At 37.2% G+C, this 72,089-nt stretch overlaps 1 pseudogene; it reads right to left on the minus strand.

The window, feature by feature from the left end:
* Positions 1–21,819: 21,819 nt before the first annotated feature.
* LOC149235960 (E3 ubiquitin-protein ligase RING1-like) lies at positions 21,820–23,190 on the minus strand (annotated as a pseudogene).
* Between the last annotated feature and the right edge of the window lie 48,899 nt (positions 23,191–72,089).

Consider the following 72,089-nt stretch of genomic DNA (forward strand, 5'->3'; position numbering starts at 1 on the left):
TCCTGTGCAAGCCAAGGAGGGATTACTCCTAGAGGAGGTGGGGGTTGATTCTCACTTGGAGGAGGAGGTGGAGGCTGATTCCAACCTGGAGGAGGAACGTTGGCCATATTATGGATAGGGAAGTTTTGGTTGGAGGCTTCTCCATTAGGATTCTCAAAACCAAGCGAGGAGTTACCTTTAGAAGGGGAATCCTCAGGAATTTCTTCCCAAGGGGTGTCGATACATTGCAAGCATTCTAGCACAATATCTTTGATAGAAGTGGTTGCAGATGTATCTTCACTCAGTGTAAAGATCCTTCACTTTCTCTTAGTTGTCAGAGGTAGAGAGTGAAAGATGGGAAGCTAAGAGAGGGAATGAGCACAAGCCTGAGTAAGTGTTCTGACTGGTTGTTCCTAAGTGACAGGATACTCCCACAGTCTTTCTTCCTTGGGTGACCCAGAAACAGGACTTAAAGGGGTCTCTGTTTCTTCAAAATGAGTCTCTTTTGAATGTGTGGTAGGATCTCACCGACCTTTACGATCCATACATTAATCCTTTTGAATCCATGCATGGCACTTATAGATGAAATATTGAAAAGCTGGGGATGGTGGTTCAGCCCTCCTTTTAGCGCCAATTTTTTGACATGGCAAATGTGCACAATTCCAACAAGGGGAACTAACCCGATCACAAGCCCCAATTAGACCTGCTTTCGTTTGGAATGGCTAGCTCCGACAGGTTTTAAGGGACCCTGTAAACTATTTGAACATGTAAAAAGATTGCTTCCAAGAGGAAGACTTCAATTAAATCAACAAAGATAAAACATCTAACCTCTATGTATTAAATCCTATCTATACTAATTCTAACTACTCTAATCTAGTCCTAGCTATCCTAATCTATCCTGTATAAGCATAATACAGAGGTTTAAACATCATATATATGTTCGCCACGAGCATGATAAAGAAGATTAAACATCATGTATAGATAAAAGTCCAAATGAATCAATCACCGAATTCACAGCTGGACAAGACTGTATTAAAGCTAAATTGCAATCCAATCACTCATATAGGAATCCACTTTCATTTATGAAATTAAAACTTGCAACTGATGTTTAACTTAGTTTCAAACTAGAGACCATTCACAAATTAACCATGAAACTGAATCACATTCAATTTAACAAGATTAATAGTAAATTGTAAGTCATCAATATGCATAAATACAAATGACATTTACATTCATGCCAGTAATAACACTTTGATCCAAAACAATATAATGAATCTGAAATTATGGCTCCTCCTTGAACCAAACAGTCCTCTTTATTCACAATAAATCAAAACTGTTCTTCTCCAAGCCAAAAATCTCTTTCTCCTCTTCAGAGGTGATACTTATGAAAATTCCCCTAACTCTAGGTCTACCCTACCTCTTCATCTTCCCACTGTATCCGATATGCAAATCAAATACACAGAGGTATGATAGTCAGCGTGACCGCTGGCACGTAGAAAGCATAACGGCTGGATCGATTCCTTTCCTAAGGAAGTGAATAGATGCTGGTAAAAGGGTGATTCTATGTTTCCTTCCCATAATGAAGACCGGGATAGCTCTACTTACGGAATGCATAGGCAACTCGTGGGGTTTCGACCTAGAATGCTTGCGGCCAGACCCTTAAACGCAACACTTCTGCATACATGGCACTTCGAATCCCCTCCTACGTCCTTTGCTTCTTGCCTGCAAGGATAGCTATCATCAGCTTCATGATTTCTAACAATATAACAGAAATACTCAATCAAATGTAAACGTTGCCTTCATTCATTTTATAAACTATGGAACATGTGTGAAAAGGATTTATGCCTGATACACAGTCAACATACTATTTCCCACTCAAACCATAGGCTTGGCACAGTTTCTTGAGAGCTTCTTTTAAATCACAATCGGGTATAGGCCCCTCCGTGGGTTGCAGTACCCATGCCTTCCACTTCCTTGATGCACAATTGCACTATCGGGGCTCCACAGGCCTGCCTTCTACACTGAAAACCCAATCCTTTTTAATTTCAGAAAATTTGGAAAACCTACGAAAACACGGGAAATCCCGCCTCGATCGCTCAATATGGACCTCAAATATTATATGTTGGAGTCTATAAATATTGTCGGGTCTAGCCTATTGCATATCACAATATGCACAAGCCTGGGGTTCTGTCGATCACGATATGCAATAAGGCTTCGGTCCTGAAAATAAATAAATCATATTTGATAGCTGGGTGGGTCCGCCATATCGTTGCACGTGTTATGTATAAGGCCTGGGCTTTGCCGATACATGATATGTGATTGCGGTCGGACTCGACAATCTATACAACGTGGTTGATAGTGTTGACGGGTCTAGAGGCTAGGGGCGCACCATATAAATATAAACCGTGGAGTTAGGCCGATTACGATATGCGACAGGATTTTGAACCTGACAATATATATATTGTGGTTCATAACATCGTCGGGTCCGAGACCTTATGGCATACATTATGCGCCCAGGATGAATGCGATAAGCGAAAGAGGGAGGATATATGTATTTAGTGAAGGAATTCGTTTGTAAAGGGATTATAACTGGACAATGATGCGATGAAGGGTTTTGCAAGCTAGGCAAACCCCGATGAGCATATGAATAAAGGGCTTAACAAGGTTATATGTGAGGGGTTTGTTGAGGGGCTTTCACCATTTGTGAATGGAATATTCGGCTCTTCATAGAGTTAAAATTACTGGGAAGAAAAGGATCATTGAGAGAGATGATAGATCAGACTTATAGGGGACCCATTCAAAATTTTCTATTAGAGCATGTTTTAATAGGGTGGTAGTTGTGGCCACAATAGGAATGTGAGGAAAGCTTACTACTTTCCCTGCCCTTGGAGATTCCTTAATGACTTTTCGGTTTCAGAGGATAATTCACACAAAATTAAATCCTCTTCCAGCTCTCGGGGTAATCTTGTAGAAACTAGATACAATCCTATAACACATGTTTTATCCTCTATAGAACTAATATCTTCTAGCATCCAATATTCATCCCTAATACACCTTTGTGGTAGCCTATGGGACCCCTGGTGGTAGCTAGCTCTTCTCTTGACAATGCGGTGGGCCTCTCTTACCATTTTTGGAATGAATCTCATGGTACAAGTGAGGCTCGAGCCCACTTTTTATCCCTTTTGTGGTTTGGTGGTGGGCTCAACATGTTTTGTTAGTTGGCCCCCACCTACCACCTTCGTAACCTCCTCATAGATACATTGGCCCACTCCTTGAAATCATAACCTTATCCTATTTTTAATTTTCTCCATGTTGGATGAGGGAGGGAGTTAACTTTACCCAATCGCTTGAGGGTGGTCAGGGCTATTCGCCACCTTTAGAATACAAAAACCTTGTTCCTCATGCATTCTAAACATTTTTCAAACTATTATGCACTTAAAGGAAGAGGTGAGGAGTTTCATACCTATGCCTACCTAATGGTCAATGCCTTTGTATTGAATGCTTGATGTTTGCATGTTGCTTCATAAATAATGGTTGATCTGTTGGTTTCTTGCGGTGTCATCTTCCTATTGTTTCCCCAAAGATAGTTCTTGACTATGAGAGAACAAGTGCCCAAGACATCTAAAGATTAATAGAAAGATATTAAAATTTGTGGCCGAAGGGACATGCCATGAGGGCTTGCAACAAATATTCTAATTCTAAAACCATAGACTCCAAAATTGAATGGCCAAATAACCCTCAGGATTGCAGGGTTTTTGTATCAAATGAGTGTTTTGAAGAAAAATAGAGGACAAAGTTTAAATTAGGCACTTAAGAATATGCATTTAAACTTTTGGAGAAAGAACAATGGAAGACTAAGAATAAATGTGTATGAGTTTCTATATGTGGACCACTTCGTTAAGGATTTCAAGATTAACTAAAATGAGTACAATTAAGTAAATTCATGAAAAATTAACATGAAACAACCAACAACATCTTACACTGTCGAAGAGAGGAAAAACATAGTTGAAAAGATAAACACTCGAGAAAACCAATGAATGCAATCATACTTGAAGTTGGAATCAAATTGCCTTAAGTTCTTTGATTTCAAAGAGATTTTATTATTACAAGCTAGCCATGAATACTAGACTTTGAACTCCCCCAAATATAATTCTCCGACTTTTATTTCTCGCTCGAGCTTAACTGTCTAGTTAATTATCAAAATTGATTTCCAAATAATTATGATTTTTTTTTTATTTTTTAATAAATTTTGAATTACAAAGTAATATATATATATATATATATATATATATATATATATATATATAATATCAAAATGAAATGACTCATTTTACAAAATTCACTAAATACCTTTGTCCTTTTTTATATTGGAACATAAATGATAATGAGTGATCAATAAATGGTGACATGGTCAATATAAAATTAACAAGGAAGTCGTGTGAGTCCCACAACAAAACATATGCATGTTCCAAATCAAGCGTTGATGTTTTTTGGGCCACTCGTTGTCATCAGTTGGCATGTTGGAGGTGAGGAGGATGTTGTACAGGCTCCCACAGTAGTTGAATTGTGAATTAATTCCATGGTGTTTGAATTATGTGCGAGCCCCAATTGTACTCAGCCATATATACACTAGCAAAACCAAAAGTGGCTTTTGGAAATAATTAGAGCGCTCCCAGGGTCATTCATAATGGTTTATGAAAGTCGAAGAGGGTTCCCCCAGGATAAATGTCACTTGTATATCTATAGGTGAGCGTTTTTGTCTAAACCGCTTATGAGGGCTCTCCTTTGCATAAGTTCCATGAAATTTATTGTGTCAAGACCCCATTAATCTTAGATTAGTATTATCATGAGCCATTGATTTCATATTTTACCTTTAGGTCCTCTCACAGTTGCACCATGCCTTCACAGTGCTCTTACTTTCTCCTACATGCCCATATTAAACCCATGGGCATAAATGTTACCACTATAAATATTGGTTAGTTGTTCTTATTATAGGACATCCATGATAATTAAAACCATAGTGATTATATTCATTTTATAGTATAATACCATATGGCTACTCTTCCTCATGAGTAGTTGGTGCTATTATTGGTCCTGATTCTGCTGCACTTCAAAGGAAGGAATAAAGATTGAACACGATAAATAGAAGAAGAACAAATCATCATGGCCATATTCATCTCCATGCAATTTTCTAACTCAATAATCTCCATCCAGTGATTTTTTGTGTGGCTTTGATCTCTCCAATATAAATTGATTCAACTACCCTTCTTACATTTCATCAATACATCCCTGGCATAGTTACATTCTGTAACTCAAAATTGGACAGATGCTCCCATTTTTTGTCTAAGAACCCAAGCCAATAGTCTAGGAGAAAAAATGAAAAGCACCCATTTGATGATGAAAACATAAGAAACAGGTCTAGAAATTTGATGGGTATGACCTCCATAGCTCCTCCTCGTAATTTTGGCGCCTTTTGTTGACACTTTCTCTAGTGGAATTTAGCACTGCTGTTGATGGAGTATAGTTTTTGAATGATAGAGCTTGGTTCCCAGCTTGTGTAAACAAGAAGCATTTTCTTGTTGTAAGGCATTCATATCTTTAATAAATAATTCATTAACTGGCCACAACATAGATAATTCCTTCTCATTACCAACGCTCGGGCCCACTTGAGAGAGATTTTATTATCTTTTTCTTCCATTGAGTTTGATGTTACTTTCATATTTCATTTGGTAGGGAACCTATTTTGTGATCATGGGATTATTTTACATCTGTCACCCATCTTGTTAGAGAAATGGAAATAAAGTTTTTATGTGCTAGAAAATCTAGTGGAATATAGATGTATTATGTTGTAACAACCTTGGTTAAAAATCCATGTAATATAATTAATAAAGGAAAAATGATAACCATGGTTATGGTACAAGTATTCCAAGCTGAATGTTGTGCAAAAACATAATGATGGGGATCACATGTGATAAATTAATGGATATGGAAATTGGGAAAGGCAATGGAAAAGGCTTTGGAAAGGAAAAGTGGCATTGATTGGCATTTTATTTATCAAAATAATGGAAATTAGGAGAAAATGGAGGCGAAAGGTCACATGTTTCCTGTGAGGAGGAAAATGAAGGAAATAATGGAAAATGAATAAAAATAGAGGCCTCATTAATAAAAAGGATTATGAGGTATAGTTTGTAGCTTTTGTCAATTTTAGCTTGGAGCTCTTTATTATAATCTCTCTCTCTCTCTCTCATACTCTTGGACACAGAGTTTTCTTGGAGCAGTCTTGGAGGGGTGTGACATACTTGAGATTTGAAGAAAGAAGGCAACGGAAGAGAAGTAAAGTGCAAGAGGACATTAGGATCAACAACTATATCGGGTTTTTCTTGTAGGTACCGAGTTGCACGTATGATTTCCTTGTTATTTTTGGCATGGATGGCACATGCCTATGCTTTCTTGGTTATGATTTGTCATTGGCATGGAGGATTGCCTAGATTGATAGTGGATATACTTAGCCTTTCCATTTCCTGGAGAGCCATGGTGTTGTGGGTTTTATCTTTCTTTTTTGGTTGGTTCTCACGTTCCTTTAGTTGTGGGTTGGGTTATTACGCTAGTACAAATGGCTAATTAGTTACTAAAACAACAACTAAAATTTTCATATAAACGACCATTTTTTAGTCGGTGACTAGTAGTAGCTAATTTACAATATTTTATAACACGACCAAATTTTAGTCATTTTTAGCTTCGTCATTAATTGGTTGTCTCAGTTTTATCTTCTAGTAGTATATTTAGTCATAAATTTGGTCATTAATTTAGTCATTGATTTAGTCATTAATTTCCACAATTAATGACCAAATATACAACAAAATATATTACTATATGATCATTCGAGAAAACCATTTAATGACCAAAGAAATATGACCAAAATGTTGGTTGTGTTATAAGATACTGTAAATTAGCTATTAATAGTCATATATATGCAAATTTTAGTCATCATTTGAAACCCATTAATGACCAAAGAAATATGACTAAATTTTGTTTGTCTTATAAGATACTGTAAATTATCTACTAATAGTCGTATATATGCCAAATTCAGTTATCATTTGTAATCACAAATTTACCATTTGTAGTAGTCATTTTCTTTTTATGGTAGTTTCATATTCATGTTATAAACGACTAATTTAGTAGTTTATATTCATTTCATTTACTTTCATTAATGATCATTATAAATGACTAATTTAGACGTATATTCATTTTATTTGTGTTCATCAATAATCATTATAAACTACTAAATTAGTAGTTTTAGATTGATTTTATGTATTCATTATTAATCAACATAAATTAACTAGTATAATTTTGCAGCTAAATTAAAAAAAATGTCATATAATGTGCACTGGTTCATCTAATATGAAAACACAAAGTTACATATGTTAATTACAACATTAAACAATATCAAGTGCAACTATACATAATTTCAACCACATAAATTATATTATATGAAATGTCAAACATTACATTATGACTTTTCAACTTAATATTGGTTAGACTACAATTTACACATGAAATGTTGTTTCATCACTTCAAAACATTATGATTGTGTTGCCAAGGCATTGCATGTGAATTCACCAACTCTAAAGACTTGACTATCAGTATTTATGTGTGTGTCTTATGAAGGATATTGGATTTAAGGGTATCACTAGATTGATTCTCTTCTCTCTCTCTCTCTTTTCATTTGTCGCTCCAGTGTTTTTGTTCTCCTCTTTCTTGAGATCTTGTTTCTTACCATCAATAATGTGTTTCTTACAAAAGAAGATACAGTGCAGAGTATAAGACATGAAAGGAAATGAACACTAAAAGATAAACTAAAGTATACTATAAAGGATTTATATGACATATACCTCAAGATCAGCAATGGTAAAGCCATTTTTCCCCATAAAAGCAAGAAACACAAACAAGTTTTCTCCAGTTGACTGATAGTGGCCACTATGTGGCCAGATGACATGTATAAATAAAGAAAATAAAGCATCACCATAGAAAAGAAAAACTTAATAAGTTAATATTCAACCTTGAAGGAAATCTTATGCACAATCATGCCAACTAAGCTACATGCTAAAAATCTCAAGTTGTAGATAACTTGTGAAAACAAATAATTTAAGGTGTGATGTCTAATCCTTGTTGTTTTATTCACAACAACATTTCATTCTCTAACACATGAACTTGGGAAAGTATATAAACAACATGTGCTCAAATAACAACATAAAAATAAACTTTTCTAACCATCATGAAAATCTTTCAACACAAAAAAGCTAAAAGGATTTCAATCAATATCGTGTAATACTAATTTCATCTTCAAGCTTTGGTTGTTGTTTAAATGGAAATGATACCAAGTATTTTCAATTTCATAGTTAAAATACAAAACAAAATAAAAATAAACGTTCAAAATACAATAAAACAATAAAGAGAGGATATCATGGAATGTACATTGCAATTATAAAAAAATTGTTTACCTATCCATCGATGTGCTGTTAGGCATTCCTAAAACATTTTCTTGCCCATTATAACCATGAGGTGAAAGAATCACAACATTAAAAACCATAGGAATACCTACTAGAAACATTTCCAAAGTAGATGACTCAGGTGCCTAAGGGATCTCCAACAACAAATGAATCATATCCAATACATGCTCGGCATTGTCTCCCCATCCTTTTTCCAATCACATTTCCTATAACCTGCCCACACCATTGTCAAGTAACAATCAAACGAAGGAATTGACATTTGTTTTTATATTTTATATTTATAAAATTTGAATCTAATTTGTTTCAGGAACATATTAATTCATATTTAAAGCCTTCCTGTCATAAAAAAGTATCAATCAAGTAGGACATCAGAAAAATCAATGTCAAGGAGGTCCTCAAACAATTTCTACAATATCAATATCTTTCTTTCTATGATATCTTGGATAGAAAAAAGAACATATCTGCAAAAGAAAAAACCATATATTACTTATGTTCAAACTTTGTATATGGTGTATTCTTAGGTAGCTTTTTAAGATGTTCCTTTTCCTTTACCAAAGGATATTGTAGCTTGGTTAAAATTTGTATCCTTTCATTCAACATCAATTTTTTCAAGATAAATGTCCAACATTATTCTTTTCCATTTATCAACATGCTACATATGATAAATTGAAAGTCGCATAAAACCAATAGAAAACCATTTTCTAACCAAAACAAACAAACAAACAATGCCTTTAATAAAACTTCACATCTCATAAACTACTCTGCCATGTGCTTAGGCTAAAGGTGAGATTCTTTGAATAATCTTTAGGTCATATTTAATGAGATATTTGTATGTTTACTGTGATGTCAATTTGGTGCCAAAAGTGATATATAAATCTAAGTTATTATCAGTGAAATTCAGGTATAATTCAGAAAAATAACATCATTGTAAGGTAGTGGAGAGAGAAACATCTTCATAATTAGGCTTCTCCATTTTATTTTTATTTGAGTTGATATTGTACTTGAATATATAATTTTCTCTAAAGAAGTGAAATAGAAAGATGAGAATCAAAATAGATCTATGAATTTTTTAACAATTCATATTATATATCTCTAAAAAAATCAGGTTATCATTCTCTGCTATTTGATAGAGATTTATTTTTCATAGAGGAATAATGAATTAACTATTAATCACAATGATGAAATATATTAACCAAGGAAATAAAAATGACATGGCTATGGTATTCGTGTGCTCAAATGAAATCCAACAATGAATGCATTCTTTCTTTAGCATGAAATATTCTTGAAGACAAATGTCAATTCAAAAATTGAACTCCATTACCAACAGAAGATGGTTCTGTTGGGTAAGTGAAGGATGCATTGAAGGGCTCAAGGTCGAGCTCCAATACATAGCTATCATTGTCACTAAAAAATACAAAGTTGTCATCATTTTCTTATCTAAGTAAAAAGAAAAGTGAGTCCTTATTTTTACACCTGTGATAGTATATGGAAAAGAGAGCACTAGTGTACCCTAGAGCACTACATCTCTCTCCTCCACAAATACTAGTGTACCCTCAACACTATTGTCAGGCCAGGAGGTAACTCCTCAAATGAGATTATATTATTCGTTTAGGTTGTTCATTATTATATACATGAGGGAGTGATTGTTGAGTTTCATCTCTCGATGACTCTCCATTTTCTCTATTATTTATTTACACTATTTAGAGTTGTTCAACCAATCCATACGATTAGGTGTCAACATTCCCCCTCTTAATCTGAAGGGATGTTGGTGAATCCAAGCATTGTTTTGAATCTTTCAAGCTTTTCTCTTCCAAGCGCTTTGGTGAATATGTTTGCAATCTACTCATTAGTGGAACAATGGTGAAGATGGATTGTTTTGTACTCAACATGATGTTGAATCAGATGATATTTTGTATTGATGTACTTCGTTTGATCATGGAACTTTTTGTTCTTGGCCAACTTTATTGCTGAGGTATTGTCAATCATGAGTGGAGTCGAATGTACTTGTTTTACCTACAAATATTCTAGAATTTTCTTGAGCCACACAATTTCTTTTGTTGCCTCAACTGCTGCCACATGTTCTGCCTCTGTTGTGGAATCTACTAGAACTGATTGTTTGCGTGATCTCCAGGAGACAGCTCTTGATCCATGACTCATAGCATAAACAGAAGTAGATACCGTAGTTTCTTTGTCTCCAAGTTTGAATCATAGTATCCAACCAAGCTGAAGTCGCCCACCTGTGTATACTTGAGTCCAAAGTCTTGAGTTCCCTTCAAGTACTTTAGAACTCTTTTTGTAGCAGACCAATGTCCCACTCAAGGCTTTTGCATAAACCTGGAGAGGATTTCAACAACAAACAAAAGGTCTGGTTTGGTAGTAGTCAGGTAGTTGAGACTTCTTACAAGCTGTCTATACTTTTTTGCATCCTCAAATTCTTTTCCTACAATGGATGTGAGCTTTAAGTTTTGTTCCATTGGAGTAGTTAGAGCATTTCATTCAGACATGCCAAACCTATTGAATAGATCTCCAATGAACTTCTTTTGAGAAAGGAATATGGGCTTCGGATGTTGAGTTACTTCAATACCAAGATAGTAATGAACATAGCCCAAATCGGTCATTTCAAAACCTTTCCTCAATTCCTTCTTTATGGATGTAATGTAGCTCTCATTATTCCCTATCATAAAAACACCATCTACATATACCACAGGATATACAATTGTTTTGCCAACTTTCTTGACAAACAAAGTTGCATCATCAAGATCATAACATTTGAAATTGAGTTTCAGAAGATGCTTAGTTAGGTTTTCATACCAGGCTCACGGTGCTTGTTTGAGGCCATACAAGTATTTCATACTTTATGTTCATGTCCATTCACAACAAATCCTTCAGGCTGGGACATAAAAACATTCTCATTTAGATCTCCATTCAAGAAAGTAGTTTTTACATCCATTTGATGGACTTTCTAACCATTCTGAGCTACTAGGGCAAAGAGTGTCTAGATGGTAGCCCATTTTTCTATGGGGGCAAAAGTATCCTCATAATCGACCCCTTCCTTCTGTGCAAAACCTTTTGCCAGAAGCCTGGCTTTGTGCTTGTCAAGTGAGCCATCAGCTTTATACTTGTTCTTGTAGACCCACTTGCAACCAATTGGTTTGGTTCCCAATGGAGGATCAACCAACTTCCAAGTGCCATTCTTTATCAAGTAATCATACTCCTTTTCCATTGCTTCTTTCCATTCATCATTAGAAGCAACGTCTTTTAAGGAAGTTGGTTCAAAATCTGTAGACAAATTCAATTCACAATCATAAGAAACATCCATATGAACAGGTGAATCAGAGTCATCTACATCACCTCCATTTTTCTGGGTTGAATTTCTAGTTCCCGTGTTTCCAACCTCATCGGGATGAACACTTTCAAGTGTATTTGTCATCCACTTTGGGGGAACTTTCTGAGATGGTCCAAGCTGCTCAGTTCATTGAGTTGGGATTGAATCAAGATTGAGTCTCCCAATTCTATCAGTCACATCACTCAAAGTATCATCCGTTGTTGGAGTTTCATGTGGGGGAGAGAGTGTTTCAGAAGAAGATTTCACAGGTTGATCTAGTATAGGAATCCCCCCTTCAAGATGTGGAATCTAATTATCAAATTCTTGAAATGATTTTTCATTTGCGAATCTATCCAAGTGATCAAGTTACCGCTCAACAACATTGTCATTTTTGGATGATTCAAGAAATATTACATCTCTAGATACAACAAAAATTTTATTGACTTCATCATAGAGACGGTATGCTTTGGAGGTGTTTGAATACCCCAAGAAGAAACACTTACGACTTCATGCGCCAACTTTGTTTCTATGTACCTTTGGTATCAAGGCATAACATGTGGAACCAAAGACCATGAGATGCTTTACCGAAGGAATGTGCCCATACCACATTTAATAAGGAATCTTGTTTCTAATAGGATTAGATGGACATCTATTATTTACATATACAACACATAGAACTGCATCAGCCAAAACATCAATTTTACATTTTTTTTAAACATCATGGAGCTCACCATATTTAATATTGTCCTATTCATTCTTTCAGCTACTCTGTTCTGTTGGGGATTATAAGGCACAGTTGTTTGATGTTTGATCCCATGTTGGCGAAGATAGTTTTCAAATTCATTTGAAGTGTATTCTTTTCCATTATCAGTGTGAATAGAGCCAATATGCGATTGTGCATCATTTTCAATCCATGTATGAAAGTTCTTGAATGTTTGAAAAGCATCAGATTTGTTCTTCATTAAATAAACACAACACATTTTGGTGTAGTCATCAATAAATGCCATCATATATTTATTTCCATTTGCAAAAGGAACAGGCATTGGACTACATAAAACTGAATGAATGAGTTCAAGTTTTCTATGTGCTCTGGAATGTGAATCATGAAAAGACTGTTTGCTATGCTTTCCTAGAATGCAAGCATCCCATTTCTTAAGTTTCCTAGGAATTGTAGGCAAACCAGTAACTCCATTTTTCTTCAACAAGTAGACGTTGTCATAGTTCAAGTGTCAAAATCTAGCATGCCATAATAAACTTGATGGAAATGTACCTTCATCATAATGAGAATTATATGAGAAATTTTGTTCTCGAGCATAGGTACCCTACAACTTGAGAATCCTTTCTTCTTCTATCCCTGTCATGACAAGTGAGTGGTCTGATGCTTTTCTCACCTCAACCTTGCCATCAAACATGTGAATGGAGTGTCCTTGCTAATGGATTTGGACCAAGGACAACAAGTTTCTCCTCAGTTGTGGGCAGGGAAAATTTTAAGAACCCCCCCTAAATTTATAAATATAATAAATGGGCGAATCTCCATGGTATATAGGAAAAATGGAAGGCGATTTTATCAATAATATAATATGCATATATAATTTTTTGGCGAATCTCTCACCAGGCATGGCGAATATTTTACTCAATTATAAAATCTTGTAAGATCTTGGGGAGTCTTTCACTAAATAATAAAAATTTGTAAAGTCCTAGTGAATCTTAGCATAGGCTACATGCTGGTTTAGTTCCCCCATTTAAATAGGCTACATTCCAGGTGAATACCATGGGTCAATATCATGTGCCATTTTGGTGAATACCATGGGTCAATACCATTTGCCATTTTTATTTTTATTAATTCTAATATTAGGGTTAATAATGGTTTTTTGCATGGTATTAATAACAATCTAGTCCATGGTATTTGTCCCATAGTATTTTGGCCATAGGTTTCACCTAAATATAACCCATTTTTTGAGTGTTCGTAAATATAAGGTGACTTATGGAGTAAATATAAAAAAATGTTTTATTTGTTTACCATACCTCTCGTTTATTTATATTTTATTAATTTACCATACCTCTTTTACAAATATGGTATTTGGCCCATAGGATTCACTTAAATAAAACCTCTTTCTTGAGCCTTCATAAATAGAACGAGGGTTATGGACTAAATATAAAAAGAGGTTTTATTTATTTACGATACGTCTAGTTTATTTATATTTTTATTTATTTACCATACCATTTGAGTAAGTATAAAAAGACATTTTATTTATTTACCATACCTCCACTTTACTTATATTTTCATTTGTCTACACCGTTACATGTATATAAGGTGACTTATGGAGTAAATATAAAAAATGTTTTATTTATTTACCATACCTCTTTTATAAATATGGTATTTGGCCCACAGGATTCACTTAAATAAAACCCATTCTTGAAAATGGGCAAATGGATTCACTTAAATAAAACCTATTCTTGAAAATGGGTGAATGGAAGGTTGTAAGTCCTAATTTCAAGGGCTAAATTTACCTTTTTTACCCTCTCCCTTAAAATAAGGTGGGCTATTTGAGGTGATTTGTAAAAATGTACTATGATGCAAAATATTTGCCCACTAAAAATTTAAAACCCCTTAATTTCGCCAAAGGGTGAACATTCGCCCCTAAAATTATCCTTGGTTGTGGTAGATATAAAACATGAGGTAGAAGAAAGTCTAGAAGCCTAGGCAATTTAAGCCTGATTAGGCCAAGCCATGATGGCTTGAGTTTTGATTTGTCTGCAAATTATACTGCTCCATCAACATTGTCAGTAAATTATTCAAAAGAATCTCTTCTAAAAGTCATGTGGCAAGTTTCTCTTGAATCAAGCAACCAATGATTTTTCCAAGAAGCAAGTGAAGCATTAAATAAGTCTTCATTTGCTCCAATATTATAGTGTGCCACAACATAATGACCGGATTCAAGTGTTTTACCTTTCTCTTTGTCATTAGTTTTACCTTTAGGTTGGTTTATTTCCTGCTCAATTCTGTCCCAAGGTAACTTGCATGTGGATGCATCATGTGATCCATTTCTTTTGCAACGTATGCAATGTAAATCTAACTTTTCTCCATGATAGTGTTTGCTCCCCCCCCCCCCCTGCCTCTGAAATTTCCTCTTCCTCTTCCTCTTCAACCATCTCTTCCTCTTGAATAATATTGAGCAAGATTCTTCTCTCTATGTGCAAGACACAGAGCCTCTTCAGAAGACTGGGGAGTTTTCTTCTTCCCAAAATATTTCTCTCTTTCAACAAATTTTTTCATAAGGGAGTCAAAGGTAATATCTTTTAGGTTTCCATTTGCTTGCAATGACTCAAGATAATTTGAGTAAGTGAGATAAAGTGCCTTGAGAAAAGCTATCAGAGGAATGTTGAGTTCAACATTAGTGACTTTGATATCACAGATAATAAATTTTACTTTTGATGCAAGAGCAAGAGGATCATCATTTTGTAATTCAAGGCTGAACAATTTAATCATGAGTTGAACAACTTCAAGTGAAGAGTGTGATTGTTACACTAAAATTTGTCACCATGACTATTTGCAGTCAGTATGGCTCCATCAATAACCATACTGTCCTCCTTGGCAAGTCTTATACCTCTGCTCCTCATGTCAAACTCCAAAAAAGAGAGAAAGCCTTTAAAAGTCAATATAACTCTGGTTACGCAGTTTCTCTTACTCTTACCTATGTGTACGCACCTCAAATTCATAATACCTGCATACTTGTACGCTCTGTCTGTAAAGGGGTGGGTGCGTACTCCTGTAAAGGTCAAAAGGCGCAAGTTTTACTTCAAAAAACTTACTTGTGGTCGATTCTAGAGCATTCTAGAAGATGGTTTGACGTGGATTGAGCGCCTCCAGATGGTTCATGCATCCCAATGAAAGAGGAACTTATCCCATGAAGAGGGGAGCTATCCCTTTGAAAGAGGAGCTTATCCCATTGATGGTGGACCTGATTAACTTCCTCCAAAGCATTATAAATACAGGCATTGGGCCAGAGGGAGGACAGGTCGAAAGCTGAACATTCCTAAGGGTAGATGCTGCTGAAATTAGGACTCCCTTATAGAGCTTGAGAGGAGAGATTCCAATCCTTTCTTAGCTTCATTTGGAAGTGGGTAAGCTGATCAAAGTAGAGGAGAACTCTTGCTGGACCCTAGGAGGGACCTGCACAACACCAAGGCACTGGTTGTAATGGTTTCTTTTGTTTCCAATTAATACAATTAAGTTCATTTTTCTCAACAAGTTGTTATATATAATTTGTTTCATAAACTCCTTGGTCTTTATGATGAATATGTTTTATTATATGAGTTATTCAGTTGCTATGTAATCGTTTGCTTGTTAGTGAATGCAGGCTTCAAGGAGAAGGAGCTCATTTGGATCAGAGAGGCTTGGCTGCTACAAACAACGTTGGACTAAAGGTAAGGCTTGAACACCTGGTTGCTTTCATTTTAAATGCATGTTTAGTGAAAGATAGTGCTTGATTGTTTTGTTTGTCACTAGAAAGCCTTAGCTTCTAGGGAGCTCGGTTTTGTCCGCAAAATTGACTCTTTCCGCATGACAGTGAGTCATAGAGTTCCTTCAATTTTTGTAAGGCTTCAAAAGCATTTGAAAATGGCAACTCACCTCTTCATTTATTGATGATGCAATCAATGCATAAGCCTTGTTGTTCTTATTTTCCCAAATGGTGAATTCCTTATCTGAGGTAGGTTGATCTGGTTCTTTGTCTTCGTCTCCAACACAAACTCCTTTCCAAAGTTCATTAAAAATGAGAGTTTGTTTATTTTTTCTTGACCATTCTGGATAGTTCTCTTTCCCAGAGAGAACTACTCCAACAATAGATATTAGTGAATGCATTCCCAAAAAGAAAAAGAAAAAATATCTACTTTTGATTTCCAAAACAAACAAAACCTTTCTAGATATCTTCTGTTTAGGTGGAAAAGACTTCATTATATTAATACTTTCAATGTATCATATATTCCTCCACTCACAAATATGATGGTTTCAACATATAAACCATATAATATATATCCAAAAAAATACCATCCAAAATTCTCATTCTATTATCACCATTCGAAAATCTCAACAAACTTTAATACTACCACCACTTTCAAAGGAGTTGAATGCGCTTCACACCATATACATTCACCATACCTCAAAATTTTGTTTGTAGAATAGTAGCAATGAATTTGCAACCAGTTTGAAAAATACCCCAACAATGTTCAACGCTATGACAACCATAGCTATGGGAGTGGAACTGAGGAACAGGCGCAGATGCAATAGAATTTGGCAAGGACGATATCTCCTTTCACAGAAATGGTTCAATTTGACAGGAAATGGGAATGACCATTCAACAGTCCATTGTGATAGCATAACTGTGTAATTATATGACCCGATGTCGGGAGGGTGTATATGGCAGTGGTGTCACGGTGAAAAAAATGAATTTATATATGGCAGGGATTTATATGCAGACTTTCAAAATATTCATATTGAAATATCAGACCACATTTGAGATCGTAAAATATAGAGAAAATGTTGTATTGTTCAGCGTATGTAGCGTTTTCCTAAGCGCATGCAGCGTTTTGATATCAGACCAGCAACACAATCATTCAATGCATATAAAATAATTCATACCAGTAGTCTCCAAATATTGATATAATGGAGGGTTATTTGGTCTTCTACCAAACTCAGAGCATACTCAGTCCAGCACCATGCTCCAGGGAATAATAGACTCAAATTCAGTTTCAATCGCAGTGTTGGCCATAACACCATGCTTCATCCTGCACCACCCTTCCAGCTCACAGTTGCAGCACTTCCTGGCATCACATGACCATTCCACGTAGCAACTGGCTCTAGTCTTCATAGTAGGTAAAGCAATGCCTTAATGCAGCAAATCGACCCTTCAGCACTCCCACTGCATTTAGACTAGTGAACTAAATAATGCACAAAATCTTACAGGGATAAGTTAGAGAAATCACCAGCGGAGGTGTATAGGATGCAAAGAAGGTGACAGTTCTACAAAAATAGGTAGAACATGAGGGAGTTACAAAGGGAGGAAAGCTAAAATTAGAATTGGCTTGGATACCATGTCAGGCCAGGAGGTAACTCCTCAAATGAGATTATATTATTCATTTAGGCTATTCATTATTATATACATGAGGGAGTGACTATTGAGTTTCATCTCTCGATGACTCTCCATTTTCTCTATTATTTATTTACACTATTTATAGTTGTTCACCCAATCCCTATGATTATGTGTCAACAATTAGGTGTCAACACATACAACTAAAGGATCATGTTGTTTATTATACTTAACACTATTGTACAATGTTCTACTACAATCCTCCTAAAGGAAGATCAATGTGATTGGAACACTATCCAAACCACACAGATATGCTAACTCTAAAGACATGGAAACAAGAAAAACATGAAAAGCCATGAATTTTTCCTAAGGGACATGAATAACACCATTTTGAGAAGCAATTTACCAAATAAATCATTACCCATAACCTTCTTCTTACTTCCCATAATTATCCTCTTTCTTAAAATGCACTAAATCCTACTCCCAATGCTCCAAAACATAATTAAAATGGTTGTCGTGGTTGTGGTAGCTCTTGTTGTGAATAAAATGAGTGATAGGAAGAGACTTCTTACAAGAAAAAATAACCAAGACAACAAATGTTGATGTCAGTGATAGACTCAATTCAATTAATTTCTAGATGAATGATTGAACAACATAAATACATCTTAACCTTAGATTTATTAAACTTAGAGAGAGATAGAAAACCAAAATAAAAATACTTTAATACTTAATGCATATTCGTAATTACTTGTGATGTTTTTGGTTATTACAATTCTTTATATCTTCTTTCTTGTAGTTCATCAAGCAATTACCAAAGAAGTAGCACATAAAATCATAGACATTAGATGTAGGCACTATGCAAGTTCAAAACCCCCCTCAAGGGGAAATCCCAGTCAAGAAATTCTTCCTTTAAATAGTATTATATTGAGACTCTTCACCATAGGCAAAGACCAAACTTTCCCTCCACACCAAGTCAGCCTCACAGAATTTCGACCCCTTTCCAACAACTTCGACTAGGCAAAAACTTCCAGAAACAATGAAACTTGGAAGATTTCAATCTCCCAATCTAGGGCATGAAGTAGAGAGAAAGAGGCACCAAAGTTTCAATTTTTCTTTTCTCCTTAGACTTCCCCAAACTCTCACTTACTTCGGCTTCTCGGAAACAGACTTCGCAGTTTTCCTAGTTACAAGAGATATCAAACTTCTTGTGAGAGATTGATGATCCAAACGAACTCGACTTGCTTGTATTTATAAGCTCCATGTGAGGTCAAATTAGGGTCCTTAGGCCAACTTGATCTCTTCTAGGCTGACTTGATGTGGAGGATACATAAATTATATTTGACTCAATACTTAACCTTTTTACATTATTCAAAATCCCAAGAAGGGTCTCTTTAAAAGTACAATGACTATAAGGCTCAAAATAAATCCTATAAGTCCTCAATGGGGGCCTTTACCTAAAACATAGTGACCTATGCATGAAACCCCTGCTTTAATAAGTCACAATAATAATAATAATAATAATAATAAATATTTTATTTATTCCTTTGACAAGTATATTACATGATGACTCAAATACATTAAATGAAGACCAAACCTAGTTACATTTTCCAACATCATGGTGTCTGCCCACATATTATACTTTTCTGCACCTAAAAGTTTTTCTGTCTAATCATTTGACACACCATAGATAAGGGATGATGCCATATGCACACAAATTTCACAACTTCAATCCTATCAATTAAACTCAACACCAATTTAACTTTGCTTTGTCACCAAAGGTTAGTTTTCTATGGAGACATAACTGATAAAAGCATAGAAAACTATAATAAAAATCAATTAATCAAAAGAATACATAACACACTAATGTTGGGTATCATATACCCTACAAGCAATTCGCTTAACTTAACTTGGATTCTATTGATAAAAACTATTTCCTAAGCATGCCCAACTTTCTTGGTCTCATCCTTAGCTCTTTGACATGGATCTTCTTTGGTCTCCAATCTCATAGATTCCAAATATATTATTGCTTTAATATATTTTTAGGAGATAAAGTTGGCAAATCAAGAAATAGTGTGATGCCTGATTGTGCAAAAATATGCTATAAGGGAACTAGAATAAGAAAGACGAGTGGAAAACCATGTTAGTTCTTTGTGCTAGGTGATTCTTTGTTGATCAAATTTCTCAACAAATGAAAACTTTAGAGAAAAAAATCTCATATTTCAATAAGAATCATCGTTTCTAGATACACAATATCTTTGAATGAGATTTGGAATTTTGTTCCTTAAGTGTAACCCGCTAGGGGGGACTCCAATTACAACCCTCGAGATGAGACTAACATAAATTTACATTTTTTCTCTAATTTTCAGAACTTAAGCATTTCCTCATTTTCATGATCAAGTATATCTCTCATCAACTCTTTGCTGATGGCACAATTCTCCTTCGACAAAATCCACAAAATACCACTAAACGTTGTCCTTATAAAAGAAAGATGGAGTTGAGTGATAAGAAATTCCACTATCTATTCCTAAAATCATATCTATTGCTAAGAGAGAACCTTGCAAATCTAGGAGATCCATTTAAAGAAGTCTCCGGGAGCTTTCATATCTCTAGGAATTCCTATCTGAATTAAAGTAAAAATAACTGGGAAGAGATAGGAGAGAAAAAAAAGAGTGAAGGACTCAATCCTTACAAAAGAGATGGATATACCAGGGAAGGATGCTCCATCTATTGAATGCATCTTTCAGTCTGTGCCTTATCTTCTGTTGGAGAATCCATATACATCTAAATGTGTTCTTCAAGAGATAAGAAAGGTTATAAAAGAAGATGCCCCTTTTAAATTGGTGTAGAATTTAATAGGAGGAAATAGTAATCCATCATTTAACAACCACTAATAATGGTTGGGAGTATAATGGACCATTCAGTATCTAATTGTACATCAGGGTAAAAGCTCGTGTTCTATTGGAGTTGAGGTTAGAAAGAAGGTAAAGTCTAACTTTCCCAAACACCGCAAGCTGTGTTGAAGTGTTGTTCCATATAAGATCTTTCATACACACATTATAATTCTAAGTGAGTCCCTAGAAACTAAATTTTGTAGAAGAATTCTTACCTAAATAGATATTTATGTTAAAGGCTTGGAGTCCAACCATTCATATGATGAGATTACATCTTGTTACATTCCCATAAAATATTTATTTTTGTTTTTTCTAATTGATATTGACAAACAATCTTAAGAAAGTAATGCATATTCCATACAAGAATTATAGGGATTATTGAACCAGGTTGCAAGAAGTCATAGTTCATTCCATTGATCAAAAGAACAACTTCTTAAGGAGGCATGGACAACTTTCATGCTTAGAATTGGTGCGTGGGATCATCTAAGTAACAGAGGTGCTTACATTCAATTTCTAATATTGGAAAGTTTAACCAACCTAGATTCTGAACTGAAATCAAAGAATTATCACCATTCTGTTGCTATCATTTTCTATTGTTATTTCTCATGACTAAATTATATTGTCACATTCATAACAATATGTTTTTTTTCATTTTAATTCTTTATGCTTCAAAATTTTTGCAAAGAAATATGCATTGATCTAATGACATGTAACATTTTCCTTAAAAATACCTTAAAATCCCTTAATAGTAGAGAATTAACATCATTCATCGAAAAATAACTTGATCCATTGATCATCATTACAACCTATTTGTTGTAGTAGACTTAGTATTCCACAATAATGAAAACTAAGGTGACGAATAAAAAAACTGAAGATGTAAATAAATTTTCAGTGTGGAAATAGGAAAATATCTGAACTAGTCCTTATTTCATGCTTTACATGGAATTGTTGAATGGCTTGAAAATCATACCTTTAAAAAGATTGAATTCTAGCTAGCCATAGTTGCTGATATATGTTACAAACCATCAGTCTAAGTCTCCCTCTCTTGCTTCATACATAGGATTATCACAAGCATCATCTACCCTCGTAGTAGCTAAGTTGTTCCCCTGAACATCATTTCCCTCATTTGGTCTACTAGAAACAATCTCTCCACTGTTTTCATTACCAGAACTTGTTTCAGCTTGAGCTTGATGAGTTGTTAAAAAGGAAGCTCTAAATGGCCCCGCAACAGATACCTTGAAGTTCCTGCTTGTCCCTCTACCACTATCATTAACATTAGCTTCTTCGTGGGAAGGATATATAGTAGCATCACCACCACCAGAAGCTTCTTGTTGATTTGGGACAATACTACTAGTACCGACTGTGGTATTTCAAATACTACTAATACCAACCATGGTATTTCTAGAGCCCATTTCATTATTACTGTTATTTGATGTTCCCAAAATACCCCATGAAGAAAACCCATCAAGATTTCCACCTTTCCCATCTGATGTGCCACTAGAATTTCGAACCCAGGGAGAGACTTTCCCATGAGAGCGAGCCTTCTCATACTCCATTGCATATGTGGGAGTATAATATCAACAAAATGGAAAAGAATTAAGATGTTCAAGCCATGGAAGAATGAAAATAGAATGGTACATGTGTTTACAAGGCATTTGTCTTACTTTGGTGCCCACTTCAAATTCATCCTTGCATATTGCACACAGTGTAGAATCAGTAACAAGAAAGTCTTGGGTAATTTTAATGGTGGGAATTGTTCCTATGGAAGCTTTGGACGTGGGAGGTGTACCATACTTGTTGGGAACATTTTCTACCAGTTGTTGAATAAGCTGATCTAAACTAGGCCCAAGGAAATAATCCCCAAAGTTACTAGGTAATCTGGTTGGTCACGCCCATGTGATGTCATCAACAAAGAATTCCACATTCCCCCCACACAAACCCATCAAATTATGCATCATTTGATCATGAGTAAACATCATAGGATTTAACCCATCAAGATCCATCCAAATTCATACCCTTCCTCCTCTCCCTCTGCACTCCTCATCATTGGTATTACTATTGTTGTTGTTGTCATCATTGTTCCCATGTTGGAAGAAAGTAGCAACGGATTTCATCATTTAGGTTATGCCATGAATAGATGTAAGAGTTATAGAGTGACCCCTGGAGGGACTTGTTCCATCTTGCCATGGCTGGAATCACAACCCTCCTTGCTCTTGCCCCTACCCTCCCCCGGGTGTATATGGGTGGTACCCAACATTTGGTGTTAGTCTCTCCATTTCCTTGACAAAGCCTCCATTGCAATGGGGGAAAATGAGGCCCTCATCCTGTGCATCAATTCTGATACTCCTATGGAACTAATGACACTAGTAACTATGCCCTTCTCTTATGGATGACATCCTTATCTGTATCCCACCCAATTCCTCCCTTCCTCCCCCCCTGATGTTGCTCAAAACATGTGATCCAATACCATCTTCCTACTGGTGACAGGCATCATCGTGACTCTAGAAAAATGATACACATCAAAATTATTTATTGATTCCACTACAAATGGACCCAATGCACCTTGAGACCTCAAATCTCAAGTTTGATTATATTTGTTCCCGTGTGATCTCCATCCTGAGAAACACAACCATTTCTCATCTTTCCACCTAAATGCATGACTGTTGGACATGAACGAGCTTCAGGTCCAGAGCATCCAGGTGCTTCTCCTTGCAAATGTTTAACAATGCCTCTTTCTAGCCTCTTTGTTCATTATCGATACTTATGAGGTACATTACTAGGGATCAATATCATAGAAGGGGTTTTTATAAACCCTATTGTAGGCTTAAATATATGTTAAATTCCCGCCTAAAGATCATTAACTTTTTATCCCAACAACTCTATTTTTTTTTGGGGGGGAATGGGTTTGGTTTTTTTTGGGTTCATAGTGTAAGCCCTAAAGTTTGTTTGGGTCTTATTTTTTTCTCTGCATAAAATGGGGATTAAAATAACATTTAGTTTTTAATACATATTAAAACAACTAAAATATATTTTTATTTAAATGTGCAAAGGAAAATAAAGCAATACACTCTCCTATTCTTATGGTACATCTTTTTCAATCTTCGTGATGATTTATTAAAGCATACTTTCGTAAATCTAACTTTTCAGTTATAATATAATTTTTTTTTAAGGATTTAAATAATATTTAACTTTTAATATATTATCTTATGATAATATATTTTAAATGTGATTGGATATGATAATATATTATAGATTGAATTGGATTAGAGTTAATGTATTTTTATAGAAATAAATATTGATTATGTAAAATATGTATAAATTTTACTTTCAAATATTAATGGTGTTTTTTTTAAACTATGTAAGCTAATAGGTGGCTTAGAGATTCAAGTATTTAAAATAAATGCACATTTAAAAAAACATATAAGCATTTAAAAAAACATATAAAATCTTTTTAACATAAAGAATGTTTTTTAAATATTTTTTATTAAAAAAATCATGATATATTTCTTTTAGTGTATATATATTATTTTCGAGTTTCTTAGAATTTTTTTAAAGAGTTGTATAATTCTTGTGGATGATTATTGTTTTTCATAGTTTTACATAAATTTTTTCTCTTATTCTATTATTCTTATAGTGCTAAATCCATTATTTGTTGGAGTAATTTGGACTATGTCCGTGGTCAAATTAGTGACTACTACTATAACAACAAGAGTATATACAACAACCAATAAACTAGATATACCAAGAATTTATTCGATAGGCATGAGCAAGTCTCCCAACAATCCTCAACAACAGAATTCATTTGATAACAATGGAAATTGTGAGAATCAGATAGATGCCATAGGTGTACATTAGGGCAAATGTCAAATGGAGATGAGAAGGGTATTAGATAATGGTTAGCCTAACCAATTTCAAAAAGGGACACCTTTGGTGTAATTAAGGTTTTTCATATACAATGGATTAAAGTAGGGAGGGTAGATTATGGTATTGAACCAATTATTTATAATTAAAATTTATAATTCATGTAAATAGAAGTAAATTATCTAAAATAATTAATGGTAATTTATGCCCATGGTAGAATAGATGGTGATAGGGTGTACTGTTAAGGAATTTTGTGGTGTTAAGGTCACTGATTTGAAACTCCGTAGGGAAAAATATGGTCATGTTAAGGGCGGGTGTGGCCGAGCCTAGGTAGTCATGTCGTGTTGTAAAAGGAGGTGTTGGCCCACTCCCATTTTAGATAATTTGTTAACCTTTGAATTTAATAACCCTTGAATGTCATCAAATGATATAACCCTAAATATTCTAATAAGCTCCATAATTCTAATCATCCTCTGATCCAATAAAGAAGTGTATAAGGAAGTATAACCTTTCATACACTCTATAAAAGCCTTTGAATCCCCTATTACTTATAAGTTTAGATTGTTGAAGTAAGAAAATTAAAATGACTAATTGATATTATTGTAGTTCTTGTTAGGTAGTCATATTTTTGTTCCTAGAATAAATTAGTCATTCATGTTAGTCATTTTTAGTAGTATTACTTATTAGCTAGTCATATATTTTAACTCAAGACTAAATTAGTCATTTATGTTAGTCGTTTTTAGATGGGTCTCTTAATTTTCTAATTTTTGGTAGTATTTCACTTGGAAAAGTTGTGGTGACTAATGTTTTTAGTCACTTAGTCACTAATTTAACCATTTTCTACTAGTAAGACTTCAATTTCATATTCTTTTGATCCGAATCTTTGGGTTTGTATCCTCACTCTTCTTTTGACCTCTAAGCTTTATCATAATGGATTTTGGCCATCATATTCTCTTCTAACCTCATACATTAGGGCACATCTGCTAGCTTGTCAGTGGCCGTCCTTCTAGCGCCAAAAATGTTGATGGCCAAAACAAACCATGTCCAACATTATGGAAATCACCTAGTCAGGGCCCCAATTAAACCTTTTTCCATTTTGTGTGTTGATTTCAGCTAGTATAAAGTCCCAATTGCCTCAACCTAAATCTAACTTGAAATAAATATATAACCTAATATAAACTAATCTAAAACTTGAAAATGATAATAGCTTAAACTAAACTATAGCTAAATCTATCTTCTACTTGTTGAGGCATGATAATGCTTATTTTTATTGACCAGAAAAAAGAAAAGACTTTCATACTTGTAGCTTCTTGAAAGAGGTGGTCTCTTGGGTTGACTGAAAAGTGGGCTCATCCAAGCGACTACGAAAGTTTTCTCCTACACAAGGACACTTTCATTCAAAATATAATTAAAACTAAATCCTAAATGCAACCTAACTAAAGCGAAGAAAACAAAGAAAATTATTCTAATCTGGTGAATAGAAAATAGTTCCTATATACTAGGTCCAATCGTTTAAAAACAAGGATTAAACATGATGTTTAATATTAATACTAGGTTACAAAAATAGTTCTAATAACTAGTATTATTTAGTCTCATTCTTTTTTTTTGGAGAATCGTTATTGACTAAAAATGATAAAAAGAAATATATGATTAGAACATGGAAATAATTCTCATGCTTAAATAACTAATAACCCAATCTATATTGGAAAATATCTAAGAAAATAGTTACCATACATTCATTAATGTACATGATCATATTCTGAGATAGATAACAACATCCATATCAAGAGAATAATTTGCTTGAAAAGACAATAGTACTCATTTATGCAAATCAACATGTATATCTAAGATAAAACTTATAATAGTGAATATTTATTATTGTATTTAAATTGATAACAATATTCAAACTTAAATACAAACAAAAAAATTAGGTCTTCTACCTTGTCCACCATCTTGCAGAGAATTCTCCAAACGTTTTTCTCCCAAGTCCAAGCTTTGTCTTGAAATGATTGATTTACAAAAATGCAAACTCATTCCCCTATGGTATAGAAGATAACACTCCATAACGCATCCCTCAATTCTGATCTAGGTCTAGATATATCTCTAACTTCCAATCTTTAAGAAATCCTCCTCTACAATAGCGTATATATTTTTTTCCCTAATAAAAACCCCCTCTATAGTGCTCTTCGATCCTTATTTTATAAAATATCAAGATTACATCAAATCCTTGAATGCTGAATAGATTCCATATGGAAAATTCAAGTTTGATGTTAAATAGAGCTGAAAAAATCCATTTTTGGATCCTGCAACCAAATTTCCATCTTGTGAATTGAAATAGGTTTGTTATCTTTCATTTATTCACTCTAAGCCCCCAGCAAAGCTTCGAGGCATTGATCTAATCCACTGAAGCTCAGGATTTTCTTACCTTTAAACCAGCATAGATCCATCTTAAATACACATCTAACATAAGCCGAGAGGGATCCAATTTCTTCACGTGCAATTTTTTTTTATGAGCCCACTTTATTTAATTGTTTTGAATAGTTATTTTTATTTTTTTATTTTTAGATTTTTTAAAATTTTTATTTTGGCCTACATGAACAAAACTCCAACTTTGATGAAGGACAGACAATGTTACACTACACATCATATTGGGTTGTCGAATGAGCCTCTCAGCTCAACAAGGAAGACTTTGTAAAAAATCTTTGTTAGAAAAATATTCCTTTAATTACATCCATAGGTTTTTTTTTTCAAATTTGGGGATTTATAAGTTGGGTTCATTTTTTGATAATAATAATTTGGTCAGATATGGCACCATGATACTTGGGATTGTAACCCATTTCATCCCTATTAACCTGTAAAAATAAAAAGTACACTATATTTAAACAACAAATGTCTTTAATATCGTAACAAAGGCAATAAAGAAATCTAAGGTCCAAAATTATGAACATGTAGTTTGTTTGGCCAGATAACATATTAATTGTTTTAGAAATATTTTAATTTATTATTTCATTTTATTGTTTAACATTTTTCTTTTTAACAATGTGCCATGGACACTATTCAACCATGTATGTTGAGTTATTGTCAATTGTGTGTGAAAAAATATGGGAGGAACTTAATATGTGCGTCTTGTTACATGCATTCCAAATGTGTTGTATCAAAACTCTGCAAAGGCACATTTGAAAATGTTATGTGAACCTCATGATTTAAATTAGAAGCATGAATTATGTGCTCCCATCATATTATGGTAACATTATTTGTTTTATATGTGCACACATTCCTTTGGATTCTTGAGAATATAACAATGTTGACCTAGTTAAAATGTAAAATTAGTTGGGTGGTTTTCCAGGGTGGGATACTTTTCCACGTTTTACTCAGGAACTAGGTAAATATAATTATTTTTTGGGACCAGGTAATTCATGCCCCACTCTACATTATGTATTGGAGGAAACACTTGTGATGGTCAAGAAGTTGCGAACCCAAGTTGATCAGTCAACCAAATCATGAAAAATTTCAATCATTGGAAACTTGTTGGAGAGGGAGGGAATGAGTGTTTCGGGAATAACTACCCTAGGGGTTTGGGTTAGAACCCCAATAGAGCAAAAGAAAACTACAACAAGAAACACTCATACAGCTCAGGAAAAATGCTTATATAATCAAACTATGTAAGAGCGACTATCCCTGGCTTTCCTTTGTTCAAGTAGGTCCCACAAGGTTCAGATCCTTTGCAACTCCCAATGTTCTTCAAACCTGAAAATCATTCAATTAAAACATACATAGCAATATAGAAGTAAAGAATATTCGTGAATTGACTTTATTTCATATAAACAAATTATTTATCATACATCAAAACAACATCCATATATGAGTTACAACATAATCTGATTCATAAACATGGTTAATTTCAGAAACAAGACAACATTTATTTTAGTGCAGTAAGCTATAAATAACATGGAGAGAATTCACCTGAGTCTTGTTCTTTTGGCTCCAAGTGGAACCATCCTTTGGATTCATCCTATCCCAACCTTCAACAATCTTCTTCCATAACCAACACCATGATATCTCAAGCAAGAGGGAGAATATATATAATCAAAGAAACAAGGGTTTCCTGAAGCTTGGGGAAGTGCATGAGGCACATGGATTCATCAGACTCAGTCAGGGATAATCTTAGTATAATAACTCTATCTCTTCTCCCTTAAGGCCTTCCCATAAAGGTGTATTTATACCTCTCCCAATTAGTTTTTTAGTTGGGAAACAGTTGGTCCACGGGAACTAGGAGGTAATCAACAAGTAAAACCCATGAACTCCACCCATAATTAAGGAAATTTAATTTTTTTAAGCGTTTTAATAGATATATGCGGGTTGGGTATTGATTGACCTGCATTTACACGCTTTTAGCTCAGGGTAAAGTAGCGTACAGGGAATAAAACACTGCTTTTTATATATTTGGATCAAGTCTGGAAGGAGGGGTTGCCCTAGGTCATAAACCAAGCATCACACCAAGAGTGGTAAATGGTGCTATAATAGATGCCCCCTAATATATGAGGTCATAAGGGGTACATGATGGCCAAAATGTATTAAGTGTATGGAAAGAATCTTGTCGAGACTAAGAAGGACTTCACCATAATTCAGCTTGCCAAGCCATCAAAAGAGATCAGAAAGAAATTGTTGTATGAGGCGGGCATACCCATGCTCAGAGAAAGTAAAGCATTTCCGCATATCAAGTACAAGCAGATCCAATATGTATACAAGTACAAAGGAACTAAAAGTACATAATGGATCATCCGATCGTGATTGAAAAAGTACATGTCGAAATATCACATATAAGAAGAAAATCAATGATGTTGAAGGGTGAAGCTAATCACTGATGTCAAAAACTGATCCCAATAGTAACAAATGAACATGATGGAATAAAATGATACTACATCACAACTCGGATGCCAGCATATAAGATGTTGTTGTGAATAATTGCAACATATAAGGTGGATAGTGTCAACTAGTAGTAAGGGGAGCAACTGACAAGTGAACCAAAAGATGTTGATGCAACTCAAGGTCTTCACCGACCATTGCGGCACATTTCTACACAATGGGAATAAATGATTTGAGGTTGACCACATGAGAAATCATTTGATTACCATTCATTGATGTATACCATTAACAAACAAGAGACTACTCATCAATAATGATAATAAGAGTCAAGGTACCCAGTACAATCTAACAAGTGTGAATGCATGAGCTCAAGTCAAACGCCTGGAAGAATCTATCAATCAGGTGACAATGATGGTTTCCCACTGTCGATATTGAAGGAATCTGCCACTAATGAATGCAAACCCCAAGGTACTACCAAATGGACTCTAGATCTTTTTCCCAGAGAAAATGAGTTGTATTCAATAGGAAAAGATCCGCTAAAAGGAAGGAATTAAGGCATCATTCATCAATCTAGCACAAGTGTAACTCGTTGGCCAATAATGTGGAAGGAATTGGATGAAAAAGATGTAGTAACCCAATCGAAGCAAGTTTTTGGCATACACAAGATGTAGCTAGGATATGATAAAAACCCTCTAAACCAACCAATAATGAAAGTTGACACAAAGGTGAGGAATCCACCAATAGGGTCAAATGGAAACCAAGGCACTGCACGAATCCCAATGTGTGATAATAAAAGCTAATGTCAAACACAAGGGAAGCCACTCAGTTAAATACCTATGATACTGATCTATGTTGAGCACAAGGTGACCTATCAATAATGAAAATAGGGCTAGGGTGCGGCTCTAGGTCTACCCTCAGAGCAATATGTCGTAGTCGATAAGGACAGGACCCGCCAACAAGAAGTCAATGGAGACCTTCTCAAACTAGCATGAGCAAAGGACCAATATAACTGTTGTGATGACAAACATGAAACTAACAACCAAGGATGGCTGACTAAAAAATAGGTCAAGAGACACCACAGAGAGGTCGACTCAGACTTACTTCCCTTAAAAAAAAGCATGACTCAATGATGACTATATGGCAACATAGGATAACTATGTATAAGTTTGTAATGCAAGAGGCCTGAGAAAACTCTCCATATGATTGGAAGAGGTAAACAATCGGAGGAGTATTGACTCAATAACAAGGTTAAGGCACACCTAAGTCAAACTAAATCCCACCCAAATGGAGGAGAGACTTTCTTTGGAGTGATTTGTTCAAGGGTGACATGACTGACTCTAGATGCCAACAAAATATGGAAATGTTGTCCCGTTCCCGCTCTTTTTGGAATATATAATTTTTTTGTGTTTTCCTTTAAGTTGGGAAAGGAATAAAAGAATGCTATAGTACAATGGAAAGAACGAGTGTCAGAGAAACAGATGATCTAGTTCCCGGGAGGGGAACATTCCTATGCTCAATGCAGGGAGTCGAAACTGGTCAAGGACACTCAAAGGGATGCTCTTTCCATGGGTAAAAGGATGCATCAAATTACAGAAGCTAAGTGATTGCATGGTTGATTTTGCAGAAGACATGATCAAATAAGTGGCTTAAACACGAGTCCAAGTGAATCTGGCTTAAGGCCAAAAGGTGAAAATAGTAAAAATGTAACGCAGTAGTACAACTCAACACAAAGGAGCCTCTAGGGTATAAGGCCAGAAATTAGCATGGAAGAAAGGAGAATGTGTCTTCAACACATCAATCATGGTGGGACTAAAGAGGACTCCCAAGCATACTCAGTATAGCAGCACAGGCAACTGATGTCAGCGAGATTCTAACTAAGATGCCCATGTAAAGGATGGTTCTACCATCGCATCATGATTTCAAAATTGGTGAGTGAAAATGGTTTTTTAACCAAGATATGATGGGGTTGACCCTATGGCTAATGTATCGCTAAATGGAGCTAGTATGCAAGATGCAGCGGAAAATGGTTTTCCCTAACCTAAATTTCAGTGAGTGAACAATACATGCCATGATGGGTCAGCAGTCATGGGACTGAAATAACATCTCGAAGAAGTCTCCAAAATATCTTGAAAAAACAACTCACTCTTGACGATCCAAGCCCACAGGTCAAAAAATCCATGAGACAAAAATCAATTCTTGAAAAAATATTTTGCAATTTCAAATTTATATAATGACTTTTGGACTCACAATTTTTTCCTTTCTGTTTGGAGCAAAGAGCTATGAAGAAAAATGAAGCAATATTTCCTCTGAACAATTGGACCGTTCAAATCACCCCAAAGTTACCAGGTAATCCTCAAATCATACTTGTAATGTTTTATGATATTTTTTAGAAGTTTTCTCAAAGTTTTGACCATGGGAAACTATGCCCAAAAATCCAACTCTGTGTACACACGGGTTGGATGTGATCAATTCGAGTATACGATGACCCTACACATGACTGTGTGTAAAGGGAACCCATGTGTATGTGAGTTAAAGGTTGAACATAAAAACTAACGATTGAAACTCTAATTTTTTGCAGGATGACTATCACTTGGAGGGAAAGAGAGCATACCACTGTTGATAATGAGGTAATGAATGATAAAAATGCATTAGACACTCTGAGAGGTTGTGGCTTATTTAAATTCTTCAAAATGCCAAACATAAAAGCAAATACGCACTTGCTCGAATTATTGATCCACTACTGGAGTGTAGAGGATGATGCTTTCATGATAGACCAGATGCCTCTATGGATTGAGGTCGAAGACATCTACTTTATTACCGATCTCTCCCAAAAGGGGAGGTCGTGCATTCAATTGGCAGGACAAGAAGTAGTCTTTCAGTAGAAGACTATGTCCATATATACTGTCCTGGACATCCAGAGAATATTGGAAGTCAAATTTCAATCGAACATGTGGAAAGCTTATCTCTAAGGATTTTTCTATTTACCATTGCACAGGTAAATGGGTTAGCTTCCTTGTATCAGGCGTCACAAGTATCTATGAGCCTGGTAGTGGAATGTCTTACCATGGTGTTTGACTGGTGCATGCCTCTTCTGACCAACATGAAGAGCCAATTGACCTCTATATAGAAGGGTCAGATGAAGAATTTTGGATATGGGACTATCTTATGTTCATTCTTCTTCCAGAAAGTACCTAGGCTATGTCCCAAAGTATCAGTGTCCATCAGTAGCACTAGATATCCACGAATGGGTAGATGGGTGGACTTGATGAAATGCCTTGGAGGCAGGTACGTGCTTAGAATGACTTTTGATGATGAGTTTTTCACCTGGTGGGACCAACAGATCATCATAGTCAACAACTACCCGTATGTTGGTATGTATTTTCGAGGAGATCCAGACTTAGTGTTACCACCAAATTCGGCATGGGGAGACTTGGGTAACAATTTTAAGTTTTTGTGAACTTTTTAATCTTTTTAAGATTTTTTAATATGAAATGGACTTAGAAAAACATTTTTGATGAGACAAAATACTGACAAAATGACTATGTTCCAGATGTGGGTCCAGTGAGACCAGATGGATTTCCGAGGCACGTTGTGGAAGAGGAACCGAAGAGACAACAACTGAGACAGAGAGAGTCCTATATGCAGTTCAGAGAAACTTGGTGAGACTAACTCACCAGGTACCTATGATAGCCATAGAGGATCTACCTGAAGAGATGCAGCGCCGCATGGTAGGGGTACCATGGGATTGGGTCTGACTACTTCAACGTGTATCCAATGCGCTTGTTAAATTTTTAGTTGCTAATCCTAAGCTGGGTCAATAGATAGATCTATGTATGACTAGACATCATTATGGGCATAAGCCCAAATTTTGAGGGCATCTTGTCCCAATTTTGTATATTATCTTTTTGAACACTCTATCTATATACATGCAATTTCATGATATATATACAGATTCAAATTTTTTGATGTTATTTAATTCGATGAATGATTAATGTGCCAATCTAATGCTTGATTAGGAATAGGGTTTGCTAATGAATTTTCAGATCATGGAATGTGAACATATGTGATATAAATAAATGATTGTTGCAACACTCTCACTCTAAAAAATTGGTGATCTAAATAAGGATCACGGACCCGATAAATGTTATTTAACTACGACAACACCAGCTGTGAGTCTAGATAAACTACCAACGAATCATTCCCATAAGATATTGCTTCAGATAGTAAATTAAGAATGGCAGTATATTCGGAAATGTTGTTTGAATCAAGGCCAATACATACTCCCCTTGACACCATCAACTGACCAGATCGATAGTAAATCACCCAAGCCGCGAAAGCAAGATTCCGAGTGTGCCAACTTGCACCATCGGTGAATCTGAAATATATCAAATCATCCATCAATACCTGCCAAAGCAGATCAAAAAATGTCGATATCACAAAATGCCAAACAAATATGTACAAAAATATAATATATACAAGCAATTGCTCAGACGAAGCCTAAGAAAAATACTTCTTGAGGTAAAGCCCATTTTGAGGCTCCTCCAGCTTGTTCCCTTCAAAATCAATTAATTCATAAGCCCCTTTTCCCAAAACTCGCTTGACTGTAAAGGGACCATACCACATAGACTTCAATTTGCCTGCCCCTGGGGCATCTTTGTCTTGGCCATAGACTAAGACAAGGTTGCCTTCAGAAAAAACTTGAGGACGAACAACTTTATCATATTGTGTTTTAATCCTCTTCTTACGGGCTTCGTTAATTATGGTTGCATCTCGACACTGCTCATCAAGATGTTCCAAATGAACGAGGTATTCTTTGAGACGAGAGGTCTCTCGAAGAAGTTCTACAACGAGCTTAAGGGATGGAATTTCACACTCGAGAGGGAAAATATATTCCAGCCTGTAAACTAGTTGAAAAGGAGTAAAATCGGTGGCAGTCTTAACTGAGGTTTGATATGGCCAGAGTGTCGGGTACAACATGATGTGCCAATTGGATCGATTTTTATCAATTGTCCTTTGCAAGATAGTCTTAAGGGACTTATTCATGGCTTCGACTTGCCCATTGGCTTGAGGATAATATGGAGATGAATGCTCTTGCTAGAAGCCTAACATGAGAGCCAATTTGGTCATCAGTTGATTTTGGAAGTGACCACCATGTTCAGTCACAATCTCTCTTGGGATACCAAATCATGAAATAATCTGGTTGAAGAGAAAAAAGGCTATTGTTTCACTATCATTTTTGTAAGTAGGTATGGCCTCATCCCACTTCATAAAGTAGTCTATGGCCACAATGATGTACTTGTGATTCGCTACCGAAGGCAGATTACAAGTGGTAAAATCAATGCCCCACTTCGTAAATGGACCGACAGTGATAAAAGGAAAAAGTGGAGTTGGATGCACGCACAAGGGTGGCAACGTTTGACTACTTCAATACAACCTTTGAAAATTGAAGGCCAAAAGTAGCCTACACGCAAAATTTTTAGGGTTGTTGCAAGCCCTGATAGATGATAGCCACAAGCTCCACTGTGGCAATCACTAAGCACAGGCTCAACTTCTTCCAAAGTTAAGCAATGCCTAAGTATTGAGTCAACCCCTCTACGATATAATGTATTACCAATGATAACATAGTTTTTGGCAAGGTGACGTAACTTTCAATGCTCATCTTTGGAGAAAGCAGGTGGAAACTTTGAAGTATAGAGATATATAATGATATCTCTATACCAAGGATCTTGTGAAGAAATGAGGAATAAATGTTCGTCGGGAAAATTTTCCTCATAAACAATGGCTTCCTCACAAGGCAGCTCCAAAATCAATTCCACAGAAACTAACGACTTCTTAGATTTAGCTAACAAGAATTCGAGATTGAACTCTTGCAAAATTACAATCCATCGATTACACTTTCTCCCAATCACTCGCCTACTGAGGACAAACTGAAAAGGATTGACAGTCGCTAAGATGAACGTTTTTCACAGCAGAATGTAATGATGAAGCCACTAGATAGCATGGACAGCCGCCAAGGCTAATTTCTCGATGGGAGAATAGTGTAGCTCAGGTACTACTAAGCCTCGACTCAAGTAGTAGATTACATGCTCATTGAGAGCATCATCCTCCTGAACCAGAACCATACCAATGGTTGATTCTGATGCAGCAAGATACAAAAGGAAATCCCTGCCATAATTTGGTGGAATCAATAATGGAGTAGAGGTTAATGCTTTTTTCAAAGCATCAAAAGATTATTACGTGAAGTCATCCCATAAAAATGGAACTCCCTTCTTAAGAAAATGCATAAATCCTTTGGTAATCTTGGTGTAATTTGCTATAAATCTCCTCAAGAAATTTTCCTTTCCTTGGAGACTTTGAAGTTGACGAATGGAAGACGGGGGAGGCAACTGAATTATTGCCTCAACCTTGAAAGGATCAACATGAATCCCTTCAGTCGATATGATGAATCCTAACAGCCGACCGGATGTGACTGCAAAAACACACTTATTCAAATTTTGTAAAACGACATCTCTCAAAATCTAACCGAAGGTGGCTTGGATGATCCATTCTCTTCTAAGAACGAGCAGCTAAGTCATCAAAGTATGCTTTGATAACATGTTTGATGTCATGGAAAGCATAAGACATGGCCCGTTGAAAAGTAGCTCCAACACTTTTAGGACCAAAAGGCATCTTCTAGTATGAAAACGTGCCCTGGGGAAAATAAAGGTTGTCTTGTGCTGATTCTTTGGACGGATATAATATTTTATTGTAACCAGAGAATCCTTCCATGAACAAAAAATTTTCATTACCGACACATTCATCAACAATTTGATCAATAAAAGGCGTGGGGTAATTGTCTTTTGGACAAGCTTTATTTAAATCCTTAAAGTCGATACATACTCGGATTGTTCCTTGCTTCTTATCGACCGAGACTGGATTGGAAACCCGCCTTAAGAAACTTTTCTACTTCAGCTTTAATAGCTACCGCTTTTTGAGGATTGACCTGTTGAAGTTTTTGACGAATAGGTTTGGCATTTTTGTACGTATTAATCTCATGTTGGACTATAGATGGATCAATTCCAAGCATTTCCTCATAATACCAAGTGAACACATCTCAAAACTCTTTAAAGAGGTTGGTGTAGATTTGAATTTATTCAGGGGAACAATCAGCTCTGATGAAGACATTTTCCATCCCGTTAGGATTCCTAGAGATTTTTATAGGTACAGTTCGTGAGATAACCGACATGTTACCTTCGGCAGAAAATTGTGTTGGAGCCAAAGGATTTGAAACTGTACAAACATCACTAGTTGACAAATTGGAGAACCTAGATTTAACTTCAAGCAATAGAGGAAGAAAATATGAACGATGATGTAAATCTTCCCATGTTCGATCCACACCCATCATTGCCTCCAAAATTTCTTCTTCAGATGGTAAGACTGTATCCAAGCAATCTAGAGCTGAAGTAGAATCGAGGGTCCAAGGTGAGACCACATCGCCATCTAACTCTTCTTGTGAAAAAGGAGTGGGATGGTTGTCTACAAAGTTAACAATAGATTGATAGCTAAGTTCCATTGCAGACATGGGAAATCCCATTCCACCATCTTTCCCTCCATCTAATGTGGTCGTAGATGAAGGTAAGGGCCAAGGGTCTGAAAAATAATGATTTCAAAAGAACTCTTTCCAATAAGGTCCCCTAGAGGATGAAATTGCATTGTATTCTAGTTGTAGGAGCAGGAAGGTCAAATATACCCATTAACAAAGAGTACATCCAACCTCCTAAATTATCAATAGGTTGACAGGGATTTTCTACCAACGAAATGATAGAATCCGAAGTTGCATGGGAGTCACCTAGCGAATAATCCAACTAATCAATCTTAACAATCCTTCCCTCATGAGGAAAACAATGGATGCATAATAACGATGAAACTATACATCCATCTCATAAATCCAATTCCTGCCTAAGAGGAGGTTATAATCCAGGTTCACATCGATGATTTCTACCTCAATATTCATTACCTTTCCCCCAACACATATAGGAAAGGCCAGGATAATCCCGGGGCAGCCTATGAGAATGTCCATCAAATGCCATCAAGAGAGTCAGTGAAGGAACAGATGAAGGTGATCCAATGGCCTTCCAACATGACATAGACATCACGCATGTGGAAGCTCCCTCATCTATAACCATTTTAAAAATATTGGTCTTTCGGTATGTGGACTTTATCTGGAAAGCCATATGGTGAGGAAGTCTCTTTTTGACATTCAACATATCAAAGTGAGCACTAAGGAATTGTTTGGATCTACTGCATTGATTGCTGAAAGAAAAGCATTTATCTGAGCAGGGCATGAATGGAGTACCTCCAATGCAGACATAGCACAAGGACTTTCAGCCAGACCTTCTACAATCAAGTAGTTTTGAACTACCCTAGCATTAGGGTTAATAATCGAGTGCTTTGCAAAACCTTTTGGTATCCGAGGTATAGACTCAATAGAGGGTCATTCAATATGAAGTGGGTTTGTGTATTCAAGAACATATTTAGCCTTAGATGTTTTCATTTCACCATAATCGCGTGCTCATGTAGTGACATCGATATGAGAGATCATCATATAAACATTTGAGGAATTTTCCCCTTCCTCGTTTCCCCCTGCGGAGGTACCAACATTTGAATTCGTGCCAGTAAGTAATTTCTACCCTTGGGGAAAGGGGTTAGTTAGAAAAACTTGGGAGCTAGAGGACCCTTGCTGCACTAATAAGTGTTGAGCATCTTGCATCTTAGGGCAGAGGTGAGTCAGATGATCTCCATTGCATAACTTGCATGGAAATTTTACCTTTTTCTTGGACTCTTTCCTACCCTCACTGGAACCATTGTTGGGTTTGTTTGCATTGCCTTTCTCTTCTTGGTTCTTCTTCTTACATTGTCCCTTCCTCTTCCCATCAGATTGTTGATTTCCTTTGGGGTTAGAGGTCTAGACAACATTTATAGAGGTAGGATGGGAAGGTGTAGGTATAGACAGTGCTACCTGGTTAGAAGAAGCAATTTGTAGAGACAATTGATGTAATTGATTCAACAGGTTCACCGCATTAATATCAATCGATCGAAATATACCATCGGCTTGGAGGCCTGGTTTTAGTTTGGCTAAATCAACCTTAGACCTAGGAGCATTAGGTAGAATTTTCTAAAGAGTCCCAAACTGAGAATATATCAGTTCTAATTGATGGGCTTGGAAAATAGCTTGGTCTTCTGAATAAACACTCGAAAGAGACACATCCTTTGAGATCTCAGGTTGTAAAGATTTGAGAAACCATTTGAGAAGGAACTCTGGTGGGATTTTAGCTTTAATAAGCCTTTTCCTCCTTCTTCATTCCTGGATGTGATTTGAAATGTGAGTTGCAGTGTCTTGTAGGAAGTTAGCCAGAAGTTCAGTTCCGACTTCATATCGAACAGGCAACTGAAAATGGTTCAAAAAGATATTAGCCAAATCACATAAAGAAGTATAAGTGCCCCCTGGAAACTCTATATACCATTTGGCCACATTTATGATTAGGGTGCACTGAAATAACCTCAACTTGATCGAATCATCTATCAGGGAGTTGGATGAGCACCATAAGTGAAATCTGGTCACATGGTCTCCCTGATCTTCACCACTCTTCCCTTTGAATTTTGGGAAATTCGAGGGAAGTTTTGTTGGGACCGGAGGCCAAGCCAGATTGTACAAAATCGGATCGTTTGTCAATTTATTTAAGTCTAGCAAGTTTAACGTGGCTAGAAAAGGAAGTCGTGGAGGACCTTGGGAATTCCATCTAGTGCGGGCGGGGTTCCTAAAGGTCTTAAAAGAATGACCTGGGTTTTGAAAAACACTAGGTTGCCCAAAGTAACTCATAGAGCCTACTGAACCAAAAGGTTCTCCTTGTAGTCCAGCAAAATTGGAGTTTAACCAACTCTTGCCGAAAATCCTCCATAACCAGTGAAGTTACCCCCTAACGAAGTATTGAAAGGAGTTGAAAGCCCCGGATAAGGATTCCATGCATTAGCAAAGGGTGGAAAATTCTTAAACGAATTAACTGAAGAATACGGTACATTCCCTTGTTTGCCAAAAAATTGATTCCCAGCTCCTATCCCACTAACCGTAGGGTTTATCCAACTCTGAAAGGGGTTACTACCTTGACTTGCAAAAGAAAAAGGCATTGACCCTACTGTTGGATTGGAATGTGGAATATGACCACTTCCAAATGGGAAACCCTAAAAAGAAGTTGATTCACTCATCATGGACATGGAGTGGTTGATGGTATGTTCAAAAGAACTGAAGGAATCTCGTGAGATGACATTCCATAAGGGATAAATCCAAAACTGGATGCATTAGCCTGAGAACTTCCACTCGTTGATGGAATGGAAGTAGACCCAAAGATAGTCGTGTTGGGAGTAATAGAAGGGATGGAAATAGTTCCTCCTCCTTATACAGATATGGGAGTCTGCATGCTCGCAACAATCATTGTATATGCCATGCTTCCAGCAGTGCTCATCGAAGGAATATATGGATGTAAACCTGGGCTCGAAGGCCTATGAGTTAGGGTTCCAATGTACAATAGAATGTCTAGATGATCAGGAGGAAGAGGAGAATTTAGAGCCACAACCAACTCTAGAATCTCTTCAACTTCAATATTATCTTTCGACTGAAAGAGTACTTGAGAAATAACTGGTGTGTTCCTCTCTAACTATGTACTAGTGCCAGGTCTATCTTGTGAACTAATGCCCCCAAGCAGAGGATCAATCTCTGATGTGCCTGTTACTATCGGTTGATAACCACTAGCAGAATAGCTCCTACACCTTCTAGGACAAGGCTCAGGACTCATAGGTGATATCCCACGAAGTCTCCTAGACCATCGACATGGTCGATCAAGCACTTTCAATTATTTAAAAGATCTACTTAAAGACTCAAAAAATTATAAAGCTAGGCTAACTAGGAGCAAAGAACACTCACTAAAAAGTCCCTAAAGATATCAGCAATCAAAAAACTCTCAAGTATTTCCGCTCTGGGTGATTAGGACCAGACACCAAAATACAAGAAAGTTAATAACAAGGGCCTTCTGAAAATAGACTGGGGTAATTACGCCCTAGGCCTACTAGCGAAGGTATCAGAGGTAGTTAAGCTGACCTCTAGACAACAACCTTTTCCAGTGCAATCACCCAAACTTCACAAGGGTACCCTCCAGAAGTACCGCTGAAAGTGATACAACATCAACCTTAGGTGACACGAGATTCCCCTCCACAGCCACCTGTGAGATCACTAGGATAGGCAACTATGGTCTCCAACTTGTATCAGAAGTCAGGTAGAACAGTCATGAGGCAGGATCCGACAAGTAAGAGAGGGGGTACCTCTCATCCTTATCTTCACTCTCCCTCGTGCTTTACTCCTAGTTATGGAGCTTTCCCATTCTCCCTAACGCTATTGTATTTCACTCATTAATTATACTATTATGTTTTGTAATTTTGAGTGGCCTTGGAGAGTTGACTCTCCTCTCACCTAATCCAAGGCCCTAATAAACCTAAACTTTTTGGTGTATTCTGATGACAATACAAAAGTTCTAGTTTATTTTAATTAATCACTTGATTTTAATGGTTGTTCTTTAAGTCAAGGGTATTGATGGAAGTGAAACCAATGGTGTTTGTATGATGCAAAAGAAATCAATGAAAAACTAACTACATGAATGCAATCATTTTTTCTTCAATGAAAAGAGATCTCTACATGGGTTCTATGAAACTTCTATAAAGAAAAATATTTTTCTTCTTCTTTTCTTGAAACACACTTCACACACCCAAAAACTAAAAGACTACAAATGCTTTAACAATGCAAACTACCCTAATGCAAGATATAATGGAGATGCAAGATCCTAAATCACTCTAAAAAGCGAAAGCAATTGTTTATAACTATCAATGAGCCGACTTAAGTATTGAAGAGGATACAAATTTTGAACACAAAATTCTCTCGAAAGAAGAAGGACAAATTGTAAATGATCGCAATTCACTTTCAAAAACCAAAAGAAACCAAAATCCAAGATTGGCAAAAGAAAACAAAAACAATGTTTTTTGAGATCTTTTCTTTTTCAAGAAATAACTAAAACAACTTTTTGAAATCACTCAAAATGCTACTAATACTCAAAAGATCAAAAAAGGAGCACAAGGAGTCTTTGCAAGTTACAAAATTGAACATGAATGAAAAGTTGAGCAAAAAGACTTCAACTTGTATGAAATAACCCAAATAGCAGCAAAGAGTTTTAAAAACTGACCAAGAATCCAGGAAAGAAATACTTCCAAATTCGTCAAAATACTTTCAAAAAGCAAGAAAAGCTATGAGGCCACAAAACAAAGGAAGGCAAAGCAAGAAGGTGTGAAATTCGAACTTGACACTGAAACTGAAAACAATTTCATGTCCTGGAGGACCAGAACAATGAAGAACTTCTGAACGAAGTCTTGTGTGCGAAAACACCAATTACAAACATGCTCAAAAAGCAAACCTAGGCCAAATCATTTCAATGAGGAAGAGACTTCTAAACAGTAAGCTTGCAGAATAATTAAATTCTTCAGACAGAAATTGACCACATAGAGACTAAAAACACTAGGCAACAAATCTATCTGGGCAGAGAGATTTGAAAAAATAATGCAAAAATTGGCATACGCGACTGTGTTCAAACATAGAAGCATGAATACGTGTTTCTGATAAAAAAAACTAGCGTATATGTGGGTTCACTTCACATAAGCAAGAATGTGTACGCTATTGTAAACAGAGTAAAAGATGTATACAAAGCTTTGCAAGAAAAATAAAAAACAAATCCAGATCCAAAAGCTCAGACTTAAGGTCTGAGACTGTAGTAGACCAAATAAGACTGTAACAGCAAGAAACCCAAAGACTGAGCCCTGATTGACATTGAACAACCCAAACTAGGAATAACAATATTGTTATCCTGAGTGGAGTCACCAATTTTGTTTTGGGAATAAGTACCCTAGGGCTTTGGGTTAGAACCCCAACAGAGCAAAAGCAGACTACAACAAGAAACACTCATACTTCTCAAGAAAAATGCTTATATAATCAAACTAAATAAGAGCGGCCATACCTGGATTTCCTTCATTTGATTAGGTCCCGCAGGGGTCAAACCCTCTGCAACTCCCAATGTTCTTCAAACCTGAAAATCATTCAATTCGAACATACATAGCAGTATATAAGTAAAGCATATTCACGAAATTGACTTTATATCATATAAACAAATGATTGATCATACATCTAAACAACATTCATATATGAATTACAACATAATATGATGCACAAACATGGTTAATTTTGAAAACAAGACATCATTTCTTTTATTACAGTAAGCTATAAATAACATGGAGAGAATTCACCTGAGTCTTCTTCTTCCAGCTCCAAGCAGAACTGTCCTCTGGGTTCGTCCTATCCTAGCCTTCAACAATCTTCTTCCATAACCAACACCATGATATCTCAAGCAAGAGGGAGAATATCTATAATCAAGGAAACAAGGGTTTCCTGAAGCTTGGGGAAGTGCATGAGCCACAAGGATTCATCAGACCCAGTCAGGGATAATCTCAGTGCAATAACTCTATCTCTTCTCCCTTAAGGCCTTCACATAGAGATGTATTTATACCTCTCCCAATTAGTTTTTTAGTTGGGAAATAGTTGGGCCATGGGAACTAGGAGGTAATCAATAGGTAAAACCCATGACCTCCGCCCATAATTAAGGAAATTTAATTTTTCTAAGTGTTTTAATACATATACGCGGGTTGAGTATTGACTGACCCGCGTGTACACACTTTTAGCTCAGGGAAAAGTAGTGTACAGGGAATAAAACACTGTTTTTTATATATTTGGACCAATTCTAGAAGGAGGGGTTGCCCTAGGCCATAAACCAAGCATCACAAATACCACGAGTGGTAAATTGTGCTATAACAATGAGGAGATAAATAAATGAAATCAAAAAATTACTCAATAAAAGAAATCAAGTCAATCAATGGTGATATTCACAAAATTTATATGGGACCTCTTAATTTTCTCAAAATTTAAAGGGGAGGTGTTGAGGCCTTAGCAACACCTTAGGGGCATCTTTCTCAACCTACAATATCTTTAAAGAATGCACTACATATATATTATAAGTATTCTAAAAGCACAAGCAAACCACATAAAAATACTTTTTAAGCTAGAACAAAAAAAACAGTAAAAAAAAATCAACTCTTTGAACAATGAAAAAAAGTATGATTTTTTCCATGTTGGTAGTGCGTAAATGTACCTTGTTTTATACATTGGATCTATGCATAAAATTGGTCAAAAATTGCATTGGATGAGTGTCAATTTTTGATGAAGTGGAGTGTAGCAATTGAGTGTAGAAATCAAGTCAAAATGTATGTTGTTCCAAAAAAGTTGGGGAACTTGAAATGTTTACGAGGAAAAGCTTAAGAGTTTTCACATATAGATACTGAAATGAGCCAAAATTGGCACATTTTTAGCACCCATTCACCACCTCTTTTAACACCTTTTTTCCCATCATTGTATCATACTATAATTAATGAAGCTCATAATGATTATTTTTTACCAATGTACAATATTTCTCTAATTATGTCATTTTTAGTGTTCATTATTTTGTGTTAAGGAAATAATTGAATTTTTTTATGCTAACTAAATATAAGTCATGAGAAATACTCTCAAAAAGCTCATTTAAGTACCCTCAGAGACATCAACGAAGGATTTTGAGAAGTTTAGTTGTTCCAACACCACTAACTCATGTTGATACAACAACTGAGATCACATTGTTGCAACACCTCTAGTGCGTCATTGATGTGATACCTTTATGATCCTGCAACACTTTGGCACATTGACCATTGGAAGAAATTGCTACAACACCTTTAGTGCGTCATTGACATGATTCCTTTATGATGTTGCAACACATTGGCACATTGGTCATTGGAAGAAATTGCCACAGAACATTTGAAGCAATGATGTTGCAACACTTGGGCACGACAACCATTAGAAGAAACGGCTAGAACTCCTTATCTATGATGATGAAAATCCAAGGATGTTTCTAAAATCATAATGTGATTCAACTACTATATGCACAGTTTTCACTATTAGCTTATGTTGTCATTGCAAAAAACACCCTCCAAATTTTTTCTTACACTTGAATTTGAGCCTACTAAGGATCTTGTGTTATGTCATCCTGTTGTCACTTTTTCTAGCACTTGTAGCACAAGTGTTTCAAGAGATATAGAAATCTTCCTATACAGCCTTTGGGTTAATTGTAGAGAAGTGCATAGGACATATTATATAGGGGAGTGCATGGAATATTATTAGTGAGGGGTTTCTGTTGCACTTAAATTGTCACGTAGTTTGGAAAGATAATAAAGGGGGGCTTAGTTCAATAGTCTTTCATCAAGGTGAACTCAAGCAGATACATGGATCCAAATACAGGGGGTGAATACACAACAATGAGCAGCTTAATATTGAATTTTTAGTAAAGGTGAATAGGAGGAGAGAAAGGAAGGAAATATATGCATAGGGTTGTAAACAAGACAAAATCCTAAGCAGCAATGCTCTGGAAAAAGTATGGAAAGCGGAAGAGATGGAATGATAGGAATTGTGGAGCATGAATTAAGGTTTCATGTTCTATAGCTCATGGATACACTTATAGCTAATCAACATATGTAAATATTTTCTCTTAAAGGTACATAAGTAAATATTTAAATAACACAGGTATTGTTGCTACTTAGCAGCATACATATAACCATGAGAGAATGAGACCGGCAACTTCATTAAACAATTTCAGTAGAAGAGAAACATACATGAAATGAAATTTACAGAGGGGAAAACAAATTGCTTACAACCATGATTAGAATCACCAAATATTTTCATTAATCCTCAAAATGAGTCCAATATACAGTCCATTACATTTAGCCATACACTGCTTGAGTCCCTCATGAACAGGTAATTAGAACGAAAGTGGAATCACAAAATTCAAAACATTGTCTGGAACCACTATTAAGAGTTTCTTCCCCCTATTTATAAGAAGAGGGGAGATTTGAATTAAAAGTTACAAAATATCCCAGCTCGATCTCCAGCTATCTAATAGACCAACTGTCTTAGCATGCGAAGTCTTCTTCCCACAATGACTTGATTCGGATTTGATTCCGTTCTTGAAAATATAGAAATTATAGAATAATAAGAAAAAGGGAAACACAATGATGATGGGAGGAAAATATCTCTCAAACACCCCTATTATGGCCTTTGCTTAGGCCACATCCCTGCCTCAATGATCTAGCCAGTCCACCTGTCACTTTCACCTTAGCTATCTGGCTTCGCCACTCTCTGGAGCTAGTAGTGATCAACTATGTTAGCTTATCACAGAGTGGAAGCGGACATGGATCTGGCAGTCCTGCATTATATGACTGAGTGGAGCTCAATGTTGAGGAATTAATTCTTCCATGAGCCCCAAAATGATTTACCACTACTCCATGCCTTCATTTAATATTGTAGCAATTGACCCATACGCCTTCAAAGCTCTATACCATGTTATCAGAATGCAACACACCTCATGTAATAACCATGGTGTGATATCGAGGATTCTCCAGTATGGGCACCTAACACTGCAAAACATTGCAAAAAAACAAGTTACGATCCCTTTCGGCCCCTTTTTCTTTGATCCCTTTCAGTGATTTTTCATCATATGACTGGGTGCTTAGGCAAATATTGAAGCTCAACAAATCAGGAATTCACATTGAACATGCTTCATGAAACATCGAGTGTCAATCACCTTTTCTACTTATCTTTTGGTTCTTTGACTCTTCCTGTGGCCATAAGCCAGCCCCTATATCAGAGGTTTTCAATTGGTGATTTAACATTAGCGCAAAACAATTCACTTCGTTGATTTCCAAACTCCGATCAACTTTTATGCTTAATCCTTGGTCCTTTGGCGCTCCTCGTGACTATAGGCCAACCCATATCATAACCCCCAATCGGAGGTTCGCAATCAATGATTTCCTTTCGAGGCACAACATGCTGCAACCACCAATATTCGATGCATGACATCATTACTCCCACATGGCACTTCCCAATCGATGACAGGTGTCTCCCAAATATGTCCACATAGAACCCTAAAAATGTTATATCAGCATGCCACGTGTTCACCGTATTTCCACTTCAAGGTGATGTCAACCACCACGTGCCCCTTATTGGAACCAATCATATTCAACCATGTGGCCCCCTAGAGGAGAGACAAGAGGCCCACCCTCTTCTGGTTTTCTGACTAAATTCCCTTTTATATTCTCATTTTTACTTTCTCAGTGCTTTAACACTAGAGGCTCAATCTTGATGAGTTTAATCGTAATGGAAACTTCATGCGATATCGCAACTTTAAAAGGTTGTCAATTGTTTGATCGCCGATTGCAATGCGCTAATCTCTTGATGCTCTGATGCCTTGGACCTCCGATATGCAGGATCGCCAATGTGTGGGACAGCTGATATGTAGGATACCCAATGTGGGGGACTGCCGATATGTAGGATCACCGATATGTTGGGACCTGGGATTATATCCTTAGGCATTTTCTCCTTGTTTCCTGGTTTTCAAAAGGGTAACTTCAATCGGCTCTAACTTTCGATTCCAGAGTCCATTTGAGGAGTTCCATATACCGTTGGAAAGCTAATTCCAAGTAATATCAATTTTAAGGGGTCGGATTTAGATTTGTGGGCTTATATGGCTTGAAATATGGCTGCAAATGTTTCTATTATTTTTTATGTTGGTTCGCTGAAAATAAATTTTGCAGTGAATGAAAACAGATCCCATGGTAATTTAATGTTTTTAAAAGTATTAAGTATTTATGTAAGCGTTAAATTAACTTTCTCACACAATTTCTATTTGGGATGAATCCATAAATACACATATTTCTATGCAAGCTTAGTTGAGCATTGTGCATATCTTGAAGGTAAGGCTTGGGAAATCACTAGTGATAGTGATTGGACAGTCCATAAGCACATTGTACTACTCACTACATATGTCAAATTTTAGTGTGCACTCTCTATTGAAAGTCTCCCTCACTTTGATTATAATTGTACTTTTATTTCGGTGAGTCTTCTCAATTATCACTCTGGTGCACCTTTGTTTTCACAAGTGTCGCTTTCACATTCGTGACTATTTTTTAGCTTGATTTCAATTTTAAAAATATCATTTTCAGGTTATCTTCACTCTAGCATGTGTCTCTTTCACTTTATTTAAGTCTTTGTAAGCATTGTTTGCAGTTTTCTGTCACTTACCAAAGTGTCAACTTTTGGCATGGATAGTGTCGAACATCACAAGAAAGTGGAGTTATGGTTCATTTCAAAGGGGAAACATTGGTTTCAATGGGTCTTACTTATCATATAGACATGTATTATATACATTCCCAAAGTTTCATGCTTAGTCGCATAGATGTCGCCACTGTCATTGCAAAGTGTACCTTAAGTGTCACACTTGGAGGAGTATGTTGTTTTGTTGTCGCGTTAAGAGGACCATGTTGTGTCTAAATGTTTATTGTTTAATGTTGTGTCATTAATTGTTTTGAGTGTGTGATCATGTTCAATTCCAACCTTGGTTCCATATATACTTCACTAATCCCATACTTAGCCAAATTTTAGAAGATCTTCTATTCCACCAACTTAAGTTCACAATGCTCTCTTGAACTACGGATTGTGCATGACATGCTTCACGCATGTACCCTTGCCTCCTAAAACTGTGTAATGAATAATTTTTGCCTCCAAGGACTATGAATTATGTTGTCATAGTGCTAAATACTGGCCTCTTGACCTCCACAACTACGCAATCAAGCCTAATTGTTAGTCTCCTTTTTCACATTACATAGTGGCAAGGAAAAAGTTGTTTCCCTGCCTTCCTATGTTGTGCAACTGTGCAATCCCCTGTCCTCTCTCTGTCCTAAAATGTGCATTGTGTAGTCTCATTGGGAAAGCCTACTTCATTGATCTCCTCAATTGTGCAGTTTTCCTGCCTAGGCCAACAAAATTATGCATTGCATAGTCATAATCCTCAATCCTCCTCTCGTCCTGTGGAACTACACACTACAAAATCCCTAAGCCTTCCTCCAAGTTTAGTACCCAGTTCTAGCCCATTAGTGATTTTCATGATGTATGTTAGTCTACTGAGATTTTTTTTAGACTGATGCCATCTTTTCATGGATAATTTCTAGTTGCAGGTACTATATATTTTCATGACAGGATGATGATTGAAGGGAAATAGGGGGAGACCATACTACAAGACTCTTATGAAGCTATAAAGACAGGTCAATTATTGCATAAGAAGATGAAGGGACACCAAATTGTGACAAAAGTTGGAAGATCAAGATCATAGTGAAGAATCCATCTTTTCAGACTCTTGGAGGGTGAAGATGAACAATAAAGAAAAAATTTCATGAATAGTAAGACCTCTTAGGAAGACTAAAGACAAATAAGCAAGAGGAAAAAATTGGCATTGCCTCTTCATCATGGAGTTTGTGTCATCATTGTCAAGTTGGGACTTGTACCAGTGTCGTCATAATGTCATTTGTGTTTATGTGTCTAGCCACATCATTTGTGGACGTGTTGAAGCCTCGAAAATGGTTGCTTACAACAGGAGGGGAAACCACCCGGCCTGGCCCTTGGATGGCAGTTCCTTTTTGGTTTGGTGTGGTGGCTCGGACTGGGGATAGTGGGACCAGTTTCCCAATCTAGTTTATGATAGTGTTGATGGGGTGATGTGTGATATCTAGAGTAATATTTAAGCTAAAAGTAATCTAAGCTAAACTAATAATAAGATGCATATATCCTAATATAGACACTATCTAGCTATGACTATACCCGGGAATAATTTAAAGTATGTGATCTACAACAATGTCCAAAAACAATTGGTAATAAAGATCATTCAATTGCAATTGGAAATGAAATTGTTTAACAATAATCATTTCGGATAAACAGTTATATGAAACAATTGTGAAATATATATCGCTTAAGAAATCATTCATGTTTTCAGCATAAAATTTAGGCCATCACCATGCAAAAGTGCAATCAATGATAACCAAGATTCAAACTTTCATACATAAACAACTTGAAGAGAAATTATTGTTTACTACATAAGTGAAACAAAATTAGGACATAAAAGTACCATTTGTAATAAGTCATGCTCATGTGATTCAACAATATTGATCTACTTCCAATCAATCCAACACCATCTAAGAGTACAAAAGTGCAATTTCAGTAGAAGATGCCAGATAAGATAAAAATAAATCCTGTTCCATTCATTTCACCAGAACTTCCTCAAAGGGACAGAAGTGCATGTTTTGAAGATTGTTTCTAATAAAATTTCTGGACCCCTCTCTAAATGCATGAGAGGGGTTTAAATACTAAACTATAAAACTAAAAATAGATTATTACAAAAATAGTTGAGGAGGTTTAAATGACCTTCTTCAAATTATGCAAAATAAAACAAAAATAGAAATGAACATGGTGACTAATTGTTCTACATTTGATCTTTTAGATTGCAAATGTACGTTATGAGCTTGAGTTGTGTCGGTTGGTCGATTTTAGCTTTCAACTGTCTAGTGAACATGAAGTCGGTCAATGTTGGAACCATTTTCTCTATAGAAGTGATTAGGCACCGCAGGGTCATCCATTCGCTGTGAGGTTTCACTAAATGTCACCAATATACTTCTCAGTTTAACTTGGTTGTTTGCCTAATTGCTTCTCCTTTTTCTTCTATTTCCTTCCTCCACTATAGTTCAAGCTATTTTACATTAGGAAGATAACCTAGAATGGACTCTACCACTAGGTCGGCACTATGTAAATTTTTGTTAATATTCTTGATAACATTGTTTGTTGCTACTATCGTGTCTGTTGTTGCCTCTTCTGCCTCTCTACACCGAGAATCCCAGTTTGCAAATAATATTTCTTTGTGTGACTCCTCTAGTTTAGGTAAGTCGGCCTTTCTCCCATCTTCTCAATTCTGCTAGATGATGAAGTCAAAGACTCTTTTCAAGATTTCATCATAGTCAAGTCTCATTTCAGTGACTTGACTCGTCAATTTTTCGCTTGTTTCACAATAAGAATTCCATTGCGAAATCTTCTAGCATAATAGTTCCTTTTGGTGCATCAACTGAGAGTTAAGGCCAAGCACTTTAGTAATAAACTGATCAATTTTTGGATCATATTTATGCATATCAGTTATTCCTTGTATTTGCGCTTCCTTCTCTGCTAAGCTGGCTTGACGTTTTATTTGCATCAGCACGAACTCTTGTTGAAGCTTAGCTCATTGTGTTTCTGCTTTCCGGTTGGATTTTGCTTGCTGTAATTGTTGTTCAAGTGACATAATTTTATTTTCTTTTTCCTTAAGAAACATTTGCACCTCTGTTGCTTTGTCGATAGTCACTGTAACATAGGTACCTGCAAACCGTGACAATGTAGTAAGGTTGGTGGATGGGTTGATGGGTAAGTCTTTCCAGACAACATTCGGTTCATTATCAAGGGTAGTAACAACTGTAGAATCCAATTTCCTTTTCTTCCTTTGTATTTTAACAACTGCTTGGTGTTGTGGGCTATAGAATACATCTAAAGGAGGAATCTCCTCAATCCTCAAAACAATTTCAGAGGTAGGAGTGAGAGGAATGTGCTCTACCTATTGAGTATTTACAGTCTCCTCTACTGTAATTTCTTGAGTTGCTTTCTATTGTGGAGTTTGCAACTCTGGTGTTTGTTCCTCTATATGGAGCCTTTTATTAAATTTCTCCCATTCTTCTTCTAAATCAATCACCAGGGGTTTTATTGGCTAGGTGGAGGTGGAATGGATTTTGGCCTATTTGCTAGCTGAAGTTTTTTCAACTGTATTTTCTGTAGATTGGGTTGTATCTTTTTCTGAATCCCTACTTCATCTTTTCCCATTTTGTGATTATTTCTCTGACTACTTTGACTCCCTTGTATACTTCTCTTGGGATTCTTCTCCAGAATTAGTTTTATAATTTTCTTTTGAATCTCCTTCTAGAATTATACTGGAGTTGGCTCCCTTATTGGTTCAACCAATCATTGGTCCAATGGGACCTTCAATAGCCTCCTTTCTTTGTACTCATGAAAGGCTTCAAGATCTTCACGATCAAAAAGTAATTGTGCCATATGCTTCACCTCTGTGAATGTGTTCTTCTGTAAAAATATGTCATCAAATGCATCTTCTTCATGACTGAATATTTTCACTTTTACCATGGTGGTAAAGTCTTTGACGATGCTAATTGGGTCATATTGCCTTCCTGGGAATTTAGGTAATTGCAGAGATAACATGATCTCTACTTATTTGAATGCATGCCCAAGCTCGTGCAATGGAAATGCTCCACATTGTAAAGGGAATGTAGGCGAAATGGCCTTCTTTGAATCCTTTAATGTTTTGCTCATCCCACCCTCACTAGCTATTTGATAGGCTATCTCTCTAGCCATTAATTTGTTCGGAACATAGTATGAGAGGACATGGGGGTAGGAAATACTGCCAAATACCCTGATATATGTGAATGTTTCCTCCCCAAACCATCTGGCCACTAGGATGATATCTACCTCGACTTCCTTGGAAAACCTGGGGGAATCTCGGTTGTAAAGTTGTTTATGGATAGGGAGCATGACTTCATGACAAATTTTGTAAAAATGTGGTTGAAACTTAGATTCCCACATGTCTTTATGGTATATGTGAATGGGAAGTGAATTTTGTACAATCCACTTCCATCCCATGAAAGGAAATTTCGAACCAAAACAAATTGCATCCATTACATAGGCACTAATAAAAAATGGAGGGTAAACCCTTGAAGTGACACTTCGTTTCCTTCTATACTCCATTATTGTTCATGCTAAATTATTAGACAAAATTTGTGCCCAATTCATTATAGTTGTGTTTACGGCTACATCTATCAATGGCAGCCATTCTGGGGAAAATTTAGTACTATCAAGTTTTCCAAATAATCTACATATCATGGCCACTGCAAAACTATGAGGGGGAGAGATAAAAGTAGTAGAGTACATACTGTTCTTGTATTTTTAATTTTTCCCTCATTATTTGACTAGGTCTGGGTGCTATCTATTGGGTCCTCATTCTCTTTGGAAAACCTCTCAACGAATTATTTATTTTAGATGACTTGTGGTTCTGGTAGGTGGTACATAAGTTGCAAGTTGTCTAGCATAAAATATCCCACAACCTCTTGGCTTCTGGTCCTGAATTCTCTGTCTGAGATGTCGACTTCATAAATAACCCATTTAACCATTTATGTATAAGGGATTATCTTTGGACGCGCAGCTATGCGATGTAAAAATGAGCATGCTATCTCAAACATGGAGGCGTCTAAAGAATCATGACCATCAACTGTGACCTTCATTTCTAGAATCCTTGGTTTCTCTTCTTCCAATATATTATACATGGCTTTCCACGTAGAGGTTCCTCCCTCTCTTTCACATGTAGTGTCCATAAATAGAGGAGTCATTTTTTATTTCTCAGACACAACTACCTTGCCTTTCTTCACCATTTCTCCCAACTATTTTCTCTATGGATTTTTCCTAAAAGCGAAGAACAACAACTATTGGATATAGAAAGATAACAATGAACGTGAAATGGAATCATGCGGATAAATTTGAAAAGGTGATAAGGAAGGATTTTTATTTGAACGAAAGTGAGAAGATATCATATCATGTCAAATGGATCTTCATACATAAATGCAGTTAACTCTTACTAAACACCCACTAATGCTTCGTTATCTCTTAGCTTTAATGCTCATAAATTCCCACATCGTAAGTCAGGAAAAAAGCTTCTAGGGTGGCAAACCTTCGAATTGCGATAATGCCGATTTTTCAATTGGCAAAGAAATATTGTAGATCACAATATCACATTATGCCTTTTTGCTTTTCTTACCCTTCCTTATGTTTCTGCAAGATGCGAGATGTGACTCGCTTGTTTATTGCCTCAAAACATAGCTACTTGTCAGGTTTTTCTATGTAAAGACCTTTTTAATAAGTGGCAAACCTAAACATTTGTTCGTAATGTATTGAAGGAGTGGGTCTGGGTCTTAATCGCATTTCACAATATCAACTAATGGTAAGTTTGAGGTGCTCTTTTAATCATTTTTTACTAGATTTGGTGGGTTAGCAAGGTTTTTGATGATGCTTAATCATGTGATATGCAGGAAGGCAATCATTTAGTAGTTCTTTTGAAAAAAGGGGTTTGATTGATATCTTGCTTTATTCCAAAATTAAATAAGAAAAATGCTTAAATGCTAAGTTTATTTTTGGAAGGACTTTTTAAATGGTCCCTATTTATTAATGTAATATTAACTACTACTATTAATAAATGGAGGGTTGTTGAATAGCACAAAAATTGGCAATTCACTTGCAAGAACCAGTTATCTCTGAGAGTTTTTTTAAATTTCTAAAAACTTCCAAAATAAAGATAGTTTTGGAAGTAAAAATTGCATGGAATATAAGGTAAGTAATATTGCTAATTAGTAATAAAATAACATCTACTTAACTATCATTCTTTTGATTATCCTTTTCTCATAGTAAAGTCACTTTGTCTACATCAGTCATTACTTGGTTTTAAAGATAAAAATAGGGAGGCTCTTTTCAGATCAGTTTTGGTATACTCAGTTGCCATAGGTAGAGCCTCTACTGCCAGTAGGCATTCATAGTCTCGACAAGGTTACCTTTTAGCTAACAATGATTCAGTATCCCACCTTGGTCATAATGCATTTTTAGGGATAAGATCAGATTTATATACTAATTTGTCTTTTTTATTTTATGAAATAATTCTTTTTCTTCAATTTCTTTATCTTTTAACCCTTAAAGAACAATGTCTTGGTTTGATGACAAAAATTGACAATGCCATTCGCTTGAATTATAACTTAACCGAACAAGATGGCTTGTGATGAGACCATTTGTCTTTTTTATTAATACAATCTCAAGCCATTACCTTTTTTTGATATGCAGTATTGGCAATGTCAGTTAGTTATAACCTTATGATCATGGTAAGCCGGCTCTTGATGAGACCTCTTATCCTTTAAGTTTAAGTATATTTTAGAATTACACTCTAAAAATCAAAGTTGATTAGGTGGGGAGAATCATTGGTTCCTTAAGAGTGTCTGGATGACATTTGTAGAATTTAAAGATGCTTTTCTATAGAGAGACTTTGCTTTGTTATTGAAACTTTTCTTGACTGATGTAAAGGAAAGATTTATTTCTAAAGCTAAGTTGCATCAAAGATCAGATAATTTTGGCAGAGAGCAAGTAGTTTTGGAGCAATAGATATTAACTATATATTTCATATGTGAAGATTACTTTCATAACAATTTTTACTTATACAAGAGAAAAGTCAAAATTAAAAAGAGACTATCATTTGTAAAGCCAAAAGTAAAATGTTTTTTCAACTTGTATTATTCTTTTAAATAAAAATAAAGGAAATAATATATAGTGAACAGAAGACATCATCTTCTATGGAAAGTATTTTTTTTTAAATCTGCTCATTAACAGTGAGAGATTCTGTCGTACCTGATAAATCCTACAATAAAAAGGTTGATGGGCCTATTTGTTCCACAATCTGAAACGGGCCAAGCCAAATTTGTTGGAACTTGGTGTGCTTACCTTTCTCTTCGTGGGCTTTATCCCATTTCAATATTAGTTCTCTGAGTTGAATTTTTTTTGAACTTACAGAATTTGAATCAAAGGAAGCTTTCACTAACTGCTGATGATGTGCATGTGTGATCCTGGCCTTCTCTCTTTCCTCTTCAAGCTTAAGGATTTGTAACTGTCTATCTTGCATAGATGAGGAGGGATTTTCTTCAACGGACTGAACTAAGGCTAAAGAGGGAATAGCCACATTTGTAAGTAAGATGGCTTCTTTCCCATAGATGAAGTTAAAAGGAGAAGTGCCAATGGAGGCTTTCTGAGTTATTCGATCTACCCATAGAGAAAATATCAAAGACTTATGCCAGTTCTTCTGGATTTGGTCAATGGTTCAGTTAATAATCCTAATGAGGTTCTTGTTTTTGGATTCAGCTAACCCATTCCCTTGTGAATAATAATTAGAAGAGTACTTAATATTAAAACCTCTTTTAAGATAAACTTATGTCATATCATTGCCTGAAAAATAAGATGCATTAACAAACATCAAGGCAGATGGCAGGCGAAATCTAGTAATGATAAATTGATCGATGAACTCAATGAAGTTTTCAGAATTGGCTATCTTGAGTGGAATTTCTTCCACCCATTTTGTGAAATAATCAGTTGCTGTAAGGATATATCTATGTTGCTTAGAAGAATGAGGAATGATCTCACCTATTATGTCCAATCCCCATTACTCGAATGGTTGGTCAATGTTGACTGGTTGTAATGGTAATGCAGGGTTCCTCTGTCTTCCAGTAGTTGTCTGACAAATCTTACATCTCCTTACATAACTGTGTGCATTTTTAAATAATGTTGGCCAGTAATAGTCAGCATGAAGGATTTTATGTGTGGTGGTATCTCCTCCACAGTGACCACCAATCGGTCCATTATGAAGTTCCTAAAACACGTTCTCTGCCTTAGATTTTTCAAGACATCTAAGTAAAACAGAATCATAATTTATTCTAAACAACACATCATTGACAATTTGATATTGTCTAGGTTTTAATCTCAAGGCCCTTTTATTTGTGTAATTTAATTGCATCGGGGCATATCCATTTCTTAAGTAAAATATGATATCAACATATCTTGACTCGGTTTCATTAAGGCTTACCTCATAGACTTGTACATTGTCACTTGAGTGTTGCAATGCTGATAGATCAGATGCTCCTGCCAACATCATGCAAAAACCTTAACCTTTTACAATTTTTTTTGGTCTGATTTCGATGTCATATTCTTGAAGAGATATAACCCAATTTTCTCTTTTCTCACCTATATCCCTTTGTATTAACAGATTTCTCACTGCTGAGAATGGTACTATTACTTTGGTGTGGGTTTTGAGCAGAAAAGGTCTGAAGTGATTTATCGATTTGAAAACAACAAAATCTTGTTTTTCAACGTCTAAGTAATTAAATTTAGCTCCCTACAAATTGGAGCTAAAGAAAGAGATTGGGGCTTTAGCTTTTTCTTCATTGACTTTTGTCAATATGGCTTCATATGATTTCTCATAAGTGAAAGTATATAAAATGAAATGATTTGAAAAAATCGGCGTTGCTAAATATGGGGCATTTATGATTGCGTGTTTGATCAAGTTAAAGGCTTCATGTTTAGATTGTCCCCATTTAAACAGAATTTTTCTTTATCATGGATTAAAGGGGTAAAACAATTCATGAGAAATCAGAGACAAATATTTTAACAAACTTTATCTGACCTAGGAAAGATTGCATTGAATTTTTGTTATACGGTCAAGGTATTTCAAAGATTTCTCTAATTCTGTTAGGGTCAATATGAATCCCTGCTTTGGACACAATCAATCCAAGGATATTTCCTTCACTTAACGTGAGAAAAGACATCTTGGGATTAAGATAAATCCCATACCTTTGGCAACGTTCAAAGATTTGCTTTAAATCCCTTAGATGATTACTGTTCTTTCTGGAATATACAACTATATTGTCTAAGTAGATTACTACTTATTTGTTTAATAAACCTTTGAAGGCTATGTCCAAGGCTCTCTGGAAAGTGGCATCAGCATTAATCAATCCAAATGGCGTATTTTGATAAGCATAAGTGCCCCATTTTGTCCTGAATGTAGTTTTTAGCTGGTCATCTGGATGTACTAAGATCTAATTATAACCTAAGAATCCATCCAGGAAAGACATTAGTTCTGAGCCTGCAACTGACTGCAATATCTGTTCCATTGGAGGTAATGGGAAATTTTCCTTTTGAAAAGATTTGTTGAGATGATCCGGATTTAAACAGGAACGCAACGAATTACAGAGACAACCATATACACAAAGATGCAGCGGAAATAATACTTCATTTCATTAATGGAAAATCCTGAAATATGCTTACAACCAGAAATGGAAATAAACCAGCTAGGGCGATGGTAGCTTATCTATGAGAAGAGATGTGGTGGCTACATGCCTCTGAACTGTGTTACAATGAGGCTCGAAGGCCTATTTATTGTTGAGAAACAATGGAAAACCCTTAACATTCCAAAACCTAACCCTAGGAGATGAAACGCCAAACTGTGGGCCCCGTTTGGGTAAATTGTTACATCAACTTCCCGGGGTCGTAACTTTGGCATACGATCTCCGTTTGACGCATACAATAGCTCGTTAGAAAGATGTTGCCCCCATATTTCCCAAAAAACGTCGTTTAGGGCCTCAAAACAGCTCCAGAAGTTCAGGACCCGAAAAACTGCTAAAAATAGTAAGTTGTGCTACAATTAAGGAAACTGAAAATGTCGAGAGAAACAATGGTGGGGGTCCAGGTGGACTTGGCAGGTGGCCACCAATATCCACCTAGATCATTCCTCCCCCCTTAGGAAGCAATGGTCCCCATTGTGTTGAGTTCCTCCATGAGATGAGGAAACTTTTGCTGAACTTGTTCCCTGGTGAGCCACTTGCCCTGCTGAAGGAGTTGGCCTGCTTTGACAGCTCGATACAGTTGGATATTCTGTTGGCGAGTGTTCTTGATCTGTGTGTCCATGATCCGATCAGTTGCAACTTGTTCCATGCAATCTGGATTTAATTTTGTGGGTTTGAGTTGTTCTGCAATGTCGGATGTGTCTAGCAATGGTGGAAAGTATGGCCGAAGGCGGTCCACATTGAACACTGGGTGCAGGCCAAGGAATGGGGGAATGCTGAGCTCAAATGCATTGTCTCTCATAGCCTTAGTAATGGTGTAAGGACCATATCGGAGTGGTCTCAATTTCCGATAGGCTCCAGTAAGGCGTTCCTTTTGCAAATGCAACCAAACTTTGTCGCCCACCTGAAACTTGTGTGGCACCCGATGTTGATCATGTCGCTGCTTGTACTTGGCATTTGATTTCTCAAGAATGTCATGGACCTGCTAGAAAATATGTTGGATGCGCTCAATGAAGCTGGTGGCCTTATCTGTTTCGGACTGGACATGAGCTGAATTTATGTGAGTAGCTGCAAGTGGCATGGCCACATCAATGGGGCATAGTGGCTGGAATCCCGAACCCACTTGAAAAGGGCTATGGCCAGTGGAGCTGTGAAGAGCTCGGTTGTATCTATGTTGAACATAGGGGAGGCTCTCGTCCCATGTGCGTGGATGCTTTGAGTTATACATGCGCAAAATGTGCACAATCATCCTATTGACAACCTCTGTCTGGCCATCAGTTTGAGGATGGAAGGTTGTGGACTTTGTGAGTCTGGTGTCTAGCATTGACCAGAGACTGGACCAAAATGTGCTGAGAAATCGACTGTCCTGATCTGAGATGATAGACTGTGGGGATCCCAAAGTGCACCCACACTCATTCAAAGAAGAGTTTAGCAGTGGCTTCTGCTGTGATATTCTTCTTGCAGGCCGCCATAATGGCCATCTTCGAGAACCGGTCGATGACCACAAAAACACAGTCATTTCCATGCTTAGTGGAAGGAAGGCCTGACATGTAATCCATGGAGATGGATTCCCAAGGTCGACTAGGGGTAGGCAATGGGGTATAGAGGCCATGCTTCTTAATGGTCGGTTTGGCAATGGCACAGGTAGTACATGATCTTATGTACTTCCCAACATCCTGTCGAAGATTCAGCCAATAGAAATAATTTTGCAGTACTGCCACTGTTTTCTCGACCCTGAAATGCCCAGCAGCCCGACTGTAGTGTGCTTCCCAAATCATCTTGGCACGCTCGCTTGAAGGAACACAAAGGTGACCTAGGTGGCATAACAGGGCATCCTGGAGGTGAAAATCTGGAACATGCCAACCCTCCAAGAGTGTCTGATATGTGTGGTAGAATTCTGGGTTGCTTTTGTAGAGAAGTGGCCAATCAGAAGTCTCGTGCCCACAAGAGTTGAGCACGGTGGTTAACGCCATGATCGGTGGTCGAATGAGGAAATCTGCAACATTATTGATGCTTCCCTTCTTGTACTTGATATTCAAGTGGAACTGTTGCAGGTATGTAGACCACTTCTGATGGCAATCATTATGCAATTTCCCTTGGGTCTGTATGAACTGCAGGGGTTGGTGGTCTGTGTGGATGACCGTTTCCTTCCCCAAAATGTAATGCTTCCATTGTTGGCAGGCCTGTACAATGGAATACATCTCTTTATCATAAGTGGGGTACTTCCGGACTGTGTCTGAAAGTGTTTCACTGTGATATGCCACTGGATGTCCATGTTGAGTAAGGACTGCCCTAATAGCATAGTCAGAGGCATCTGTCTCGACCTCAAATGGTTGTTCTAAATCTGGTAACGCGAGCACTAGTGCCGTGCAGAGGCGATCCTTCAACTCCATGAATGCCTTTTGTTGAGATTCAGACCAAAAGAATTTTTCTTTCGCCCCTCCCTTGGTGACTTGACTCAAGGGCCAAGTAATATGAGAAAGCCCCAACACGAACCTATGGTAGAAGTTGGCAAGACCTAGAAAGTTTCGGAGCTCTGTTAGAGTGGTTGGAGATGGCCAATCCCGAATGACTTGGATCTTGGCTGGATCGACATGCACCCACTGTTCATCAATGATGTCCCAGATACTGAACCTGGGTCATGCCAAAAGTGCATTTCTCCAAATTGGCACATAGCTTGTGTTGTCGCAGTGTTTGGAGAACCTATCGTATGTGGTGGAGGTGCTCTTCCCAACTCTGGCTGAAGATCAGAATGTCATCCAAGTATACTACTACAAAGGAGTTGGTGAATGGTCGCAAGATGTCATCCATTAGCCTCATGAAGGTTGCAGGAGAATTCGTCAATCCGAAAGGCATAACCAACCATTTGAAAAGGCCCTCCTTGGATTTGAAGGCAGTCTTCCACACATCAGAGGGTTCGATTGGTACCTAGTGATATCCTGACTTCAGATCGATCTTGCTGAAATATTTTGCCCCCTTTAGTTGGTCCAGGAGGTCATCAATCTGTAGGATCGAGTACCTATTACGGACAGTGATCTTGTTCAGCGCCCGATAGTCAATACAAAGTCTCCACGTCCCATTCTTCTTCTGTACCAACACGATCGGGCTCCCACAAGGCGATGAACTCAGACGGATGTGACCTTTCTGCAGGAGCTCCTGAATCTGCCTCTTGATTTCATTGTTCTCCAGAACGGAGCGCTGATAAATTGGTCCATTGGGTAGCGGCACACCTGGGGTCAGATTGATGGAGTGCTTGACCTGACAGTGTAGAGGAACCCCTGCAGGGGAGGTGAAGATGTCCTCGTACTCCTCCACAACCTTGTCCATCTATAGTTGTCGTGTAGAGGGACCCCGTCTGGAGGCCGCGGCCACCATCTTCTTCTTTCCTTGAGGGCGTATCATCAGGAAAACAAATTTCCTGGTTTTGGAAGTGATCTTACTGCATTGTTTTGCAGTAATCAAAGAGATGGCGGTAGGTGGTGCTACCTCTGGTATCCTGTACAACTTATTTCCCAATGTAATAATAATAGCACGGGGCCTTGATTCATACACAGCATGTCGCTTCCACAAGTATGGCTATCCTAATAATACATCACAAACTTCAAGGGGAGCAATGTCACACAATACCTTATCCGTGAAGGGCTTGATGTTGTATGGAAGGCGACACTGTTGGCTCATGCGAAGATCTCGTCCTTGGTGAAGCCACCCAATGGTGTATGGTTGTGGATGTGCTGTGGTCGGTAAGCCCATCGCTTCACGACCTCTGCCAAAACGAGGTCCTTTTGACTCCCGCTATCAACAATGAACTGTATCGGGGAGCCCTTTACCCACATCTGGGAGTGGAAGAGACACTCCTCCTCCTCTGGATCTTCGGGTTCATTTTTTTGGATCTTGGCGGTAGCAACAGTGGCATTGGGATCCGCATCAATGATCTGCTTCCCTTTTTCATTCCCCTTATCGGGTTCTGACTCAGAGTCGGAACATGCATCTGATTCTGAAACCTTTAGCTCAGCCACCAGTGACTACTTGGCCCGAAACTCACTTGTGTTGTGAGTGGAGCTCTTATGGAACTCACACCATTTTCCAGTGTCCTTTTTCGGCTTCGTGGCATTGTTCTTTGCTTGCAGCTTCGGCGGGTTGTCTTGGGTTGTCTCGCCTTGGCTTTTTCCTTTGTTCTGTGGTTTAGGGGCACCTTTCCCCAGCTTTGGATTCGCAAATCCAAAGTCTCGCTTCTTTTGTTTAAACTTCTGCTCGACCTTGACAGCATATCGGTATGCTACGCCGAGCGAGGAGATGTTCAGGAATTGTATTTCTTCCTGGATATAATTGTGCAGGCAGCCATGTATTTGAGTATCAAATGTTGCTCCGAATCCTTGATACCCAACTTTGTGCCAAGGGTATGGAAAAGATTGGTGAACTCCGGCACGTCTTGGTCCCTTCCCTGCCGCAGCGTGGTCCACTTTATGTATTCATCCTCATAGCTTCCGACAGGGTAGTACTGCTCCTCGATGGCATCCCGGAATGAATTCCAAGTGGGTGCGGCTGAAAATAGTGAGCCAGTACTTTCATCCTTCTGCTCGCAGTAGGTTTCCCACCAGTCCTTGACGTGGGGGGCTGCTTTGAGAAGAGTGAAAACAATCTTTTCCCGACTCGAAAATTCATGAACAGAAAAATAACCCTCTAGCAGATTTAACCATTTATCTACGACATCTGCATCTATCTGACCCTTGAATATGGGGATTTCAAAATTAACTTGTACCTTAAAGGGTTTGGCGTTTCCAGAGTAGCTGCTGGAAGCCGATGCGTCGCTTCTGGGTAGCCGCTGAAGGATCTGGGCAAAGCTGTTCATCATCACGTTCCATTGTCGCTCGAGGGCTTCTTCGAGCAAGATTTTGATGGGATATCCTGTCCCCTCATCTTTCTTCTCATCCGCCATGGGAGGCCGTCGGGATTTGTGAGGCTGGTCTTGCAAAGGTTCAACCAGTTCAAGCCCTCACTCCTTATATCCCGACCTTTTTGGGGACATGCAAAGAAAAACAGAGAAAAAGCAGACCGCTCTGATACCACTGATCCGGATTTAAATAGGAACGCAACAAATTACAGAGATAACCATATACACAAAGATGTAGCGGAAATAATACTTCATTTCATTAATGGAAAATCCTGAAATATGCTTATAACCAGAAATGGAAATAAACCAGCTAGGGCGATGGTAGCTTATCTTTGAGAAGAGATGTGGTGGCTACATGCCTCTGAACTGTGTTGCAATGAGGCTTGAAGGCCTATTTATTGTTGAGAAACAATGGAAAACCCTTAACATTCCAAAACCTAACCCTAGGAGATGAAACACCAAACTGTGGGCCCCGTTTGGGTAAATTGGTACATCAACTTCCCGGGGTCGTAACTTTGGCATACGATCTCCGTTTGACGTGTACAATAGCTCGTTAGAAAGATCTATCCGAGCACTACCACTTTGGGAAGGGAAACATAGGTCTATGGACCCATGTTGCCCCCAGATATCCCACAAAACGTTGTTTAGGGCCTCAAAACGGCTCCAGAAGTTCAGGACCCGAAAAACTGCTAAAAATAGTAAGTTGTGCTACAATTAAGGAAACTGAAAATGCTGAGAGAAGCAATGGTGGGGGTCCAGGTGGACTTGGCAGGTGGCCACCAATATCCACCTGGATCATGAGGTTGCAGAAGTCTATGAATATCCAAATATCGCCATTCTTTTTTCTGACTAGGAAAAGATTGGTGACCCACTAGGAATGTCTAACAGGGAAAATATTCTTGGCTTTCAGTAGTTTGTTTAATTTAGATTTAATCTGGTTTTCTAAATTAGGATGGATTCTCTTTAATTTCTACTAAACAGGCTTCTCATCAAGCATGATGGGGATAGTATGTTGAATAATAGAAGTGTCGTATCTTTTAAGATCGTCATAGTTCCCTATCAAGACATTCTTGTATCTCTTCAACAATCATGTAAAGGCTGATTTTTTCATCAGATGTAAGTCTGAGGCCTAGATTAATATTTTGAGGCTTTAGGTCAGTTCCAAGGTTAATCAATTCAAACATCGAAGTTGAACTCTGAAGTTTCAAGTTGGTGGCTTTTTAAATCTGTCTTTGAGGTCATATAAATCTTCCAACTTAACTATAGACTTTGGTATAGCATTTTTGACTGTTTCTTGTTTAAGTTGGTTATCATGCTAGACATCATCAACTATCTGGTCATCATAAGAGCCTTTTGAGGTCAGGAAGATTATGATATTCGGATCGTTATTAAAGACTCTCCAGTTGGTGATATTATCGGGAATAGAAGGCCTAAAAATCAATTCAATGGAAAATCGATCAAGGTTGTAATCTTCTAGTGGAACAATCTTGGAAGCGACATTAGCTAGGAGATCGGCACTAGCATTTTGGAGTCTTGGAATAGGGGAAATATTAAACGCTATAAAGTGAGAGGTCAGGTCTTGGACTAGCGACTGGTAGTGTTTCAAATGTCCTGACAAACAGTATATAATATTTCTCACCTGTTTTATCACAATTTCTGAATCTCCAAATACTTGGAGGTCTTTGTATTAAGGCCAATTGCCTTATACAAACCTTGAACTAGTGCTTCATATTCAGTAGTGTTGTTTGTGCAATCAAATTCAAGTCTACATGCTAGCATAGCATTTTCCCCTCTGGGCCAACTAATATGCATCCTACTCTTGCTCCATCATTGGATTTAGATCCATCAAAAAATAATTTCCAAAATAAAGAGCTAAATACATGTTTATCTACAAAATTTACACATTTAGAAGTGTCTGTTTGGGAAAAAATTTTGACTTGAGATACAACAAAGTTTTCTAAGAAAGGTGAAGTATAAGCATTCAAATTTCCTATAAATGATTATACTGAGTAGTTTCTGATGATATTGTTACTATATGCAACTGGTTCATTTTCTCCTTCTAGCTTTGTGACTATGTACTTTTGATGTTTCTCGTGATCAACCCTTATTTGATTTGGCTTTCCATTATAGGGAAGCCACATGTGAGACCAGTCAGTTGCAAAATAACCATGAAGTTTTTCTGACCAGTCTCTACTAAGGATTAAGCCATAGAATTTAGGAATATCAGCCACAAGTATGTCAATGACTTGACAAACTTTAGGGTTTGATGAAATTCTGATGGTTACTTGATTAAGTTCCCCAACAACTTCGACTTGAGATCGATCTAACTGTACTATACGTACAACAAATTTTTGAGGCTGAACATTCAACTTTGAACAAACCATTCTAGGTAAGATGCTAGATGAATCTCCTGAATCAACTAAATAGTTGTGTAAATTTTTATCAAAGACTTAAAAAGTAAGGACGAATGGAGGAGTATGACATTTAGATCTTCCTCCAATTAGAGCAATGTCAGTTGAATCAATTTTGTTTAAAGAGGTGTTAGGGGGACTTCCCATTTCTTGGGCGGATTGTGAGATCATGGCAGCAAGAAGCGGTGTAGTGGGCACTGCTTTGACTTCTTTAAGGAGTAGCTTCTGCTGATGTTTCAATTTACTAAGCTCATGAAAGGTGATGTTTTCCCTAGTTTTCTTCATATGATCATCAATATTATATTCCATTTCATCAGAAACTATCATATTTTTAGTTGAAGATGAAGAATCTAATTGAGAAGGAGTGGTTTGAGTGGATTTTGGTGAATACTTCTTACTTGTTGTTTTGTCCCTGGGAGGAGGCATTGAAGCCTTCTGCTTTGGATTTGTTTGTGGTAAATCAAGGTTTTTACTTCGGGTGGCAACATGCAGTGCTTCTTGAGTCTCTTCATTTGGAAGAATAAAATCCCACATTCCTTGTAACTCCACTTCCTCTTCATCGTCCATTTGTTCTTCATTTGAAACTTCATCTTCTTCTCCATTTGATTCTGCATTCGATATAGCATTTGGAGGTTTAGTATCAGTAGGGGAATTCCATTTAAATGGTCTAAAACATTTTTTGGAGGAAGTCTTTGCTACCTATTTTTTGATATCAACCATTTCATTAGACATGGTCTTGAGGACCTTTTGTAAAACTTCAAGATCGAAAGGATCTTTAGGTGGTTTCTTCTTGGAGTCATCCCTAAAAGTAACTTTCTTAGATTTTCATTCTTCTAGTCCGTTTCTTTTCTACTGCTAGAATTCGTTTTTCTATAGCTATTGCCTCTTTCATATTTTCTGCCAAAGTCGGTTTGGTAGCTCTATCAACGAAAATAGTTGTGTTTGAAGGGAGAGAAGAAATATACCATTCATTTTGGACTTCATTGCTAGGCTTAGATGTCATTGGTATTTTATTCAATAATTTATTGAAGTGAGAGTTGAAGTATTTTATTGGTTCTTTAGGTTCATCTTTCAAATGTGAGAGATCATTGATTAGGGTAGTTGTGGATCTATCATCTCCAAATTTAGTTAAGAACTGCTCTTGAAAAGAAACCCAACTATTAATAGAGCCTAATGGTAATGAGAAGTACCATGATCTTGTTGCTCCTTGTAAAGTATATGGAAATAATATTACAACTACATCTTCTTCCACTACTTCATGCAAGTTAATGGACAACTTGAAATTGTTTATATGTTCCTCAGCAAGTAGGCCATTATCAGGATTGAATTGGGCAACCATTTCTCTGGATGAGTTGGCAATTGATGTAAAGGCCCAATCATCCTAACAACTCCTGGGGTTTTCCATGGCCTTGGAGGATTTTGTGCCATCGCTGGTATGTGGGTAGGAGAAGGTGTAGCAATGGTTGAAGGTGATTGGGTAGAGGAGGATGCAGTTCATGTACCTGTGTGAATCACGATCTGGAGTGGCGAGGTGGATGATTGATCTTTTAATGGTATAGAGGGAATGAATGAAGATGAAGATTGTGTTGATAAGAGAACCTCACTGTGAGATTTAGATGGTGTTTTCTTAGCTTTCTTACGGCTTGGCAGAGGGAATTCAAATAGTGGGATTCCAAGTTTTTCACTCTGTGCTCTAGTTAACTGTTGAGATGGGGTAAAATGAGAGGTAAAAATATCTTGGGATAACTTAGATTCTTCTTGAGATAATGAAATCCCCTGTAATTTATGAATCAATGATTGGACTTCAAGGGCTTCAGTAGAAGAATAATGATCTAGCTTCTTTGGGATTTCAACAATGTGTTTTGTGGTTTTATGTGCAACTTCTCGCTTAGGATTAGGAGATTTGGAATGAAATCGAGAAGTTGGAGGTGATGGTGAGGGAGTTTTACTCTTAGAATTGCCTATTGATTTGGACTTACTTGCCATTCACAGTCAACCTCCTTCTAGAGCCAAAATGTTGAAGCCTAAAAAATCGTTGCTTACAACATGGGGGAAACCACTCGGTCCAACCCTTGGTTGGAAGTTCCTTTTCCGTTTGGTGTGGTGGCTTCGACTGGGGATAGTGGGACTAGTTTCCCAATATAATTTATGATAGTGCTGATGGGGTGATATGTGATATCTACAGTAATATTTAAGCTAAAAGTAATATAATCTAAACTAATAATCAGATGTATATATCCTATTATAGACACTATCTAGCTATGACTATACCTGGGAATAATTTAAATTATGCGATCTACAATAATGTCCAAAAACAATTGGCAATATAGATCATTCAATTGCAATTAGAAATAAAATAATTTAACAATAATCATTTCGGATAAATAGTTAGTCGAAACGATTGTGAAAGATATTTCACATAAGAAATCATTCATGTATTCAACATAAAATTTAGGAGATCACCATAAAAAAGTGCAATAAATGATAACCAAGATTTAAACTTTCATACATAAACAACTTGAAGAGAAATTATTTCTTAATACATATGTAAAACAAAATTACAATATAAAAGTACCATTTTTAATAAGTCCTGCTTATGTGATTCAACAATATTCATCTACTTTCAATCAATCCAACACCATCTAAGAGTACGAAAGTGAAATTTCAGTAGAAGATGCCAGATAAGATAAAAATAAATTGTGTTCCATTCATTTCACCAGAACTTCCTCAAAGGGATAGAAGTACATGTTTTGAAGATTGTTTCTGATAAAATTTCTGGACCCCTCTCTAAATGCATGAGAGTGGTTTAAATACTAAATTGTAAAACTAAAAATAGATTATTACAAAAGTAGTTGAGGAGGTTTAAACAACCTTCCTCAAATTATGCAAAATAAAACAAAAATAGAAATGAACATGGTTACCAATTGTTTTGCATTTGATCTTTTAGATTGCAAATATCCATCATGAGCTTGAGCTGTGTCGATTGGCTGATTTCAGCTTTCAACTTTCTAGTGAACACGGCATCAGTCATTGCTGGCACAATTTTCTCCATAGAAATGGTTAGGCATCGCAGGGTCATCCATTGGCTATGAGGTTTCACTAAATGTCGCCAATATGCTTCCTAGTTTAACCTAGTCATTTGCCTAATTGCTTCTCCTTTTTCTTTTGTTGCCTGCCTCCACTATAGTTCAAGTTGTTTTACATTAGGAAGAAAACCTGGAATGGACTCTGCCACCGGGTTGGCACTATGTAAATTTTTGTTAATATTCTCGATAACACTATTTGTTGCTGCTACCGTGTCTGTTGTTGCCTTTTCTGCCTCTCTAAGCCGAGAATCCAAGTTTGGAAATAAGATTTCTTCGTGACTCCTCCAGTGTAGGTAAGTCGACCTTTCTCCCGTCTTTTGAATTCTGCTAGGTGATGAAGTTGGAGACTCTTTTCAAGATTTGATCATATTCAAGTCTCATTTCAATGACTTGACTCGTCAATTTGTCGCTTGTTTCGCAATAGGAATTCCATTGCAAAATCTTATGGCATAATAGTTCCTTTTGGTGCATCAACTGGGAGTTGATGCCAAGCTCTTTAGGAATAAACTTATCAATCTTTGGATCATCTTTATGCAGATCCATTATTCCTTGTATTTGCGCTTCCTTCTCTGATAAGTTGGCTTGATGTTTTATTTGCAGCTGCTCAAACTCTTGTTGAAGCTTAGCTAATTGTGACTTTGCTTGCTAGTTGGATTTTGCTTGCTGTAATTATTATTCAAGAGAAAAAAATTTATTTTCTTTCTCCTTAAGCAACATTTTCACCTCTGTTGCTCTCTCAATAGTCATTGTAGCATAGGCACCTGCAAATTGTGACAGTCTAGTATGTTTCACGAATGGGTCGATGGGTGAGTCTTTCCAAACAACATCCATTAGTTAATTATCAGGGGTAGTAACAACTATAGAATCCAATTTCCATTTCTTCCTTTGTCTTTTAACAACTATTTTGTGTTGTGGGATATTGTTGGCTTATTGGGGCCTGACCCAGGTTCAGAAGTGTTTTAGCTAAACAAATCCTGAAACTACCGGACCTTTCGGCAACATTCCGCGGTGCGCGGACTGAGGTCTCACTCGAGGTAGTATGGGAGGGTGTTGGAACTAGGTTTATACACCCTAGGGATGTCTTGATGAGGTCTGGAAAGGTCACGAACTGATCCTACACGCTTGCGCTGCTCCACGCAGTTGTCCGGCCTTTGCGTATCTCTATATAGAGAGGCGCTATCTAGATCCTTTATCCTTACTATGTAATTATTATAGATCTAACTTAATTTTGTGGGCCCAGTATTCTTATCTACTTGATTAACATTTATAATCAGTACGCACAATCATAAACTATAAAGATATGCAAAGATATAACTGAAACATAAACAGACAGATTAGATGCACAATATTCCATAATCCACTTATCTTTTATTAATCTTCTATTCCAGTACAATCCAATTCCACACTGCGCACTCAGCTACAGGGGTCCGTGCACATAGCTGTGGACTCTACCAGGACTTTGAGCACACAACTGCAGAGCCTATCCTTAATACTACCAACCACAACATGGAATTATAGACTCAGAGCGAATTTCACATTCAAAAACCCATATCACCTCAGATCAAATCTAAAACTTCTAACTGACTTCTACACTTACAGCCTCACTCTATCTATACATTCCCATGGTTCGCAGACCATGGGCAGGCCAACTCACTTTCCATTACCTTACATTATTTTTGGGTAGAAAATCCTTTGACTTGACTCCTTACAATTCACGCTCTGCACACTTCGCGGAACCTTTACAATACCATTACCCAAAATTGTAGACTTTAAGCCCCAAAACCATTACACGAGGGATCCACTGCCCAACAGGCCCCCAACACAAATATTGTGACTTTCCCTCAAGTCACCCCGTTGGTGTGTCGATCTTTGCTCAGAGTCCATCCAACAACTTATGTGCTTCACGGGCGTCTTCCATACATTCCTCCACTGTCTGTTGAATCAATTGTGCACAACTCTCTGATGCATCACTGTTAGAGGCATCCTCTTGCCTTTGCACATATGTGTCCTACATTTGGGCCAACTTCCCCTAATCATGGCGGTGACCATGAACGCTTCCTCGAGCCAAGGCTATATGCGTGCTTTAAGCCCGGCTTCTTTTTGGCATGCGGTGTCCACCTGTTCTTTCAAAGCCTGGGCCTCCCTCATCTTGGCCAATCGATGAGTATGGGTGACCGTCTGTGCGGTCCCCTAGACATTGTCATAGGCCTGCTGTAATTCTTGCGCTTCTGTCTCTAACTGCTGCAGTGTTGGGTCCTCCTGTAGTGAAGTGAGCATGAAGAGGGACTGGTCCAACAATCCCATGCAGTCTTGTACAATGTGCTCTATCTCTTTCAACCCCGATTGAATGGCACAGTGGCGCTTCTCTCTGACTTCTAGGGGTGTAGAGGGTTGTGCCTTCAGTCACAACTCTGTGATCTGCAAGTTCAGCTCCAACTGAACCTTCACAGCCTCCTCCTGGGTCCTACGAACTCCAGCTGTCGGTTGGTGAATCTTTTCCCTAGTGGGGAGTGCCGTCGGCACTGCCAACTCTTGAATGATGCTACAAGCCTCCTCCACTGCCTGTTCTAATCCTTGGTTTTGGGTGACTAGGTTGTTGCACTATAGGCCGAGCTGTTCTAAATTTACGTTCTGCTCGATCAAGACATGGAGAGCATAGCCCTCTCTGGTGCGAAGCTCAACAATTACCCCATCCTACAGCCGGTATAGGATTTCTCTAGGAAGGGTGGCCAAATTCAACCCCCAACCCCTCGTGTCACCTTCGGCCTCTGCTAGGACGGCGCCTTCTGGTAACACCAAAGTGTTCGTTATGCGGGCGTGAAACATCTACTCAGCTATGGATGCACCTTTCACAAAGTTCGGTGTCATCATCACTCCCGAGGGTTGCACCTGTAATACCTGTAAGTACCCTCTAAGCACCCCCAACACAGTTGTCTGCTCCGTCATCAACTCCTCCAAAGCATCCTTAGTGACATCACAAACTGGTTCACTATTGTCAAGAAGATCTCCCTCCAAGGTCTTTGTTATCTTTGTCTTTTTGCATGTGGTTGGATACTCCTGGCCAAGCGGCCTCTTGAGTTGGGTTGATGTTGTTGTACGGTATGTACGTTCCTGTGTCTCCACCTCCCCCTATATGTCCTACTCTGTGGACATTTCTTGACCTTCCTCAGTCTCTTTGGTGGTCGCGGTTGTTGTTTTTGTCGTCTGTGTTGTCGCTGCTACCTCAGCCACCTTCCGCTGCATGGCCGCTTCCTGTTCCTGGCACTTTCTCTCTGCCAATTTTGCGAGGCGCAGCTTGGCTTCCTTCTTTTGCTATTGTGCAGCAATCTTTTCTAGTTCTACCAAGTCTGGAGCATGCCACTCCGGAGACCATGCCACCATTACCTCAAAGATTGCATCATCCGTTGCAATGAACAGAAGCTTTACCCATGTCTGGGCTAGATCCTTTCGTGCCCGGATATACAAATTATGCATATCCACCTTGAATTCGGCCATGCTTTGTAAACTGTTGTATACTGTCGGGGACAAACATGGCCTGCGGTTGATCCATGTTTGGATGCACGCCTCCATAAACACCCAAAACACCTTGATCTCGCAAACCCTCATTACGTATTTCATTGCCCCGAGTGAGGTGTACCTCATGGCTTCGGGTAGGTTCTTATCAATGGTGGGGAAATAGTTGTCCTCCGGCAGCTCCCCTGCAACCAACATGATGGATAAGAGTAGCCACACATAGTGGAAGGTCTTACCCTACTCCTGGGCCTCCCTATAATTTGTCAAAAATTCGTCGTAGAGAAACTGCGCCTAGTTGAACTAGACCCCTTTTGCACGCTGCTCCGGCAATGCAATGATAGACATTGGCACCTTTTCTATGTGGCATTTCCTCTTGAGCTCACTGGCCAGTAGCTGGGTGGTGACGTGCACCCCATGGTCCTTGATGCTTGCTATTACATACCCTCGCTTCCTCTTCTCGAGCTTATATTTGGCTTGTAGAAATTTTGAATAATATGACACATATTCACAGAGATTATCCTGATTATACACTTATAAGCGGAACATGCATAATACATAACCTCCTCTATGTTGATCATCAATTTACAGAAGCAGAAACATTCACAGGCACACATAGAAGCATCAATCAAACTCAT

Source organism: Pinus tabuliformis, chromosome 8 (assembly GCF_031772625.1).
Source record: "Pinus tabuliformis cultivar Carrire ecotype Pingquan chromosome 8, CPIR1, whole genome shotgun sequence".
NCBI lineage: Eukaryota > Viridiplantae > Streptophyta > Pinopsida > Pinales > Pinaceae > Pinus > Pinus tabuliformis.